The 55,104-nt window shown below is 40.1% G+C and overlaps 2 protein-coding genes across 2 annotated transcripts; both read left to right on the forward strand.

Moving 5' to 3' along the window:
- Positions 1 to 9,365: 9,365 nt before the first annotated feature.
- Positions 9,366 to 21,616, forward strand: LOC118580281 (C-type lectin domain family 6 member A-like). The gene is made up of 6 exons (XM_036181949.1): positions 9,366 to 9,390; positions 10,002 to 10,091; positions 11,313 to 11,414; positions 14,514 to 14,665; positions 18,484 to 18,599; positions 21,447 to 21,616. Exons 1-6 carry the CDS (start codon positions 9,366 to 9,368, stop codon positions 21,589 to 21,591), a joined length of 630 nt encoding a protein of 209 aa, XP_036037842.1. The 3' UTR covers positions 21,592 to 21,616.
- A 15,055-nt stretch (positions 21,617 to 36,671) lies between these two features.
- On the forward strand, positions 36,672 to 54,212 carry Clec4d (C-type lectin domain family 4 member D). The gene is made up of 6 exons (XM_036181950.1): positions 36,672 to 36,702; positions 39,172 to 39,264; positions 41,087 to 41,197; positions 41,996 to 42,147; positions 50,237 to 50,352; positions 54,041 to 54,212. Exons 1-6 carry the CDS (start codon positions 36,675 to 36,677, stop codon positions 54,210 to 54,212), a joined length of 672 nt encoding a protein of 223 aa, XP_036037843.1. The 5' UTR covers positions 36,672 to 36,674.
- Positions 54,213 to 55,104: the final 892 nt, after the last annotated feature.

A 55,104-nucleotide genomic window follows, 5' to 3' on the forward strand; every position in this document is an offset into this window, starting at 1 on the left:
AGTTGAGGCAGGTCCAAACCCCTTCTCCCTGCACCAAGGCTGTGCAAGGTATCCCACCATAGGCACTGGGCTCCAAAAAGCTGGCTCATGCACCAGGAATGGATCCCGATCCCACTGCTTGAGGGTCCCCTAAACAGTTCAAATTAAACAACTATCTCGCCTATCCAGAGGGCCTAGTCCAATACCATGGTGATTCCCCAGCTAATGGTCCACAGTTAATGCTTTTCCACTAGCTTGGCTGGCCATCTCTGTACATTTTTTCATCATAATCTTGATGTCTTTTGTTCATAGAATCCCTCCTCTCTCTCATTAATTGAACTCCTGGAACTCAGCCTGGTGCCTGGCCATGAATCTCTGCATCTGCTTCCATTAGTCACTGGATGACGGCTCTATAATGACAGTTAGGGTATTCACCCATTTGATCACTGGAGTAGGCCAGTTCAGACACCTTCTCAACTATTGCAAGTAGTCTAAGGTAAGGTCATCCTTATGGATTCCTGGGAACTTCCCTAGCACCCTGTTTCTCCCTATTCCCATGATGTCTTCATTTATTATGCTCTCTTTCCTTGCTCTCCCATTCTGTCCCTGTTCCAGCTCAAACTTCCTGTACCCCTATGTTTTCATACCCCATCCATTGTCCTCTATTACCCCCCACCCCCAGTTTGCTCATGCAGATCTCATCTATTTCTCCTTCACTTGGTGATCTATGCATCCCTCCTAGAGTCCTCCCTGCTAACTAGCCTCCCTGGAGCTGTGGGTTGCAGTCTGGTTGTCCTTTGCTTTAGATCTAATATTCACTTATGAGTGAGTACATACTGTTTGTCCTTCTGAGTCTGGGTTACCTCACTCAGGATGATATTTTCTAGTTCCTTCCATTTGCCTGCAAATTTCAAGATGTCATTGTTTTTCTCTGCTGAGTAGTACTCCATTGTGTATAAGTACCACATTTTCTTAATTCATTATTCAGTTGATGGGCATCTAGGTTGTTTTCAGGTTCTTGCTATTATGAATAATGCTATGAACATAGTTGGGCATGTGTCTTTGTGGTATGATTGAGCATTCCTTGGATATATGCCTAAGAGTGGTAAAGCTGGGTCTTGAGGTAGATTGATTCCCAATTTTCTGAGAAACCATGTAGGTGGATTTTTCTTTCCCACCCTCCAGTTCCCAAATAACTGACATGGAGACTTAATATTAATTATAAATACTCTGCCAGTAGTTCAGGCTTATTACTAACTAGCTCTTACAACTTAAATTAACCCATTTATATTAATCTACATTCTGCCATGTGGCATTACCTCTCTTTCATCTTGCATGTCCTATTTCCTCTTTGTGTCTCACTGGCAACTCTTCTGTCTCTGCCCTTCTTCCCAGTGTCCTTAGTCTGGTTCTCCCCCTAACCTTATCCTGTCTAGCTATTGGCCAGTCGGCTTTTTATTAAATCAATCACAGAGACATATATTTACATAGTGTAAAGGAATATTCCACATTCCCCCCTTTTTGTCTAATTAAAAAGGAAGATTTTAACCTTAACATAGTAAAAATATATTTTAAAAAAGTTATCAAGGAAGAATTACAGTTAAAATATCCAGTCCATTTGTATTTGGCAAAATTAGAGAAAATACTCATTATCTATCTTATTTTTGTGAGTCTAAGGTTTTATACCTAATTTACCTTTTTTAAAATCATAACTAAGGAAAACTTTAAGCCTAACTACTTAGTCTTTAACTCCATCAAAGACCCCAGAGAAGTGTAATATCACCCGAGTAAGCAGGAAGTGCACAGCAAGTGACATCTAACTCAAGGGAAATGACAGAAACAACTGGCTGCCTGGACAGACACCCAGAGTTCTTCTGTAATGCTGAAGCATCCATCTTTGGCCTACATGCCTGGAATATCTGACAGACTTTTATCTGAAACAGGAAGTTTTGAAGGACTGTTAATTAGGTCAAAGCTTTCATTGGAATCTGAAATGAATTTCTAGTTCACAGGAGCTTAATCATGGCTTATTTTCATGGTTTTTAGCCTCCCAACACTTTAGCTGCAATGATCAACCTTCTGATAAGAACAACCAATCAAAGGCACACCAACAGTTCTGCTGCCAGTAATGCTGAGCCAGCCTTCTCTAGACCAATTCGCATATGAAGAAGAGCTGGCAGGACCAATCTGGTGTCAGCCCAAGGGCAGGTACCATGAATTGAGGACTCAAGGCATAAATACTGTGAATTTATAAGTAATTATCAGATACTTTGATTGCCTTAGTCTCTTGCCTTTGGCAATTTCTATATTTTCATATTAGTCCAGGAACTGAGCAGAGTCCTAAGCATAGATTATAAGGAATTTTGAATTAGCTAGGTTCAATAAGAAGCATTCTTTATTAAAATAAAAGAGGTCCAGTCAAAACAAAATAACATTCCCTTTGTCTATGTCTCCAAGTATGCTCCATGCTTCTAGTTTAATCCCTAGTGGTTATTATATTCTTCATAGTGAGTTTTTGCATTTTTTCTGGATAGACTTGGATATTTTGTATTTCTCTGTACATCTTATTTGAGCTCACCCACAGCTCTGATCATGTTCTGATTTTCCATCTTTCCTGCTAACTTGCTTTCTTTTGTTTAGTGTTATGGTTTATTTCAAGACATCCTTTGGTTGGACTTTTTGTCATTCAGCATTTGCTATTAAAGACACCCTCTGGGGACTGAAGGGAGCAGAGGCTCATGTGCAGGGTGTCAGTGGTCCAGACAGAAATCAGTTAGGGGAGCGTATGCTGAGATGGCTAAGGAAGCAGAGAGCAGCTTTACCTTTGTGCGGCTTAGGGGATGATTTCCCTTCCTGGATAGTCAGACAGCCCAACACTGGGGTTATGCTTCTTCATCCCCAAGGGGAACTGGAAACAGTTGGTAATGTCTTGGTGGTAATAACTACTTCTTTCTTTTCCCCTTGTGACTTACTTCACTTCAAGTTAGCATGGAAAAAGAAGCTTTGGGGGCTTTTAAAATTACTAAATTGATCCTGTCATTAGCAATAGCTATGCCCATCCTGTTACTTAAAAAGCCCCATAGAGTTCAATCCGCATTTGAGCTTTCTCTGCAGGGTCTGTTATGGTTGCTGGTGACTGAACTCAGTCTTCAGTTTTTTTCCCTTTCTGAAGGAGTGGGAGTGAGGGTTCCAGCTGACTGATCACAAGGTTGGTCCCATTTTGAAACAATCTTGGGACTGGCAAGTGCCATCTCATTAGCACACAGTAAGGCCTGGCTAAAATGGAATTGTTATATATGAGAAAAGCTGTTCCTTTTATATTTATTGCTCTGGAATTATTTATGGAACTTAAAATATCCTCACAAAAAATAAAATAAATAAATAAATAAAATATCCTCACAAAAATTTGCAACTGAAAATGTCCTGTGATCCAAAGACTTTTAGAAATTCTGTGCCAAGAACCAAGGAGAGGAGACATATATGTACATGTTCTATACCCCAGTACCATACTTGTCCAGTCTTCTATTGGATGCTGCTTCCTTATGAGTGTGGAGGTTTTGGTGATCATAGAAGAGGGAAGGTCTGTGCTCCAGGGTGTGTGTGTGTGTGTGTGTGTGTGTGTGTGTGTGTGTGTGTGTGTGCATATAAGGAGTGAAAACAGACTTTAGGAAGCTTGCCTCTGATTTTATACCACCTGTCATTTCTTTTAACCTGATGAGAGAACTCATAAAATGTTACTAACTTTTGCCCAATGTCACTCTTGATGCACTAAAAACTTTAAGTCAGGTTTTGTCATAGAGGACCAACCGAGGTGAGTCTGGTTCCTTGGTAGCCAGCCACAATCAAGCCCAAGGACTGTAGCTCCTGGCAGAGGAGCAGACTCTTTACTTTCCAGTCAAAGGGCAAGTCAGATGCACACAAAAATAGTCCACAAGTTAATTTGTTTATTTCGAGGAACACAAAGGGAGAACACAGAGGAATGAGGAAAAGGAATATGTGGATATATAGGCAAAAATAGATAAAAAGAAAATCACTTGAGCACACAGCATTAGTAATGAACCAAACATATTCTCATGAATGAAATCCTAAAGATGGTTGCAGAGATCAGTCCCTCCTCCCATGATGGCGATGGAAAAGGTCCAGATTGCCCTCAAGTCATCAACATTGAAGACAAGGACTAATTTGTTCCAATAGAGTCCCCACACCCATAGTTCAGATGGAGATAGAGTCAAGTCAGGAGATGTATCACCAATGGTGATCTGAATCACTGGTCATTATAGTATAAGGAAATGTTATATCTAAAAGGCCTAGATCCCAGCAGTCCCATTTGCACATTGACCTACAGTTGTCAATGTGTTTGGCACTGTGTTGTCAAGATGATGGATCATTTATTTGCCTTAGTTACAGCTTGTATGACAAGAGGGTGTTCAAAATGGAGTTAGGACTGTCAAAGTATAGTCGCAATGATCACAATTAAAACACCAGTTTACTTATATTCAAAAGAGCCATAGTACAACAAAATTCACATCACAATACCCTTTCCATTTCACAATGCCCCTTCTGAATAATACTCATGTGTCTTTTTTTAAATGCCTGTATATATGTGCATATTTGTGTGTGTGCATGGGTTGGGGACTACTAGGTCTCAAACCTGGGACAAACAGCTAACTGGAGTGCCTATTAACACATCAAAGTGGACACTGCCCCCCAGTGTCTCTCAGGAGTTCCAGTTCCTGTTTCAGAGAAGTCCTGGCTGGCATATCCCACCCCCCAGCTTCTCATCCCTATAAAGCCCAGCCGTTTTGGCTACATGGTCCTTTTGGTCTCCTGGTCTCCTGACTCTCCTGGCCTCTTGGTCCCTGGTTCCTCTCTCTTTCTCTCTCACTGCCCCCATGGCTAGGTTCTGTCTGGACCATTCCAGATACCTCTAGATGTGATCTTCCTTATATCTATAATAAAAACTTCAACCCCTTAGGAGCAGTAGTATCCTTCTTTTGTTTATTTTTTTGTTTATTTTTTTATTTTTCCTCCAAGGACAACCTTGGGTATAGTTCTCGGGAACACCACCCACCTCCTTTGAGTCAGGGTCTTTTGTGGGTCTAGAGAAACCAGTTAGGCTCTTGGCCAGATAAGAGGCTCCCGGGGACCCACCTGTCTCTCCTTCCCCAGCCCCGGGATGACAAGCAAGTGTGATGACACTTGACATTTTTAGGTAGGTTCTGGGTATCAATCTTAGGTCCTCATACTTGCAGGATGACCACTTTACCATCTCCCAGCCCTCCATGAACTTCTCATTTACTATATTAACTCAGACTAGCTACACTGTAGCTGTTTCTTTACTTCCTGGAACCCCGCTCAATGTACGAATTAAGCCTTATATAAATAAGTAACCCACGTAACATTTTGTGACATGCCAAGAGTACACAGAAACTGGAGAAGAGATGTGGATTGGGCAAACTGCTGGACAGACACACAGACACTCCTGTGGACTTTATCTGAGTGGCAAAGCCTAAGTCTTCATTTCATGTTTCTCTTTCTGCTCCTACCCTGTTCTTTCTCTGTTCTGTTCTTCTTCCCTGTTGTTCCTCTGCATCCTCTCTTATCCCTTTTATATCTTCTAAGACAAAGATTTCTGTGCAAGAAAGGATCACCTCACAACCACAAGAACATATTTTCCAGAAACAAATTATACAGGAAGAAATCACATTATGATCACAGTTTCTTTTTTTTCATTTTTCTTTATTAAGAAATTTTCTACTCTTTCCACATACTATCCACAGATTGCCCCCTCCCTCTTCCCACCCCAGCCCTCTTTTCCAAGCTACCCTGCACCCCCACATCTCCCAAATTGAGGTCTCCCATGGGGAGTCAGCAGAGCCCAGCACACTGAGCCTAGGCAGGTCCAAGCCCCTTCCCACTGCACCAAGGCTGTGCAAGGTGTTCCAGAAGCATGCCCATAGACCAGGGACAGATCCTGATCCCCCTGCCTGAGTGCCCCCCAAACAGTTCAAACCAAACAACCATCTTCCTTATCTAGAGAGCCTAGTCCAGTCCCATGGGGGCTCCACAGCCACCAGTCCATAGTTCATGGGCATCCACTAGTATGGCCAGTCATCTCTGCATGTCCTCCCATCATGATCTCAACAACCCTCACCTGCAGTATCTCTCCTCTCTCTCATCAATTGGATTCCCAGAGCTCAGCCTGGTGCCTGGTCATGGATCTCTGTATCTGCCTCCATCAGTCACTGGACAAAGGCTCTATGATGACAGCTAGGTTATTTTCTAGGCTGGTCACTAGAGTAGACCAGTCCAGGCACCCTCTGGACCACTGCCAGCAGACCAAGGTGGGATCAACCTTGTGGATTCCTGAGAGCCTCCCCAGCACCCTGCCTCTTTCTATTCCCATGATGTCCTCATCTATCATGGTATCTCTCTCCCTGCCCTCCCACTTTGTCCCTGTTCCAGCTTGACCCTCCCATTTCCCTGTGTTCTCATGCCCCACTCCTCACCCTCTGCCAGCCCCCACACACCCAGTCCACTCATGTAGATATCATCTACTTCTCCTTCACAGGGTCATCCATGTGTCCCTCCTAGGGTCTTTCCCTATTAGCTAGCCTCCCTGGAGTTGTGCGTTGCAGTCTGGCCATCCCTTCCCTCACACTTAGTATCCACTTATGAGTGAATACATACTATGTTTGTCCTTCTGAGTCTGCATTACCTCACTCAAAATGATGTTTTCTAGTTCTATCCATTTGCCTGCAAATTTCATGATATCATTGTTTTTTCCTGCTGAGTAGGATTCCATTGTGTATATGTATCACATTTTCTTATTCCATTCTTCAGTTGAGGGGCATCTAGGTTGTTTCCAGGTTCTTGCTATTATGAATAATGCTGCTATGAACATAGTTAAGCATGTGTCCTTGTGGTAAGATTGAGCATTCCTTGGGTATATGCCCAAGAGTGGTATAACTGGGTCTTTTTTTTTTTTTTTTTTTTGGTTTTTCGAGACAGGGTTTCTCTGTGTAGCTTTGCGCCTTTCCTGGATCTCACTCTGTAGCCCAGGCTGCCCTCCAACTCACAGAGATCTGCCTGGCTCTGCCTCCCAAGTGCTGGGATTAAAGGCGTGTGCCACCACCGCCCGACCTATAACTGGGTCTTGAGGAAGACTTATTCCCAATTTTCTGAGAAACTGCCATACTGATTTCCAGAGTTGTTGTAAAAGTTTGCATTCCCACCAACAGTGGAGGAGTGTTCCCCTTGCTCCACATCCTCTCCAACATAAGCTGTCTTCCTTGTTTTTGATCTTAGCCATTCTGACAGGTATAAGATGGTATCTCAGAGTTGTTTTGATTTGCATTTCCCTGATGACTACAGATGTTGAACAATTCCTTAAATGCCTTTCAGCAATTTGAGATTCTTCTGTTGAGAATTCTCTGTTAAGTTCTGTAGCCCATTTTTTAATAGGATTGTTCAGTATTTTAATGTCTAGCTTTTTGAGTTATTTATATATTTTGGAGATCAGCCCTCTGTCAGATATAGGGTTGGTGAAGATCTTTTCCCATTCTGCAGGCTGTTGTTTGGTCTTATTGACCATGTCCTTTGCTCTACAAAAGCTTCTTAGTTTCAAGAGGTCCAGTTTATTAATTGTTGCTCTCAGTGTCTGTGCTACTGATGTTATGATGTAAGTGGTCTCCTGTGCCAATTCGTTCAAGACTACTTCCTACTTTCTCTTCTATCAAGTTCAGTGCAACTGGATTTATGTTGAGGTCTTTGATCCACTTGGACTTGATTTTTGTGCATGGTGACAAATATGGATCTATTTGCAATCTTCTACATGTTGACATCTAGTTATGCCAGCACCATTTGTTGAAGATGCTTTCTTTTTTCCATTGTACAGTTTTGACTTCTTTGTCTAAAATCATATGTTCATAGGTGTGTGGATTAATGTCAGAGTCTTCAATTCGATTCCATTGGTCCACATGTTGGTTTTTTTTATGCCAGAACCAAGCTGTTTTTATTACTATAGCTCTATAGTAGAGCTTGAGGTCAGGGATTGTGATGCCTCCAGAGGTTGCTTTATTATACAGGATTCTTTCAGCTATCCTGGTTTTTTTGTTAAGACATTTTTCTTTGTATTAATTTTCCTACTATAACATCTTCGCTCTAAAGCAGTAGTTCTTTTATAGTTGACTAACAAAGTTTTAAGCAAGCCGAGTCTATGTCAGCCCATTCCTTTGTGCTGGCAGGCAGCTGTCTGCAGTTTCAGTGTAGCAGATTCCTATCCTGTTTCTACTCTACAAAAACTTTAAACAAGTGCTCAGCTAACCATCTGTTTTTCTTTACACACAATGGGGTCATTTAATTTCCTTCCACAACTTTGTTTTTTGAAGGTGCACACCTAAACCTGTGATTAATTCTGTAAGTTACATGACCAAGGAACTTTGGCCTAACCTTGGGTGTGGGGACATGATTGCTTTCTTTAATCATCCATCTGTTTATCCACAGGCAGAATTCGCAGGTCTATAATGCATGAAACTTCCTTGTTCATATTTTCCATTCTCTGCAAATCTCACTTGTAACAAAGGGGAAGGTGACTTCTAGCCTATTTTTTACCTTTTTTTTAAAATCTCATATTGGAGCAATTGGCAGAATAACCTAAATCATTTCCCTAATCTTCTTTAATAACTGTCTTAACCACCTGTAGGTTGACTCAGAAAGTTTAATTAGATCATAGATCTAACTAAGCATCATTGTTCTTGTAAAAATCATCTTCACTATGGTTTTGCATATAAATTGCCCAGTAAAGAGTGGGATTTTCCTATGAAACAGTCACACTATACTAGATTCAGGGGGTACTTTCACATAGTCACACCATGCCACATACAGCAGGAAATGGAAGGAAGCACAGCAGGAGCAAGGGGCATTCTGGGAACAATCCTCCTGGGGCTTTGCCTAGTCAGGTTTCATTTATTCATCATAGTGTTGCTATTGGGTGAACTGAACTCCCTAAGCTTCATTGCTGACTGCAGCTCCTCTGACATGGGACTGACTGTGAAGGAACACTTAATTTAAATCAGGCTTATAGAGAAATTTATTTTAAGGTGGGAGAAATTTCCACATTAGGAACTGAGCAAATGATGAGGATATTATTGTCAGAGTTTTCAGGAACAATTTTAGGCATATTTCTCAATTTCCTCTTTCCCATGTCTTTAAATCACTGGAAACAGCTCAGACTGTGACTTCTTTGTGTATCCAATGTATGCCGTCTCTGGGCCAGTTAGCCCAGAGTGTGTAGAGGTTGACTCTGAGCTCTGGCCAGCTCTCTGAGTCGTATCTCTATGAGACAGACGTAAGAAGCCCTTGACCTTCTGAACATAGACCTAACTATGGAGAGACAGTACCAAGGCAGAGGTGAGCATTCCTGTTCAGTTCCAGAGGAGACAGCAGAAGTTGGTGAAGTGATGAGTAGTCACCTGGGGTAAAGAGGCAGACGATGGGCAGGCTGAAGTGATAAAATGGACCAAGACAGCAAGAAACCCAATATAGAAAGGGGAGCTAAAAGACAGGACATCAATGGAGGAAAGGGATACTTAAGAAAGTGTAAGGACATGAGACTTGCAGGTGCCTGATGGTGAAAATTTTCTCAATTTGTGTGTGTGTGTGTGTGTGTGTGTGTGTGTGTGTGTTTGTGTGTGTGTCTATGTGTGTGTGTGTGTGTGTGTGTGCCTGATGGTGAGAATTTTCTCAATTTGTGTGTGTGTGTCTATGTGTGTGTGTGTGCCTGATGGTGAGAATTTTCTCAATTTGTGTGTGTAAGTGTGTGTGTGTGTGTGTGTGTGTGTGTGTGTGTGTGGTGTGTTTGTGCACACGCGCGCTTCAGAGCTGATTTGGTCATTTATTCTGGGGCTTTGACAGATTTTTCCTGATCTAGGTTTATAGTTATTCTGATCATAACTGTTGGGTTTTTCATCGCTCTAACCTTCTTGGTCTTGAGGTGAGTGCATCTGCTTGTTGTCTGACAGGGAAGGGAGCCTGCTGGTCCCTGAGACTCTGGACAGTTGCTGTGATTTCCATCCTCCTCCTCAGCACCTGTTTCATCGCGAGCTGTGTGGGTAAGTTCTTCACTGAGGTGTCTTTTGGGGGCACTTTTTTGTTTCTGTTCTGCAGAGACGCCCAGGGGCTGGATTCCCCCCCACCCCCGTTAACTGGCCAGACTTTACATGAAATACCATGTTTTCCTTGATTTCTCTTCCTTATTTTTTCTTTCCATCTTTTCACCACTGAGACCCCTAAGGTTCCTTCGCCTGGCTTTGTTAGCACATGTTATTTATAGCCATCATCCGTGACAGTGCCTTTCAGCATTGGGCTCCCCAGCAATCACATTCTTGGGTCACAATATCTCTCTATTAGGAGTACAACTCCATTGGATTACATAATGTCAGCAGTTTAGTGACTTTGATTTAAATGGGATTTTTTTCTCAATGTGAATGGTCAAAGCAGCCAAATTAGATGGTGAAGACTGAAGAAATAGAATATTTCTTTCCTGTTTCATTTGCCCCCAAAGCCATATCTGAAGTCTATTGTATGAGAAGTTTTCCTTTGCAGTCTACAGTCTGCTTCTCTGTTTGCTGTGAAGAGGACCCCAGTAGTTTCTACAGAGTCCAGGGAGGAGTGGGAGTGCTTCATGTCTGCAGTTTTCTCTAGGATGAGACAAACATTCCATTCTCACCAAAGCAGGATCTGCTCTAATTGAAACCGTCAAGTCCAAGAGGCGGGCTGGGGTGGTTAAGGATAGTTATTTTATTGGTCAAGAAGAAACAGAGGTTCAGGACCCAAAGCACAAACTAGAAAAGTAGAAACATTTGCTTAAAATATTGAAGAAAGTCTGTTTTGTTAATATTGTTTAGTGGACACACTCATGAACAAATAATAACTTTTAAAAATTAAATTTTGTTTATTAAAAAATTTATACTTATATACCATGTATCTTGATCATATCCACCTCACTTTACAGTCTCTAGATATTTAAAGTATGTCTACCTGCTGAGGGGTTAGGATATGCTAACATACCCTGTGGTCTTGCCTCAAAGTTGTTCAAACAAAGGGGACCAGACATTAGTAAGCTCACAGTTAACTACACAGGACTTGTGGCAGTTCCCTGATGCAGGGATTTGTGATAATTGATGTAGAAGATGGAATTTCTGTTCCAGAAACTAAAGCTGATGTTAGAGTTGGGGAGGCAGAGTGGAGGTGCACTGGCACCTTGGTCCTGGTAGAGGACATGAGGCTCCAGGACTGACTATGTGGATACTCATCCCCTTCTCTCTTCACAGTGACTTACCAGTTTGCGATGGACAAACCCAACACAAGACTGTCCGAACTTCACGCATACCATTCCAGTCTCACCTGCTTCAGTGAGGGGACAAGAGTGTCAGGTGAAGATCCATGATATTGAGAGAGAGAGAGAGAGAGAGAGAGAGAGAGAGAGAGAGAGAGAGAGAGAGAGCTATTAGGCTTAGCTTACGATTTATTTATTTGTGTGTGTGTGTGTGTGTGTGATGTTTCAGCATGGGTACTCTCAAGATTTCTCTAAACTTACATATTCAGTTCAGGTTTTAGATACATCCAGGAAACAATTCAATTCAATTCCCAGGCATCTTGATTTTTGGAAACACCATTAACACACACACACACACACACACAGACAGAGAGAGAAAGAGAGAGAGAGAGAGAGAGAGAGAGAGAGAGAGAGAGAGAGAGACAGAGAGAGAGAGAGTTTTTTCAGGTAAACTCCAGAAGTTATTCATAACTATTCTGTGAGTTTTGCATTCAATGTATAAAATGCTCTTTGATATTTACATTTCTCAGTGAATACTATCCATCTCCATTCCAAGCATCAGCTTCATTGCTAGCATAATTGTCTCAGGCTGAACCTGCCCTTGTCCAAAACATACAAATAGCAAATTCATCCGTGGAGAGTTGGGAGTCAAATTGAGTATCATATCAGCCTTACTTGTGTATGATGATTTATGCTAAAGACAGTCATAAGCTTGTAGTTTTCCTTATGAATTCAATCTTTACACATAAAAGAAACACCGTCTAGACAGATGTCAGGGTCCTGTCTCTAGAACTGTTTTACTCACCACACCACCTTAGTGGGGAAATCTGAGAAGTGGAGACAGAGCAAAAGCCTCTCATACATCTAGGAAGTGCTGGGATTTTTCTCTTTTAGTTGTTGGTTGGGATATGTTGCATAACAATACAAAACCATTGCCAGCTTACCCCGGCCATGCTTTTCTTAGCATGTTGGGGTTCTTTGGGTCAAATGACTGTGGAACTGATTCCTTCCTGAGGAAAACAACTCCATGAGGATAATATTTCTCCTACTTTTTGGAGACACTTATACAATAATAGCTCATATAACTGAGACAGTCCTTCACATATAGCCCAGGAAGGGCTGTACTCCTAAGCCAGCCCAAACTAGCTCATACTCACCATCCTCCTGGTTCAGCCTCCTGAGTGCAAGGATTGCAGATGTGCAGGACCACACCAGCCTACAAGTACAGTTCTAAGGAATGACTTCCTGGAAAGGAGAATTGGGCACTTTGCCTTTAGAAGGCTCTGAAATGAAGCAGAAGTAGATTTCAATGAAAAACTTCATATCCATCCATAAACACATCCCCCAAGTACATCTATCTTAAAATTATCACCAAGCAGGCTGGTGGGTCTAATCCATTCTATTTGTACATAAGTTTACATGATGAAACTATTTTATATAATACCATATCAGAAAATAAAAACAGACATTTTAACAATGCTTGTTTGAATTAATACTTTCAGCAGAAATGTTTTTATTTTTCATTCATGGTGGTGTATGCCTGTAATCCCAGCACTTGGGAGGCAGAGGCAGGAACTTTCTAACTTTCTATAGTTCTGAATTCAGTCTGGTCTACCCAGAGAGTTCCAGGGCTACATAGTGAGATTCTGTCTCAAAAAAATTACCTGGATGGAGTAGCCTGGGATGGTAACTGTGGTCTCTTAGAGTTTGTAGAAAATCTGTTCAGGCCCTTCTGGCTTTTGGAGTCTTCAATGAGGAGTCAGGTGTTATTCTAATGGGTCTGCCTTTATGTCTTACTTGGTCTTTTTCCCCTGCAGCTTTTAATATTCTTTCTTTGTTCCATATGTTTAGTGTTTTGATTACTATGTATTGCAGGGAATATCTTTTCTGATCCAGTCTATTTGGTATCTGTATGTTTCTTGTATCTTGACAGGCACGTCCTTCTTTAGGTTGGAGATATTTTCTTCCGTGATTTTGCTAAAAGTATTTTCTGTGCCTTTGACCTGAGTTTCTTTTCCTTCCTCTATTTCTATTATTTATAGATTTGGTATTTTACATAGGATTCCAGATTTCCTAGATGTTTTGTGCCTGGATATTTTTTTTAGACTTAACATTTTCCTTGACTGGGGTGTCCATTTCTTCTACCTCATCTTTGGTGCCTGAGACTCTCTTTTCCATGTCTTAGGCTTTGTTGTTGAGGCTTACTTCTGAGGTTTTGTTTGACTTCCTGAATTACACATTTCTAGTTTTATCTTTGGGCTTTACTTTGTGATTCTGTTTTTACTTTCATATTGTGGATTGTTTTTATTATTTTATTCCACCATGTGTGTTTTCACAGACTTCGAACTCAATGGTAGATTTTTTTTTTTTGTCTCATATTGCTTTATTTGGACATTAAAAAAATCTTATTGGTCTTTTGCTTGTATATTATGGTTTCCAATTTTGTGTTTCTTATGGGATTTCTCTCTGTGTCAGTTGTGTCTGTCTCTCTCTCTCTCTTTCTGTGTGTGGTGTGTGTGTGTGTGTGTGTGTGTGTGTGTGTGTGTGTGTGTGTTTCTTGTGCTTTTCTTCTATTTTCAATTCTGTCCTTTAGGAAAAAACTGCTTGTTTGTTTTCTAAAGAAAGAGAGAAGGAAGGTGTGGAGTTGGGTGGGTAGGGAGAATCTGGGGAGAGACGGGGAGAAGAAACCATGACCAGAATATATTGTGTGGAAAACTATTTTCAGTTAAAAAATGCAAGTACAGAATAAAATTAGCTCATAAAGACTACAAAAATGTCCACTTTGGCCACAGTTAAATAATTGGAGAACACACCTTATCATCTCCAGTTCAATCCTACTCAGTGAGTGCTGAGGAGTTTGGATGCTTGAGTTGGAATATTAACTTATGCTCTATTTTCTTAATAATTAATAAATGATGGTTAAAGTTCTTGAATGTTTGATACTTGGTTTAAAAAAATAGTAAAAAGTAACAATTGTGGAACAATTTTCCAGAGTTAAGTACTGTTTAAAATGCTTCAGAGATATTATATGATTAAACAGCCCATGAGGCCAGCGCTGTTCAGAGAACAGTAAATGCTGTAATTACAATGAGAAAGCAATTCTGGCAGCAGCCTCAGATCCTTGGCGTTGTGTAGAACATGTCTCCTTAATCTTATTTGTCTCACCTTGTGGTCACACTTCTCATTCATGTCACAGAAAAAATGTGGGGATGTTGCCCAAGTCACTGGAAGCCCTTTGGCTCCAGCTGCTACCTCATTTCTACCAATGAGAACATCTGGAGCATCAGCGAGCAGAAATGCATTGAGATGGGGGCTCATCTGGTGGTGATCAACACTGAAGCCGAGCAGGTAGCTCTTTCTCATTTTTCATTAGCTTTTTATTTGTTTGTTTGTTTGTTTGTTTGTTTTGAGGCAGAGTTTCTCTGTGTAGCTTTGTGCCTTTCCTGGAACTCACTCTGTAGCCCAGGCTGGTCTCAAACTCACAGAGATCCACCTGCCTCTGCCTCCCGAGTGCTGGGATTACAGGCGTGCGCCACCACCGTCCGGCTTTCACTAGCCTTTTAATTGTAGGAAAATGTAGCCAAATTTACTAAACTTGATCTTTTTATAATTTATCATTAATTAACTAATTAATTAATTTTTCCCAGCCTGACCACAGTTCCCCCTCCCTTCCTTCTCTCCTCCCAGTCCCTCCCCACCATCTTCGGGCAGGCCTCCCATGTATATCAGCCAGCCATGGCACATCAAGTTGCAGTAACACTAGGCACACCCTCTCCTATTAAGGCTGGACAAGGCAATCCAGTAGGAAGAAAGGATCACAAAAGCAGGTAACAGAGCTAGAGACAGCCTGTTCCCACTCTTAGGAGTTGCACAAGAAGACCAAGCTGCACAACTGTAGCACACGTGCAGAGGAAATGTTTAGTAGTGATTAGTATGTTCACTCCATTGTAGAAAATCCCCTAGAACTTTTTTGCCTTGCAAGATTGGAAGTCCTTGAACAAAGACTATCCTCTTTCCAATCCGCAAGGCTCTGGCAATCACTCCTCTACTTCCTGTTTTTATACTTTTGATTATTTTAGATTCTTCATGTTAGTGGAATCATGTATTATTATTGTGTGTGCCTGTGTATGTATGTGTGTTTGTGTGTGCGTTTGTCTAGCTTATTTCATTTGGCACAGTGTCCCCAAGGTTCATCAATATTGTAATATATGACAGAATTTTCTTCCATTTTAAGTCTGAATATTCCATTATATGTATATTTCCTTTTTTGCTTTATATGATTTTTCCCTGGGTGTCTTAAGGTGTAACTGACAGAAAAATGCACGTATTTCCAGTGTACAATGTAATTATTTGTCATATATGTGCATTGTGAATTGAATGCTCAAACCCATTACATATGGATATGTATGTGTGTGGTGAGAACACTTAAAATACCACTTTACCTCTACTCATTGAGTGGTTCTCATATAGATTACTCCCACTCCATGGCTGTGGTTCTCATATAGATGGTTCCCACTCTGTGGCTGTTATGAATAGTATAGTGAATATAGCTGTATAATATCTCCTCTAGTTCCTGATATTTTAAGAAGTCTTTATTATTTCACAATTTCATTCATATATAATGTTCTTTGATCAAAACGACCTTCATCATTTTCTCTTATTTCCTTCATCTCCCATTGCACCCCCTCTTCTTTACAAATTTTCCTCTCTACCTTATTTTTGTGGGTGAGACTCATATTTCAATAGGGTTGCCTGCATGAGCATGAGTGTGCAGCCACCTCTGAGAAATATGACTCCTCTTATAGCAACAACTGTTAACTGCCCATAGCTCCTCAGGGAGGGATGGGGTCTTACTCGCCCTTCCCACACCCATGGTGGAATGTTGATGGCCCCAGTCTCGTGTGTGTCTTTCACAGGTAGCCATTGCTACTGTGAGTTTCTCTCTCGTATTCTTTTCTCTCTGTCATGTTCACTGAGCTTGGGGTGCTGTGGTGTAGCTGTCCCATTGAAGAGCATTGACCAACACCCACTGTAAAGAGGAGCTTTTCTGAAGCCTCTGTGGCCTTCCTGATTACCATGTTATAAGGAGGAACCTCAGACAAAACACTAGGATTTTTGTTTAATAACTTACAGAGCAACTATGCCCATGGAGGTTAACTCCCTTCAAACTCCATTTGAAAATTGTATTTTTAACTGGCTTACACAACATCAGGTTTCCACATGACTTTTTCATCCATCCTTTGTTTTGGTTACCCACCCCCACATCTATGCATCTCCCTCATCACTCGCCACACTCTCCCTCAGACCTTTACATTCCAGTATTACTCCATCTACTTTCACACTCCCTTAGTTCTGCTATTCCTCCTCCTTTAAGGCATTCCCTCCCTTCCCCATCAATGGTCCCTTTCTAGTTAGAGTCCTCTGGGTATGTGCCCAAGAGTAATATAGTTGAGTCACATGGCATTTATAGTTTCAGTGTTTTGAGAAACCTCCACACTCCTCTCCATAGTGGCTACACAAATTTATACTTACACCACCGAAAATAAATATTTCTCTTTCCCTATATCCTTGTCAGTATTTGTTGCCATTTGTTTTCCTGATTACAGCTGCTCTGACTGGGGTTATTCTGAATCCCAAACTAGTTTTAATTTGCATTTCCCTGATGACTAATGACACTGAACACTTTTAATCTGTTAATTTTGTCCATGAGTACACTGTATTTGTATCTTTCCATCCTTTCCTGTTCCTGATTCTTTCTGTTGAACATGTTTTAATATTTCTGTTGGCCATTTGTATATTTTCTTTGGGAAAATGTCAGCTCAATATTCCCCCGCACACACTTTTCAATTGTGTTATTTCTTTTACTTTTGTTGGTTTATAGGTAATTCATATTTATTTTGGATATTAGTCCCTTATCAGATATATGGCTTGCAAATGTTTTCTCCAGTACTGTTGGTTGCTTTTGTACATGCTGATTTTTTCTTTATTGTGAAAAAGCTTTTTGGTTTGATTTGTTCCTTTGTCTATTTTTGTTTTGTTGCCTGTTCTTTTGGTATCATGTCCCAGAATACATTGCTAATTCCAATGCAATGAGGCTCTTACCTTAGGTTTTCTTCCAAGAGTTTACAATTTTGCACCATTCATTAAGGTCTCTGAAGCACTTTGAATTGACTTTTGTCTGAAGTATGAGGGAAGGGACTAGCTCCATTCTTTCACACAACATTCATTCCCACCATATTTGTTAAAGAGTCTGTCCCTTTCCCATCATGTGATCTTGGTACTTGGCCAGAGAGCATTTGCCTGAACATAGGAGTTTACTTACACACTCCAGGAAAATGGAGTCTCTCCACTCACTTGTGTGTTCTTTGATTTCCTCAGTCAATGTCTTCTAGTTTTCAGAATACCAAGTGAGTTGGCTGTCCTCTGGGTTAAGCTTATTCTTAGGGGTTTTTTTTTTATTATTCTTTTTGATGCTTTTGTAAAGAGTTATTCTCTCACTTGCTTTTCAGATTGTTGTTGTTGTTGTGAAGAAATGGTGTTGATTTTTGTATATTGTTTTTGTATCCTGTAACTTTGCTGAATTTGCTAAAGACTCAGGAAAACCACTGATGTATCTTTAGAGTTCAAAGGCTTGAGAACCAGGGGCATCAGAAAGCTATTTCCCCCTGAGCAGACAGTCAGGAAGCAAAGTAAGAGAAACTCCTCTTAACTTTGCCTTGTGTTCTATTCAGGCCGTCAAATGTTTGGATAATGCCCACCCACTCGCAAGCTAGCTGACTGAGATCACAGATCCCATGGAAACACACGACAGATATGTTTGGAGATGATATTTTAATCTGGGTGTCCCTTGGCCTTGCCATGTAGAGACACGGAATCTAATACCATAACATTTAAGTGTGTAACATTTTAAAGGAGATTAAAATACAGAAATAATTTCATGGAATCAGAGACGATCCTTTGAACTGGTGAAGAATGAGTGATGAGGGTTCCTGGGCTAGGGCCTTCTGGCCTTTCGACAGTGTTGGTGTTTTGGTTCCGGTGCTGTGGTTTCAAATGGCCATCCTTTCACGAAAGTTTGTGTTTCCTATAGCTGAGAAGGCTGTAGAGAATGCCTGCCCTGTTCACCATGGACATTCCCAGTCATTAACTCCCTTTCACCCATACAGAATTTCATCACCCAACAGCTGAACAGGTCATTTGCTTACTTCCTGGGGCTCTCTGACCCACAAGGTAATAACAAATGGCAATGGATTGATAATACTCCTTTCAGTCAAAACGTCAGGTGAGTGAAGTCCTAGGTTAATGAACCACTGGGACTATTTACATTGAAAATTGAGGGAAAATTTTCTAGCCGTGACTATTAATATTAATGATTATAACAGATTAAGTTCTCACTAAATGCATGAATAATCTAAAGTTTCATGAAACTTCTCTTTTAGAAACCCGATTTACATATGAAATATTGGATAATAGCTTCTCAGCCTTTTGGCTAAGATCAAGTGTATTGAATAATAACTTCAAGATCAATCAACCAATAAAATGAGAAACTTCATTTAACCCAATGTCTACCTAAAGATGATGTTCTCAGCCATTAGATTTTTTTCTGTCTTTAAACACAAGTAGAGACTTAAATTAATTTATTGATCTCTAATAAATAAAATTTAAAATAACTGGATCAGAATCATATCAAATATATCAGAATAATTCCATAATACTTTTTGTTATTTTTAAATGAATTTATTGATATATTACCTTATTTTATCCTCATGTAATCTTGTGAGTTATTTTGAAACCTTTACTAAATTTGTTTCTATTATTTATTATTTCCATTTTTTGTTTTTGTTTTTTGATTTTTTTATTTCCATTTTTATACATGAAGAATTTAAAGTCAAAAAACATTAACTTTTTTGATCAGGGTCAAAGTGAATTAGAAGTTAAACAAGTATTTTATTTATTTCTTTTTTTCCCTCTTATTAAACATAGGTTTTTTTCTCATACAATATAGTCTGAATATAGTTTCCCCTCCCTCTACTCCTCCAAGTCCCTCCACACCTCCTCTCCCGTCTGTATCTACTCCCTTTCTGTCTCTCATTAGAAAAGAACAGGTTTCTAGGAGATAACAATAAAATATAACTAACGGTGGCCTTAGAGTCTAGCTCTGCAAGGCCGCCTCCAGGGTTCAGGTCAGAAGCCACAGCAAAGCCAAAGGAAGGTGGATGTTTCTAATCTGAGGGAATAACTCACACGAGTGTTGTTCTGGTCCTGTCACTTTATTGCTCTGCCTCAATTCTAACTCTCTTGTCCTAATTGTCTAGAATTTCTTAGCTCTAATTCTCTGTCCCAATTCTAATTCCTGTTCTACTCTCTCTAGCTGCTTGTTCATCTAGCTTAAATTCACTTTTTTCAGGAGGCTTGAAGCAATTACAAAGGTTACATCCCATTGGGTAAATGATAAGGGCAGAGCTATTTACTATGACAACACAAAGTTTCAAGGTTTCAGGAGAAAGACTGATCAGAGCCCATTGGCACAGTGCCCAGTTAGATGAGCTTGAGGCATAGGTCTTTTATCAGCTAGACTTGGCAAGTGCAGAATTGGCATGCTTTTCTTAGGTGCTTTGTGTTGATAACCTTGGACCCTGTGCAACTGTAAAGTTTTGAACTTATGATCTGTTTACAAAAGCCTTTAGTTTATTTTGAATTTGCTCTGAGGTTTAAAAAAATGAGCCACTTCTGTGCAGTTTGTCCTAGACTGAGGAGAAACTGCTGTTTTCCTGCACTAGTCTAAGTAAAAGGAACAAAGCAGGCTTTTAAGTGTCTACAGTCATCATGAAGCATATCCTAATTGTTTTCCACATATCAAAACCATACTGGCCCATGAGAAGTCATCTTTCTGACCATCCATGGATATAGGTGCCCAATAAATGGGATATATACATGAGATAAACACACCAGCAGTGGGAAAATACCCATAGCTGTTCTTAGGGAAGAAATGAAATGGCACGTTACAGACAGGACCACCTGGTCATTTACAGTCAGTAACTCCATGGCCTTGCCAGGTGGGGCTTTCCATCAAGAGAGTCTGGTGGGTCAACCTGCTGAACACTAGTTGTCACCTGCTGTATACTCCCATGGTCTCTTGCTACCAGCAGCTCTCAGCATATAACAAAATAAAATATAATAAGATAACATGAAACCATCACATTGAAGTTGGACAAGCTAAGCCAACAGGAAAATAAAAGAACTCCAAGAGAAGCACAAGAATCAGAGACCTACTCCTTTACACAGTTATAAACAAATCCCATAAAAGTACTAAACTGAAAGCTGTAGCACACATGCAAAGGACTTAGTGTAAACCCATGCAGGCCCTGTGCATGCTGCCGGAACTCTATGAGTTCACATGAGTCTTGCTCATGTTGATTTAGAGAGATTTGTTCTCCTGGTGTCCTCCATCCCCTCTGTCTCCCCCATTCCTTCTGCCTTCTCCTTCATACTGGCTTCACTGAGCTCTGAGGGGAGGGATTTGATGGAGACATCTTGTTTAGAGCTGTGTGGTCCAAGGTCTCTCTCTCTGTGTAATGTCTTGCTGTGGGACTGTATTTGTTCCCATCTGAAGCCTTTCTGATGATGGCTGAGTAAAGCCCCAATCTATGAGTACAATAGAATATCATTAGGAGTCATTTTATTATTACATATTTTTTAAGACCACTAGTATTTGGTTTTACCCTAGTTAAAAAATTATTTTAATTCCCAATGTAAGGCCCACCCCCTACTTCTATTCCCTGCTATAGTCTTCAAAGGAGGCAGATAACTCACATTCAGAGTTAGGAGGCAGCCTTTATAAATGCCAAAGAAAGAACAACTTTTACTAACATATCATGATGAGAGATTTGTGAAGAAGAGAAAGGAAATATTGGATTGCAGGGAAAAGGTCAAAGTATACCACATCAGGAGAAAATATATGTAAAGCTGCCTGTATTTGGCATTTTAGAAGTGGGTTGTGTGAGAAAGGGGAGAAAATGCTGGAATCTTCTCTCATCCTCAGCTCTGTTCCATTCAACCTTAAATGCTGTCTTTCAAGTAACTGCTATGCACTCATGGAGGAGTTATTCCTGTCTTTTGTTTCCTGCAGGTTCTGGCACCCCCATGAGCCCAACTTGCCTGAAGAACGATGTGCTTCAATAGTTTTCTGGGATTCTCTGAAATGGGGCTGGAATGATGTTTTCTGTGATAGTAAATATAACTCAATATGTGAAATGAAGAAGACTTACCTATGAGTGGCATTTCATTCATTCATACTTTTGGCATGGGCACATGACCATAGCCATTCTTTTCTAGATGTTCCTTTTCACTGATGAAGAATGAGTCCTTCCTCTCTGTGATAGTTAGACTCTTGTCAACTGGACACAAACTAGCATCACCTGGGAAGAGGGATTACCGAGCTAAGGAATTACCTCAGACTGACTTGTTATCATGTCTGTGGGGCATTTTCTTAATTAATGATTGTTGTAAGAGGGTCCAATGGGTACTGGGTAGGTGGTCATGGACTGTGTAAGAAAGCAAGCTGAGAAAGGCATGGAGAGCAAGCCAGTGTCATCCCTCCATCTCTGCCCCAGGTTCCTGCCCTAGGTTCTTGCTCTGGCTTCTTTCGATGACAAACTATTGTTACTTGAAAATATAAATTAAAATGAACCGTTTCCTCCAAGTTGTTCTGGTCAGTGTTGTTGTTATTGTTTTTGGTTTTTCACAGCAATAGAGAAACAAACTAGGATACCCCCTTTGTCCTGTTCTTTTATTTATGATTCATGGTTTTTCTCTCTTCATACTTCTACAAACATTCCTCTTTCCAGATTGTACAGTATTGTTTGAAATCCACTTCATTTTCAAAATGTTGTAGAAAAGTCCCCTGGTGAAGGTTGTCACTGTGGCTAGAACCACAGCCATCCGGGGATCTGACAAGAGCTCAAATCTGCTTCCTCCATGGCTTACTCTCTTGGCTGGTGCGGCAGTACTGATTATCGCCAGTCAGCCCCTCACATAGGGAAGTCTCTGAAAGGTGACTGGCATGTGCTCAGAACATGGGAGCCACCTTCCCCTTGAGAAAGTGTTCCAAAAATCAAAAGCGCAGTTTTTAATGAGGCAATTTCAGAACTTACACACAACTGAAGAAGATAATACTCCAAAGTGTGAATAATGGAAAGAGAGAATCGGTTGGGAACCTTCTTGGAGCCTGGTCATCCTTCCCCCCTTAAAAAACAAGACAGATATAACAAGAAGGAATAGAATGAAAAATTCTTTGCTACAACAATGGACTTCAGTTTATCAAAATATAAGGAGAAAGTATTTCAAACACATCAATAACACAGTATTAGTACAAAGGATGCATAAACAACTGTCACAATGAATTAGAGAAAGACAAAATGAATAAAATATTTGAACAAACAAACCATAGAGCTATAAATGCATACATTCAGTGCTGGTGGCCATGTCAGAGGAGCAACATGTGGCAATTGACTCAGGGGATTGGCCCACCAGGAAACAAACCCTGATAGGTGAATTCAGATAGGCAAGGCCCCAAGAGCCTCGGCCCCAGAATGTTTCTTGCAACTGCTGTGTCTTTGCATGTTTTCTGCTGCCATTTTTCTCTGGTTTCTGGCATGGTGTGAATGGGTGTGGGGGGATTCCTACTGCCCTTAGTGCAGTATGATCATCTTTTACAAATATCCTGTTTTACTGGGCATTTTTACCTGTGGATTATTATGAAGATGATTTTCTACTAAGCTGTTCTGTTTAACTGAAGCAATGATATTATACAGTAATAGTTTTAGTTTAAATAGGATTTTGATGATTGAAGGTTTTTAATAAACATAGTAAGAGATTATGATAGAGGTTAGTTTAGTGGAAAAATTAACATAGGTAAAGGTAGGCTATAGTGTTGCCCCTGCCTCTGATAAAGCAGAGGCTGCAGAGGATAAAAAATAAAACAAGGAAGTGTCACTAAGCTAGAACACATGAGTTTCTATTAAGGAGCCATACAGACTGTGGCTTAGGTTAACAATTAAAAACAACTGAGTCCCAGTAGCCAAGCTAGCTTAAATTCTTTTAATCTTAAAGTTGAGAAACGTGTTCACAGGTTTCAGAGTGCATCGTAACTGAAACAAAGCTTTGAAAATGACTTAAGATTAGACAAAGATGTTTTTGTCAAGTGGCTTTGAGGTGAAAAGTCCAAGAAGACAATCTAAAGTTCACAAGGAGACATAGCTGAGTGAGAGATTCATTAAGGTCAAGAATCAAAAACAAAGCAGCCAATTATCATTAGCTAAAGCACCTTTCTTGCTAGGATTGGTTGGTGATCAAAGATGAGGATTAATTCCTTGTGCCCATTTCTGCCCTCAACTTCCTGATATAAAAAGCTGTTGATGAATGGGTATGTACCCTAAAAATTTAAAGTAGAGCTGACTGATTCTTTTTCATATGTAAAAGTTTGTTTGTATTTTTTAAGATTCCTTATAAGATTATCTTTCAAGATAAGTAATAAAGTTATGGATTCTTTCTTTGTAACCACAATATGCAGCCTGCCAGTAAAAGAACTGACTGAGAAAAACACCCTGTTTACTCACACTCTGTTAATCTATAACGAGTTACTTAGAGGTGAATGCATGTGGGTTCTTGGGATGACTTTATTTAATCATGTAAGGGAGATTAAAAAAAAACATGTTTTTAACTTGTATTTATTGTAATCATTCACTTGAAAAATAGAATGTAACCACACTGTAATTTTTATATTGCCTGAAAGATTTTCCTGGGGTATATAAGCTGTAAGGAAAAAAAAATAAAGTGGGTTAGAAGGAAAACATCAAGAATGAGAGATGGAATACCCCAGGAAAGATAAAAAGGAAAAATAAGAAGAATAAAGACAAAGTCAGAAGGAAACGGTCAAGAGAGTATGTGGTTTTTTTTCCTTTACTCCCTCAAATTAAAAAAAAAAAAAGTCTTAATTCACCTACTCAGTGGATCCCCATCGAGCCCTGCAATGCTGGAGGCTGACCTTTGTAGCAGCAGTAATTCAGCAAACATTATTTTATAGAAGTGTTCAGTTTCACACCTCTGTGATAAGGTGATCCCTGAGCTCACTGATTTGACTGGCTGGACAGCGAGCCCCAGAGGTCCTCCTGTCTCCATCTCGCCAGTGCTGGGCTAGTCGGCAAGTGCCGCTATGCTTGGCTCTTGATTTTTACATGAGTGCTGGGGATCTGAACTTAGGTCCTTACACTTGTACAGCCAGCACCTTATCAGTTGAGCCATCTCCCCTGCTTTCATATATACATTTTTTTTGTTTCTTTTTTTCTTTCAGACGGGGATCTCTCTATGCAGACCAGGTTGGCCTCAAACTCACAGAGATCCTCCTGTCTCAGCCTCCAGAGTTCTGGGATCACAGGTGGTGTGCCCACCATACCTGGCTACAAATGCATCTTAATGGCAAAACTGGAGACAGATTAATACCAACTGTTGGGGGAAATGTAGGTGAATGCAATACATTAAATATATATTGCTACTTTGAACTAGCTTTGGTACACCTGCTTAGGAAAGTTTATGTATGGACATTTTCTTATGCAAACATCACCCAACTCTAAGCTTATGATGTGTATATACTAAAAAGGTAAAGGTGTCACTTGGGGAAATTTTTTAGGGAGACTTTCTAGCATGCAAATATCAGCCATATAGCCAGTAGAGAGAAAAATCAAAGCATGCCAGGCACAGAGCTCTGTGTAATTGGTCACCTTGGGATGGAAAAGTGGATATAGGTGTGAGAGCACATAAGCCTATGACAGAAAAACAAATCTAGTTTCTGTGTTGGGTCATGGTGCTCATGCAACAAACATCAAACAGAATAAAATAAGACATGTGTCAAAAGAATAGTATATGATGAATCTGAAATCACTAATATGTGAGAGATTATGACATGTGTGTAACATATATGGGACACACACATCTATCTACACTGTTGACTGGTAAACCTTCTTCAAGGCAGGCCATAGAAATTAGTATCTTCTAATTCCTCTGTATCAGGAATCTTAAAAGTTCTTATTAATAAAAACAAACCTGGAGTCAGGTATTGGGGTGAATGCTGGAAGATCAGAGAAGTAAAACAAGCCACAGCTACCTCACTTCGCCAGTTCCTCAGCTGATCCTATTTCCTCAGACTGGAAGCCTCTGAGTCCTCATCCAGAATGGATCTCAGCTGAACTGCTGCTAGAAGCCTGAAAGCTTAACCAGCCAAATGCTTCTAGTTTCTGGTCTCCACGCCTTATATATCTTTCTGTTTTTGCCTTCACTCCCTGGGATTAAAGGATCACTTCTTGGGATTAAAGGCATGTGTCACCACGCCTGGCTGTTTCCAATGTGGCCTTGAACTCACAGAGATCCAGAGGTATTTTTGCCTCTGGAATGCTAGGATTAAAGGTGTGAGTGCCACCGCCTAACCATGTTTAATATTGTGGCTTTTCTGTTCTCTGACCCCAGAAAAGTTTATTAGGGTGCACAATATTTTGGGGAACACAATACCACCACATTCTTCCTCTATTGCTTTCATGGCTTTTCTTTCCCAACTTCATGTGCTTTCCCCCATGCCCAGTCCACTTAGCACTGCCTGTAAGTGCGTGGATATGGGGCCATCTACTGGAGCATGGGTAGCCTCACAGGGGCCACATCCCTGAAAAAAAATGGACTCCTCCTCCACCAGCCATCACTGCCAGCAACTTGTAAACTAGGGGACACTTCAGGAGCTCCTTCCATGCTTGATTGTAGAGGTCTTATGCACGTAGTCCCACTTGCTATGGAGTTCGTGTGTGTGTGTGTGTGATGTCCTGTTTTGCTGCAGTCGTCCACCACTTCTGGCTCTTACAACATGTCTACTCCATCTTTCATGATGATCCTTGAATCTTGGGGGCAAAGAGTGTGATATAGATGTCCAATTGAGGGCTGAGCGTTCTGCAATCTCTCTCTCTCTCTCTCTCTCTCTCTCTCTCTCTCTCTCTCTCTCTCTCTCTCTCTCATTATTTATCTCTGGTTGACCTGGAACTTACTAAGTAGACTAGGCTGACCTTATACTCTCAGAATCCCTCCTGCCTCTGCCTTCCTAATTTAATTCTTTTACATGTAGCTATCAGTTTGAGTAGCTCTGTTTGTTTAAGAGGCTGTCTTTTTGCCAATGTCTATTTTTGGTCTCTTTGCAAAAAAAAAAATCAGGAGTATGGACTTGTATCTGGTCCTCAGTTTTACTCCACTGATCAGTGAGTCTGTTTTTATGCCAACCCCATGCTGTTTGTATTACTGTAGCTCTGTCATATAACTTGAAACAGGGATGGGGATTCTTCCAGCACTGTTCTTATTCAGGATAGTTTTGGCTGTCCTGGGACTTTCCATAGAAACTTTAAGGTTATTTTTCCAATTTCTGTGAAGAATTGCAATGGCATTTTGATAGTGATTACATTGACTCTGCAGATTGCTTTTGGTGAGATGGTCATTTTCACAATATTAATCCTACCAATCCATGAGCATGGGGAGGGGCGTGTCCTTTCCATGTTCAGGTATCTTCTTCAGTTTCTTCAGTGTCTTCAAGTTTTCATTGTATGGTTCTCCTTCCTTCCTTCCTTCCTTCCTTCTTTTCTTCCTTCCTTCTTTTTCTTTACAACAACAAAAATAAAATTATATACCTATCTCTCTTTGGTTAGATTTATTGCAAGGCTTTTTGAATCTATTGTGAATGATTTTGCATTCCTGATTTCTTTCTTGGTATGTTTGTCATTGATATATAAAAAAGCTGATGATTTTTGTCCTTGACTCCTTCCTTTCCCACTTGTATCCCCTTTATCATCTCCTCTAGTTCAAGCCCGTACCGAACAGCAGTGGAGCTGGCGGACATCCTTGTATCAGTCTTCAGTGAAATGCTTGGAGTTTCCCCTCTGTCTAGCATCTGTGGGCTTGTTGTACATTGCCTTTATTATGTTAAGACATGTCTTTATTATGTTTAGTTTCTTAAGAATTTTATCATGAAGGGATATTTGATTTTATTAAAGATTTTTTTAATCTAATGAGATAACCATATGGTTTCTGTCCTCGAGTCTACTTGTGTGACAAACTATATTTATTGACTTACACATGTTGAATCACCCCTCCATCTTTGGGGGATGAACACAACTTGATTGTAGTGGATGATCTTTTTGATGTGGTCTTTAATAATATTTGACAGAGAAAATGTTTGCAACTATGTTCATCTGGGAGATGGATGTATAACTTTCTTTGTTGTTGTGTTTTTCTTGGGGTTAGGTATTAGTGTAATACTGGCATCATAAAAAGAATTTGGAAACATCTTTCCTTTTATATTTTATGGACTAGCTTGAGAAATATAAGTTTTAGCTCTTTAAATGCCAGATAGAATCCTGAAGTAAATCTATCTGGGCCTGGTTTTGTTTTTGTTGTTGGGAGATTTATTAAATTGTTCATTCAATCTCATTGCTTTTGATGGATCTGTTTAAATTTTTAAAATTTCTTCTTGGTTTAACTTTAATGTATCATGTGCATTGACAATTCATCCCTTTCTTGTAGATTTTCTAATTTGGTGGAACAAAGGTTTTGGAAGTATGCCCTGAAAAGCCTGCGGATTTCACTGAAGTCTATTGCACTGTCTTCCTTTTCCTCTCTAATTTAATTTAATTTAATGAATTTAGTCTTCTCTCTCTTCCTTTTAGTTAATTTGACTAACTGTCAATCTTGTTAATATTTTCAAAGAACAAACTCTTCAGTTGTTTCTTTTTATTTTATTTCATTAATTTCCTTTCTGATCTTGATTATGTATCATCATCAACTGAAACGTGATTCTAATTAGTCCCATCAATAAAAACCAGGAGTCAGATATAAGGGTAAGAGCTGAAGATCAGAGAAGCAGAGGAGCAGCCACCAGAGACTTCTTACCTCTCTGAATTCTCAGACCAAAAAGGGCTGAGATCCTGTCTTCATCCATTCTTATTAATTCCTGTTTCCTGTCTATATAGGTCTCCAGACCTCTATTGTTAACTTTAGTGGCTAGCTCCACCCTCTGATCTCTAGGCAAGCTTTATTTGTCAGAGCACAAACAAAATATCACACAACAATCTACTATTTGGAGGGCTGTTGTTTGTTCTTGTTTTATACTAAAAGGAAAATATAATCGAAGGCTAACTCAGGAATATAAAGATGAAATACATTGTCTTTCCTTCATGTACAACTAAATAAATATCTAAGGTTTCTCTATCATATGAGACACTAAGTTTTTCTAATTTTCTTGCTTCCTTTTTTTTTTTTTTTTTTTTTTTTTTTTTTTTTTTTTTTTGGTTTTTTGAGACAGGGTTTCTCTGTGTAGTTTTGCGCCTTTCCTGGAACTCACTTGGTAGCCCAGGCTGGCCTCAAACTCACAGAGATCAGCCTGGCTCTGCCTCCTAAGTGCTGGGATTACAGGCGTGCACCACCACCGCCCGGCTAAAATACACATTCTTGATACAGTTATAAATATATAAATATTAAAAATTGATGGAAGACCAGTCTATCTTTCCTTCTTATGTATATGAAGAACATGTTGATTTAGACAATCATACATTGTTCTTAGACATTAAAAAAGATTGCTCAGGAGTTGGGGATTTTTAGCTCAGTGGTAGAGCACTTGCCTAGCAAGTGCAAGGCCTGGGGTTCTATCCTCAGCTCCAAAAAAAAAAAAAAAAAAAGATTGCTCAAACTTTAGTATAATTGAAACATCATAATCAAGTTTGTAACTATTTATTTTTTCAGGCTCAAGAGTGAAATGAACTTAAGGATAAATAATCTAGGGGAAGAATAGGTCTAAATGGGAGAAAGAGACAACTGGAAGGTAGGGCATTTCAGGACCAGTTAAAAACCTGGCACAGGGGGATCTCCTAGGAATCTACAAGGATTACCCACCTAAGACTCCTAGCAATAGCAGACCCACAGCCTGAACTGGCCATCTCCTGTGAACAGATTAATGCCTAGCCTAATTGGCGTCAGAGAGGCTTCATCCAACAACTGATGTGAACAGATGCAGAACCACAACCAAATATTAGGCAGAGTTCAAGGAATCCTGCAGAAGAGGAAGAGAAAGGAGTGTAGGAGCCATGGGGGTCAAGGACACCACGGAAAGGCTCACACAATCAACTAACCTGGGCTCACAGGGGTTCACAGAGGCTGAGCCAACAACCAGAAAGCCTGTATGGGACTAATCTAGGCACTCTGCATATATGTTATAGTTGTGCAGCTTGGTCCTCTTGTGGGACTCCTAACAGTGGGAGCAGAGGCTGTCTCTGACTCTTTTTCAGGCTTTTGGGACCTCTGGAAAGGGGGTTGGGGGAGGGACTGCGAGGAGAGGAAGGAAGAGAAACTGCAGCTGGAAAGTAAAATAAATAAATAAAATTTAAAAACCTCGTATTTAAACAAAAAGCATTATGCAGGAATCAATTGGGTTGAGAGTCCACAAGTAAGATATCAATTAAAGGCACAAAGAAATTAAATGAAGAGCTAAGAGACTCCTTATGTTCTTCCCAAAGAACAGGGAGATGGCTTTATTGTAAGACACTTACTGTATATCAAAACATTAAAAAAAATGTTTTGAGAAGCTTAGGCACTCTCAAAAGAAGATGCAAATGGCCATTAACATCTTTAGCCATCATGGAAATGCAAATCAAGCCTACATTAGAAATGACCATAGTCATAAAGGATACCCAAGAAGCCCAACAATAATAAGACGGGAATTCACTGTTGGGTAATGCAAATTAGTTCAGTCAATATGAAAACCAGTATGTCATTCCATCATAAAGATAAAAACAGAACTCCCACGTACAATGGAGCTTCACTAAGTTAAGAACGAATTTATGGCTGAGCGGTGGTGGCACACTCCTTTAATCCCAGCACTCAGAAGGCAGAGCCAGAACTCTGTGAGTTCAAGGCTAGCCTGGTCTACAGAGCAAGAAACAGGACAGGCACTAAAACTACACAGAGAAATCCTGTCTTGGAAAAAAAAAAACTTATTTTATTTGCTGATAGATAAGTATTTCATGCTTGTTTTATTTGTTTTTGTTTTTGTTTTTGTTTTTGTTTTTTCAAGACAGGGTTTCTCTGTAGCTTTGGAGCCTGTCCTGGAACTCGCTTTGTAGCCCAGGCTGGCCTCGAACTCACAGAGATCCACCTGCCTCTGCCTCCCGAGGGCTGGGACTACAGGCGTGTGCCACCACCGCCCGGCATCATGCTTGTTTTAAAAGGGGGTAAAAATAGAAAAAGACTATTTGGGAAAAGGGCAGTGAGCAGAGGGAGGGTAGAAAAGAACAAGAGAAGGCAATGGGAAAGGAATACATATGGTCTGTGTCAGCATAAATTACATTAGGTAATTGTCGGATTTCCTGGTGCTGTCCACCTTACAGAGTCTCTGCTTTGACTGCAGCTTCTACATTTTACTGAGATAGATATTAAAATATATGTAAACAAAAATACCATAAACGAACACAAGCAGGCTGTTAGGTAGCAAGGTTCTCGTTCCTGGGTATACAGAGAAAACAGATACATAGAGGAACTGGGGAAAGCTGGCACTGAATGGATCAGAATCATGATAGCAGACTTTAACACTTCTAACAATAAGGAGGATAAGTGTAAGATAACAGAGCTGAGCTTAGCTGACCTGTGAGCAGATTTTGTCCAGAGGTTTGAGAACCATTAAATTTTCTGGTCTGATTATATCCATCAGAGGTCTCTCTAGCTCCACAGACACCTTCCTCTTTCCTAGTGACTCATCAAAGCCATACAGGAAAACTGACAATGTGTTTCATAATCTTCCCTAAAATGAAATCTTGTTGAAAAAGTACCCTCTTGCCATGAGCAACAACCATACTTCCTGTTCTGGTGTTTGATTTCCTGTTCATCTTGAGCTCCATTCTGAATCCCTCATATGTAAGTCCCACTGCATCCTTTGGAAATCTAAAGCATTTCAAACTGAATGTGTTCAGAATGCACCCCAGATTTTATCAACAGGACTTTACCTCTTGTAGCATTCTCTATTAAAGTAACTAATAAACTTATGGTATAGATCTAAGAATCACTAGAAATTTTTCGTGGTTTTAGTACTTGAATACATATATTTAATTTTAAAATTAAAAAATAACCACATAATTTCCCCTCTTCTTTTCCCTCCCTTCTGTCCATTCCATGTACTCCTTCCTCACACCCTCTCAAACTCATGGCTTCTTTTTTTTTTCATTGTTACTGTTACATATATGTATAAATGCACAGATACGTAAACGCAGCCTGTGGTGTCAGTTTACTGTGGCTTGTAGGTACGTGATTTCAGGAATGATTACTTTGAATTAGATAATCAATTTGGGGGCTCATCCCTGGGAGAGACTAATTTTCCTCCCAGTGTTTGTTAATTGGTTGAGTTCTTTGTCTAGGGGTGGGGCTCAGTGAGATTAGCCCCTTCTATGATAGAATGTCCATTGGTATTGTCACTGTTTGGGTCCTGTTTAGGCAGCCATATTGTTGAGGTCTTCTGGGTGAGGCTTCCCTGTCAATTCTAGGATACAACATCTCATTGCAAGCTTCCCAGTCTTCCAGCTTTTACCATCTTTCCACTTCATTGCAGGTTATTTGATCATATGGTGAACCCTGAGATTGCATTATTTACTGAAAAAAAAAACTGTTTCTAGTTGTGGTGTGGCTCAGCCTTAGCATACACCTTTAATCCAAGAGTTTTCTGCTTGAATATTGTAAACAGGATTAAATAAAGTCAACCACAGGTCAAGAGGCAGAACAAGCAACCAGATGACAGAAAAAAAAAAACCATAGAGAGTAAGAGCGAGTCAGGAGGATGGATAGAGAGACACACAGAAAATAGAATGAAGGGACATTCACTTTGGGTTTTGTTTGAGATGGTGTAGGAGAAACGTGTGTTGGGGACATCAGCTGAGGAGGGAGGTCAACTAGGTGCTTTCTCTGCCTCTCTGAGCTAGCAGGCTTTCACCCCAGCATCTGACTTACGAGTCTTTATTAATAAAATTGAATGACTGGAATTTTGTTACAAACAACACGTTTTCTTCTATGATGTTCCCTGAGCCTTAAGTGTAGATCTATTCACCAGTTTGGATACCCCACACGTTCTTTGTATTTTTACCAGTTGTGGTGTTTTATGATGGTCTCATACATAGTCTCTGTCTTCTGCTTCATGAGAGGTGAGAGGTAAGGGAAAGTATTTCCTTTCCATCCTCCTCAATTCCCTGGAAAGCAAAAAGGGAGAGAGAGATACTTGTTAGAAATAGTTTTTCCTTGTCTCTGAAAAAAAAATCTTTCTTGAGTTGAAGATACGCGGTGATCTATGAAGTTGTAGTTGATGAACTTTCAGTATCTAGTTATGTTGGCAAATCAAATGTCCAGTTTTGTCTTTTGAGAAAATCTACATTTTTCCTTCTAGATCAGTTGGAGTCTCTTCTTGATGCTTAATTTGTTAAAATATTCTGACCCTGTGAGCCCTAGTTTGTTATTCTGCTATTCTTACATATGACGTTCTTGTTTTGTTTTAAGCTAGGCGACATTATTTAGTCTTGATGGCCTCAAACTTGATATTCTCCAGCCTCAGCCTTCTGAGTACTGATATAAAGGGTATGTGACACCATGCACCATGTATTTTTTTTTGAGAAGTTATCTTAGTAACTAGATCCTGATCTCCCACACTGTACAAAAGTCATTTCAAAATGGAAGGTTCTGTGCACACTACTGAGGGAGAAGAGTCATCATCAGTCTTACCCAGATGTGAGCCCTGGGAAGATGTGCCCAGTGGTGCAATAGAACAAGAATGCTATAGGAGTGACCAACCACTTTCTGAATGGATTTAAAGTCTACTCCATAGGCTAGAGCACATGACAGGGTCCCAGATCCATGGCTGGATATGTCATAGCCCTGGGAGAAATCCTGGCACTGTTATTCAGCTAAAAGGACATAAAAATAAGCTGCCTCCTAAGATATTACCTTTGTATCCATAGATTTGTGCATCTTTCAACCTTCATCAGAGACACTTCTTTTTATAGTAGATGATGACACTAGAGACCCTCAATGGTCAACATGCAGAGAAACTGTGGAGTGCTCATCTCTAAAGGGGACATCTGTATCTCTCCTCATCTTCTCCCAAGGCCCGTGGATCATCACAGAAGAGGAGGCAGAAAGATGTCAAGAGACAGAAGGAACGATGTCTGTAGTCAGACAGTATTTTCAGATATAACAGTCCAGTTGTTCACATGTGACTTGGTCCTCTAAAATAGCTGGTAAGTTTGTATTACATTTCTCTTCAAAGACATTATGAAGCTCATAATTTCTTCTGTGTGTGTGTGTGTGTGTGTGTGTGTGTGTGTGTGTGTGTGTAACAAAATCTGTAATTTCTATAGAAATTTTTAGTCCCCTGTTTTAAAAAAAAATCAAATTTGAAAATAGGAATAAATTTGTATGGAACCCAGCTACCTTACAGGATAAGCAGTTCAAAAATGATTCTAAAGTAGATTTTTACATGTGACTCCCACAAAAAGATGATTTCCCTCTTCCTTCCTTGCAAGTACATGAGTTTGTTGCTTTTTTATAAGCTTTTTCTTGAGATTCAGTTCTTTTCATTGGCTTAACTGTGTGTTGGTGCTTTGCTTGCATGTATGGCTTGTGTATCATGTAAGTGCAGTGCCTTCAGTGGTCAGAGGAGGGCAGCAGATCTCCTGAAACAAATTACAGAGGGTTGTTAGCTACCATGTTGGTTCTAGGAATGGAAGCTGGGTCTTCTGGGAAAGCGGTCCACACTCTTAACTGCTGATCTGCCTTTCCAGTCCCTGCATTTTATTTATCTTGCCATTCTTCCTAGAGTCATTCTAAAGCAAAATAAATAAACAAACAAAAAATAAATTAAAGAGTTACATTAATTCTGCAAGGACTGGGTAGAGTTATACAGTTCTTCAAGATTTTATGGAATGCATGGAAATCGCAAATGTCATCATATGTTCTTGGTGGAAGGACAACGAAGCAGTAACTTTTATGGAAGGCGTAGCTTACTGGAGACAATTTCAGAACCACTGCAGTGGGGGGTGGAAAGCACCTGCTGATTTCAAGATAGGAACATGACTCTTTCTCAAACAAAGAAGTGACATTGATGCCTTTGTAGTGAAGAAAAGAACACTTACCACCGGAGAAAAAGCAAGCAAAAGCTGTCGCGGAGACGACTTACCTAGGGCAGAAGGCAGGGCTGTGAGGGCCCGGGACCCGATCTTATGGCTGATGCCGAAAAGGCAGTACAGGAGTGAAGCCAAGGTCTCTGTCTTAGCACTGCCTTGTTTGTGTGGCACATCCTTGCCTCTTCTCAGCCACTCTGTGAAACTGTGAGGCGGTGCTGTTCTACAGATGAGGACATTTTGTTGGCGGGAAGGAGCTCAGGTCAGTTGTTTTGTCTCTGACTCTTGGGGTTGTGTTTAGTGCACTTAAAACAGCATGTTGTGAAAGGAACACTGAGACAGGGTTTCTGCTCACTTCCTACAAACTGCTCAACTTCAGTTTTCACAAAAATCATTCTTTTATATCATCAGTAAACCCTGTCTTAGCGGCATACACACGCACATGTGCATAGTGTCCTACTCTATGGCTCCCTGCCGTATTTCCTTAAGATGACATCTCTCATTGAACCCAGAACTTGGCATCTTTTCACCGACGCCGGTGGCCAGCAAGCCCTAGTGGGATCCTCCTGTCTCCACCACCGCCCTTCTCCAGCACTGAGGTTCAGATGTCCACTGCCATGGCATTTGACATCTGATGCTGAGGATCCGAACTCAACTCCTTGTGACCATCTCCCCAGCCTCTCCATAAATCTTTTTAAATTTGACCCTGAATTTCCTGGTAGGGGGAAACCGGTGGCCTGTTCTTGGTACCTGGGACACCGGTGAGGCTTATATATGTGCGATTTCTGTCAGAAAGGTCAATCTTCTTATACATTTCTACTGTGAAATCATGCGTATTTAGTTTATAGTTATTGTTGTGTTTTTTTAGTTTACTAAAAAATGTATATAGCCTAAGATCCAGGGGAGATGGGACACACCTATAATCCTAGCACTCAGGGGGTGGAGACAGGAGCATCATCATTTAAACCAGCTTGGCTTTCATTCTGGGCATCAGAAAAAACTCAAACTCCCAACCTGACCAACCAAACCAAATTGAAACAATAACTCCCCAAACATCAACATAAACCGCCGACCCAAATTCAATGATTACAAAAGTGGACCCTACATTTAAAGGGTTATGAAGTGCCGATATCACATGATTAATTTTAATTCATGAATGAAATAATTTTGAATCAGCTTTTCCAAGGACATACGGACTTACTTTTCTTTTTTCTTTTTTTTTTTAACTTGGAAACTGTTGTTTTTCTTTTTTTCCAGTTTTTTTTTTTATTTTATAATTAACTTAATTTTACCTATCAGCCACGGATTCCCCTATCCAGGGACTTACTTTTCTATTTACTTAACAGAGATGCCCAAGTATATCCCACACTAGCCTGATGGTTATTCCTGCAATTGGCGGAGAAGCTTCCACCATAGCGTTTCCCCCATGCTCCTCTCTCTGAAACCTCTGGTTCCACCTCTAAACACCAACAAAAGTGTTTATGGCTTCAGCAAATTAGTTGAGGAAGAAGACAAATATCTATTCTTTAATAGCCCTGTAGGTGGAGCCAGGGATCACAATGGTGTCTTTGTCAGGAAACCTTTGCCTTTGCCGTAACAAGCCTATTTTCTCCAGTCTTAGGAGACCTTGAGATCTGGTCAACAGCTTCACCGGCCTCTTCCTCAATTCTAAAGCAAAGTCTTTCGTGCCTTCACATGCACGATGTGCACAAAGTGCATGTGAAAAGCGTTTCTCATTGCCATCCTGGACAATCTCACTGAACTCACAGAGCTTTCTAAGCCTCATTTTACCTCAAACATACACTAACTTTGAAAACATAATATATGACTAACACAAAACCCATTGAGAAATCTTACATGACACAGTGCTGGAAGTTTCTACTGACTATTCTGGAGTTGATTTCTCAATTTCCCTTTTCTCTTTGCCCATGTGCTGGAGTACCTTAGAGGAAACCCCATTTTTTAAGATTTCTCCCCAGTTAGCTCTCTTATACTGGACACAGACTGATCTTACCGGAGTAGGTCAGATGTATTGATGTGAAGTTTTAAACGTTTCTGAATATTTACCTGTGACAGAAATAGACACCCAGGGGGAGAAGTAGAAGAGGATCTTGAATCTTCTGATACGCATAATGTGGCTAGAAGAACCTCAAAGGAAATGTGAGTCTCTCTCTCTCTCTCTCTCTCTCTCTCTCTCTCTCTCTCTCTCTCCCTCCCTCCCTCCCTCCCTCCCTCCTTCCTTTCCTCCCTCCTTCTCTTCCTCCTCCTCCTTCAAGACAAAGTCTTGCTATGTAGTACAGGTTAGCCTTGAATTTTCTGTATAGCCCAAGTTGGCCTCCAACTGGATTTTCTTGCTTCCATCTTCTGAGGGCTGAGACAACAGGTGATGTGCTGTCATGCCCAGCCCTTTTCACGTTTAACAGGTGGAAGTGTTGATGACTATGACTTTAAAATGTGAATTAACGCAGTGCAAAGATGACGGGCATGACAGCCAAATGAGAAAGGACATAGCTAACTCCTATTAAGTTGCATAACAGATACTAGAATCAGACTGAATGAAGAGAAGAGATAAAGTATACAAAAACGAAATGGGTTAAAAAGAAAAGGAAAATTAATTAAATACTTTGAAAGATTACTTTGAAGGGAAGGGAGAGCTATAGAAAACACACAGACATAGGCACATGATATGCCAGAGAATCTATCTGCTTTCCTGTTTAAATTAAGGGATACTACTGGATTTGCACAGTGAGACTGTTAAATAATACTCTATTACATTACATTAGATAATAAGTAAGATACAGATGCATCTTCTGGATATGGTATGGCAATTGCAGCCATGAACTCACAGCAGCTGTGGCTACCTGCACCCGATCAGTCAACATGCCAGTAGGCAACCCTCAGTGGACTCCACAGATCACAAAATCAACAACAGCAAAAAAGCAGAGAACACGAATGGGGAAGTGGGAACATGCTGGAGATGCCTGGGGATGGGAGTGGGGGTGAAATGGGGGTCTTAATGATGGATATGATTGAGCTACATTGCTTAGATATATGAAATTATCAAAGAACAAATAAAAGATGATCTAGTAATAAAAAAGAAATATGTGGCAAAAATGTTAAAATATGTTTAATATTCTAGGATTGCTTAAAATCTCATCAGTCTGCTACAGCTAACTTCAACAGGACCACACTGTGCTGCAGTCCTGAAAAACACTGTTTTGCTTTGTCTTATTTTTTTGTTTTGTTTTGTGCTGGGGACTAGAAGCAGTGTCTACCACATGTTAGGGAAGGTAAATGCTCCATCCTTGAGGTACACCCCCAGCCCTTTCTTTACTCTTTACTTTTAATTTCCACACGGAATCTCATTGTGTGTCATGGGCTGGCCTTGAGCTCCCTCTGTAGCCCAGGCAGGCCTTGAATTTAGTCCTTCCCTCACCTCCTGAAGAGCTGGGATTACACGCCTGTTGTACGAGGCCTGGCAGAGAAAAAAATACTGCTAGGAATATCCCTTTATACAAATAAATGCAGTTATTTCTGTGGCATAGAGTTCTAGATTGAAGTTGGTACAGCAAACGCAATGCATTTACACATGGATAAACGCTCAGGCATCAAGGTGGCTTGGTACATGACAGCACTGGCCATCAAGACTGAGGACTCCCCCACACTGGAGGGAGACAGACAGCTCCCACGCGGTGTCTTCTGATTTCCACACGTGCACCCTGGCAAGTGCACACACACAAATAAATGAATAAATGAAATCAAAAGTTAAGAACGGGCAAACGCTGCTCACTGGTGCTTCTCGGGGGCTTTTCTCAGCGACTAGCCTCAGCAACAGAGCCGTCTCCTCTGCTGAGTGCTCTCTCAGCTGGGCCAACACCGCATGCTTTTGATATGCTTTTTGGATCAATATGAAAAACCTTTCCACAATATTTTAGTTTATAGTTCCCCAACGGAACATAAACTTTCATTTGTTTAAAGATCGTTTATAATTTCAGCAGATTAAATACACTGCTCATGCCAGGCGGTGGTGGTGCACGCCTTTAATCCCAGCACTCGGGAGGCAGAGTCAGGCAAATCTCTGTGAGTTCGAGGCCAGCCTGGGCTACCAAGTGAGTTCCAGGAAAGGAGCAAAGCTACACAGAGAAACCTTGTCTCGAAAAACAAACAAACAAAACAAACAAACAAAAAAAAAACACTGCTCATAATTTTACACAGTTTTTGAATTGATTTTAGAAATTCTTTATGTGTGTTTGTTAGTGATATTACAACAGGGCTTTCTTTTCCGTGTGTGTGTGTGTGTGTGTGTGTGTGTGTGTGTGTATTCTCGTGGGCACCTGCATGCATGTTTTACATTATTTATGCTATATAGAAGCTTTAATTTTATAGAAGCTTTAATTTTTATGGCTTTTGTTTTTATGTTCTTCTTATAAAAACTTTCCTTTATAAAAACAAGCTTATATTTTCTTTGTTATTTACTAGCAGGTTCTAAGATTGGTTTATTCACAGGAAATATTTAAGTTTCTTGTATTCCTAAAATACTTTCCTCACTCTCCCATTGGCCTGCAGCTTGATAATCTTGGCTTCCCTCACAGCACAGAGGAAACTAACCTATTTTTCTTTTTGTCTTAGCAAAGGGTATCCGACACCCCAAGCTGATCCCTTGGCTCTTGGCTGTGGTTTTCATCTTACTTCTCAGCGCTTGCTTTATTGCAAGTTGTTTGGGTAAGCTGCTAGACAAACTGAAGCTGATCTTGAATTATTTTCCCTGAGAATTTTCAGCATGTGTCCCCAAACCTCACTTTTTCTCAGTGTATCCACAGACAACCCATTCACTGTCTTAGGCTTGACATCAGAGCTGTGCACTTGATTTTCTAGTGTATATGAGACTACTCAGTTTGCTTCCAGAAAAGCACTCTGCTAAGGCCGTATTGACACATAGAAGCTCTATGCATTAAATGTGTCCACCTCAAGATTAGGGACAAATATGTACCCATGACGCCATCAGCACTACTGACCTCACAGGAAGTCCTGTTCTTTCTGATATCAAGCTTTAAGATGAGGTTGTTAGGACTGAATTAATACAGTGTTGGTCTAAGACAAATAGGCTGGAGAAAGAATAGATACTTGCAGTAAAGAATCTACATGTGTAATTCCTCTAAAATAAAGGGGGATATTTCAGAGTTATGGGGAAGGGAGAGTTTTGTTGAAACATTACTGTATTTAACAAATGAAATTGGGTTCTTGCATCATATCATGTACAAACAACAGCCCATATAGTTAAAATAGAACTCTATAGGACAGAATGTTTGTACTGCCTTAATGTATAAAATGCATAGTAATCTGTCAAAACAATTGGAAACGTCAGCAGTATAATAAACAATGGACAAAGTCTTAAGTAGACATTATAGAGAAGAGAAAATGAAAAGATAGGAAATACACAGACTGTCAACCTCCTTGGTTGTTAGGGAAGTAAAACTGCAATTCACAATGAGTCAACACTGTAAAAACACCACGATGGTATTGACTAAAAGTAGACAGCATCTGATGACGAAGATGTAGAAAACTGGACCTGTAGTGCTTACCCACACGAGAGAGCACAGAGCAGTAAACCTGTTCAGAAAGCTTCCCCACACACCTCATTTACCACACATGTAACTACCACCATCAACAGAAATGCATACTTACTCACTGTAGGATGCAAGATCAAAAATGCTCAGAGTAACACAGTTCACATCAGCCAAACGCTGGACACAACAAATATGCTAGAAGTCCAAGAGATCAAGGCATTTCACTGTGTGAAGACAGCGGATCACTTCCTAGTTTGAAAATGGATGCTGTAACTATGGGCAGCAATATTGTTTCAGAAACAATGCCGAACATAAGCCAGTACCAAAGGATGCATGCCATCTGAGCCCATTCATAGAGAATCCCAAAGAAGGTCATTCTGATCTGTATGCTTCCAGGCTGAAACTGTGAGGCAAAGCACAGGGTGAAGACATTAAAAGCCATGAAATGGTTAACTGCAAAGGAAGAGTGGGCTGTGTGTGGGGTATGATGGCTACCTGGGGTGTTGACCCTATTCTATTTCTTGAACTTGGCAGTCTTTGCCCAAAGTGTTCACATTATGCTAATTTACCAACCTGTACATTTATTTTATTTTTTTACTTTTTAATATTTGATTATATTTCAAATATTTTAAATATAGTAAAAATATTACTAAACTCATGAAGTTCATAAAACTTGGTAGAACTAGCCCAATGTTTGCCAAAACCCTCACTCTAATGCACATTCTGATAGAATAACCTGAAAATGGCATGTACCTAAAAGATTCTGAAACTTCCAATGTAAATCACAACATGGACAAAACGATTATAAAATTTTAGCTTTCTGCAGTTGCTTTCAATGAATTTACCTAGGATCATGGAATGGTGTAGGAAAGAAAAAGAGTCCTTAAATGTGAGGGAAAGAGAAGGGTGGGGAGATGGGCCCACTTTTCTAAACCGGTGTCTAAACACAGGGAATAGCTGTTTTTCCTGCCCTACAGTGACTCATCATCACTTCTCACGCTGGATGCAAAGATCGAGAACAGTGAAGCTCTCAGACTACCACACAAGGCTAACGTGTACCCGAGAGGAGCCAGAGCCTGGAGCTGCAGGTAGCAGAGGAACTTCTTATTTGCTTCCATTCGGCTTTTAAAGAGCATCTGTAGTAAATCAGAAACGGAACACATGAGAACTGGCAACAAGAATGAATATCTGTCAATTGGGACAGAATCACTTCTCATGATCAAATGCAAGGCATTATGCATGTTAGGCAATTGCTCCCTGTCAACAGATCTTGCTTTTGTTTGTTTTTTGAGACAGGGTCCCAATATGTAGCCCAAGCTGGCCTCTGTCTTCTAAGAGCTTAGCTTACAGGTCTGCATCATTACCCCAGATCGGTATTTTTGACATCTGAAATATAACAGGAACTTCCATTTTTCCTTGATTCAGATATATCATGAGGGCAGTTTCTTCTCAGTTTATATAACTTTGCTGGGGTGTGTATTTATTTATATTCTAGAATTTATAAAGTTATGGAGAATTAAGAAATGCTTGAGTTTTTCATAGTCTTTGCTTTTTGTCCAAATAAAATATCCTGCAAAAGGCTTTGTTGTAGGAACATTTCACTTAATTTTAAATTTAAAAAAAAAAAAAAACCTCTCTCTCCCTCTCAATTCCTTCCTTTCCTTTGCTAAGTATCAAACTCAGGACTTTTCGCCTTCTAGGAAGGTACTTTACCATTGAACTATACTGCTAGCACTGGAAATATTTAAATATATGAAAGCAAACACATGTAAGGACACTGAATAATGTTAATATCTTCTAAGGTAATACTCACAGTCAGATAAGCATGCACCAGTCACAATGAAATGCTCCTTTGTAACTAATGCCTATTCCAATTCTCCCCCGAGGAGGTAACTGGAACTGTTGCCCTGTTAGCTGGATAGCCTTCCAGTCTAACTGTTACTTTCCTCTTGATGACAACCAGACGTGGTCTGAGAGCGAGAAAAACTGCTCCGGGATGGGCAGTCATCTGGCGACCATCAGCACTGAAGCAGAGCAGGTATGTATTAGCTGAGCTCAGGCCGATGCTCCGGTTTCATTCTGTTGCTGTGACAAACACCACCAAAAGGAACTTCGAAGAGGAAAGGGTTGTTTCCACTCACAGCTTACAGCTTACAGTCCATCACGGAGGGAATTCAGGGCAGGCATTCATGCAGGAACTTGATACAGAAACCAAGGAGGAACACTGCTTTCTGGCCCACTCAAAGGCTCATGGGTAACTAGTTTCTTCTCAGCGCAGGACCCAGGAAATGGTGCTGCTCACAGTAGGCTGGGTCTCTCTTATGTAAATTAACAATCCACACAACCCCTCACAGACATACCCACAAGCCAGTCTGATTTGGATATCCCTCACCTGAGATTCCCTTCTCCAGTAATTCTAAGCTGTGTGGAGTAGATAATAAAAACTACTCTGTTGCCTTAAATCTCTTTACAGAAATTTCTTGGCTCCCTGTGTATCTTTCCTTCATGTTTTTCCTCAGCCTGGAAAGCCTCTTCTTCCTCTCCTACTCTTCCCCACTTCCTTCTTTTCTCACCTCTTTGACTTTTAGCCGTGCTTTTCTTTTTTTTTCCTTTTTTTTATTTATTATATTTGTGTTTTAATTTTACACATCAGCCATGGGTTCCCCTGTCCTCCCCCGCCCACCCCCACCTTCCCCCCAGGCCCTCCTCTCCATTCCCATCTCCTCCAGGGCCAAGACTCCCCTGGGGATTCATTTAAACCTGGTGGATTCAGTACAGGCAGGGCCAGTCCCCTCCCTCCAGGCTGAGCAAAGTGTCCCTGTGTAAGCTCAAGGTTCCAAACAGCCAACTCATGCACTAAGGACAGGCCCGAGTCCCACAGCCTGGGTGCCTCCCAAACAGTTCAAGCTATTCAATTGTCTCACTTATCCAGAGGACCTGATCCAGCGGGGGACTCCTCAGCTTTTGGTTCATAATTCATGTACTTCCATTCGTTTGGCTATTTGTCCCTGTGCTTTTCCAATCTTGGTCTCAACAATTCACACTCTTACAGTCCCTCCTCTTTCTCGACAACTGGACTCCTGGAGCTCCACCTGGGGCCTGGCTGAGGATCTCTGCATCCACTTCCATTAGTTATTGGATGAGAGTTCCAGCATGACAGATAGGGTGTTTGGCCATCAGATCACCAGACTAGGTCAGATCAGGCTTTCTCTTGACCATTGCCAGCAGTCTACAGAGGATGTATCATTGTGGATTTCTGGGGACCTCTCCAGCATTCTGCCTATTCCTGTTCTCATGTGGTCATCATTTATCATGGTCTGTTATTCCTTGTTCTCCCTTTCTGTTCTTGATCCAGCTGGGATCTCCTGCTCCCTTAAGCTTTCTTTCCCTCGAAACCTTGCCCTTCATTACTCCCTCTGTCATCCAGGTTGTTCATGTAGATCGCATCCATTTCTCTGTCATTGGGTGATCCCTGCATCTTTCCTAGGGTCTTGTTTTCTAGGTAGCCTCCCTGGAGTTGTGTAGCAGTCTAGTCATCTTTATTTTACATCTAGTATCCTACTATGAGTGAGTACATACCATGTTTTATGGTACATATACACAATGGAGTACTACTCAGCAGAGAAAAACAATGACATCATGAGGTTTGCAGGCAAATGGATGGACCTAGAAAAAAAATCATCCTGAGTGAGGTAACCCAGACTCAAAAAGACAAACATGGTATGTACTCACTCATAGTAGGATACTAGATGTAAAACAAAGATGACTAGACTGCTACACAGCTGTGCTTTTCATAATAACAAAGTCCAACATACATCATAGCGTAATTTACCCTTCCCCTGATAATAGAAAACATACACCAGAGGATTTATATAGTACAATGCATGTCTTTCTTTTTTATTGAAAACAGGTTCTTCTCTCATACACTACATCCCAACCACAGTTTCCTCTCCCTCCACTCCTCCTAGCCCCCCTGCCACAACTACTTCCATTTTCCCCCAGACTCATTTCCCCTCCATTTCCTCTTCAAAAAAGAGCAGGTCTCCAAGAGACGTCAGCCAGACAGGACAAAACAATAAGACAAGGTGAAAGCCTCATATTGATGCTAGTCAAGGTAATCCAATAGAAAGGAAAGAGTCTCAGAGACATACACACTCCCACTTTTAGGAGTATCACAAGAACACCAAGCTAACAGCCATAACATATACACAGATCTGGTGTAGGCCCTATGCATGGGTAGAAATGCATGTACTTTATATGTTAGAACATTAGTCAGTTTTCTGTATGTGGCCAACTTCTGGTCTTTCCAGACTTTAATGATGTGACATTTCTCCCAGAAACCTGCCCTTTCCAACTTTCTGGCTTATCAAAAATCAGGTGTCCATGTGTGCTGGGATTTATGTCTCAGTCTTTTCTATTCCATTGATTAATTTGATTCCGTTGATCAACCTGTCTGTTTCTATGCCAATACCATGCTGTTTTGTTATTACTATAGCTCTGTAGTACAACTTGAAATCAAGGATGCTAAGACTGTTGGCTATCCTCAGTTTTTTATTTTTCCATAAGAAGTTGAGAATTGACCTTTCAACGTCTGTAAAGAATTGTGTTGGAATTTTGGTGGAGATTGCATTGAATCTGTAGATTGCTTTTGGCAAGATGGTCATTTTTACTGTTAATCCTACTGATCCAAGAGCAAGGAGATCTTTCTATCTTCTAACATGTTCTTCAATTTCTTTCTTCAAAATCTTGAAATTTTTATCATACAAGTCTCTCACTTGCTTGGTTAGAGTTATCCCAATATATTTTATATTATTTGAAAGGTATTGTGAAAGGTGTTGTTTCCCTGATTTCTTTCTCAGTCTGTCTGTCATTTGTATATAGGAGGGCCACTGATCTTTTTGAGTTAATCTTGTATCCAGTCACTTCACTGAAAGTGTTTATCAGCTGTAGGAGTTCTCTGGTGGAATTTTTAGTGTCATCTATGCATATTATTATATCATCTGCAAGCAATGATATTTTAACTTCTTCTTTTCCAATTTGTATTCCCTTGATCTCCTTCAGTTGTGTTATTGTTCTAGCTAAAACAGTACTATATTGAATAACTATGGAGAGAGTGAACAACTTTGTCTTGATTTTAATAGAAATTGCTTTGAGTTTCTCTCTATTTAATTTGATGTTGGCTATAGGCTTGTGGTAAATTGCCTTTATTATGTTTAGGTATGTCCCTTATATCTCTAATCTCTCTGGCACTTTTATCGTGAAGGGGTGTTTGATTTTGTCAAAGGCTTTTTCCACATCTGGTGAGATGATTTTGTGGTTTTTTTTCTTTTAGTTTGCTTATATGGTGGATTACATTTACATATGTTGAACCATCCCCACATTTCTGGAATGAAGCCTATTTTATCTTGGTGGATGTACTTTTTGATATGTTCTTGGATTTGGTTTGTAAGCATTTTATTGAACATTTTTTGCATCTATGTTCATCAGGGAAATTGGTCTATAATTCTCTGTAGCTAGAGTTTTCCTGCCTGGCCCACAGTCAGGACAAATCTCTCTTACCCGCCAGTCCCACAGTCGCTCAGACCCAACCAAGTAAACACACAGAAACTTACATTGTTTACAAACTGTATTACCGTGGCAGGCTTTTTGTTATCTGTTTCTTCTATCTTAAATTAACCCATTTCTATTAATCTATACTTTGCTACTTGGTTCATGGCTTACCTGTACCTTACATCTTGTCATGCAGGTCGTTGGCAACATCTCTCTCTCCCCAGCCTTCCACCTCCCAGAATTCTCTTCTCTCTTGTCCTGCCTATACTTCCTGCCTGGCCACTGGCCAAACAGCATTTTAATTATACAGAGCAATATCCACAGCACTTCCCCTTTTCTTTCTTTTTTTTTTTTAAAGGAAGGTTTTAACTTTTACATAGTAAAATTACATATAACAAAACAATTATCAAGCAAGAATTATAGTTACAATATTAAAGAAGATATCCTATCTATATTTTATTTGTGAGTCTAAGGTTTTATATCTAACTTATCTTTTATCATAACTGAGGAAATTATAACTATCATAGTTACAACTTAGTATATATACATATATAATATCTTAGATAGAATATATTAAATATTAGACTCAGGTTCTTTAGGCTAGGACACCTTTTGGAATGATCTTTGTAACATGCCACCTACCCACGCTCTAAACTTCCCTGGATTTTAGTATGTGCTTTTTGCTTGATATTGTTTGCATTTATTGTAATTCCAACTTATCTAGGTCATTATCCCTCATTACTCCTGGACAATATTTGATAACCATTTCTTTGTATATAGTCTTGTATTAGGTTAGAACCTTCTTATTTAGACAAAAGGGGGAGATATAGTGGGTAGCCATCCCAGCCTTGGCCTGGAAGTTCCAACCCCCATTGAGGCTTCAGTAATGGTCACGCCCACAAGACGAGGCTGAGGGAGGAAGCTGAAGACCCAGGATCGAGACGAGAGGTCTCTCTTGGTTCTGGGACCCTGGATGCTGAAGGTAGACCGAGCAGAGTTCTCCAGAGAATACCGCCGGACTACACCATACCTTTGCCAGACCCTACAACCTATCCCTTCATTTGTAAGTTACCCCACAAAATAAACCTCCCTTTTAATTATGTGGAGTGACCTTAATTATTTCACTAATAATTCATTTCTTTGTTGAGTCTTTATGTGGTTTGGATGTAGCCTTATAAAATGAATTTGGAAATGTTCCTTCTGTTTCTATTTTGTGGAATAATTTGAGGAGTATTGGCATTAACTTTTCTTTGAAAGTGTAGTAGAATTTTGTTCTAAAATCATCTTCCCTTGGGCAATTTTTTGCTTGGAAGACTTTTAATGACTGCATCTATTTCACTAGGGGTTATAGACCTATTTAAATTGTTTATCTGATCTTGATTTAGTTTTGGTTAGGTGGTAGCTATCAAGAAAATTATCTGTTTCTTTTCAATTTCCCAATTTGGTGGAGTACAGCATTTTAAAGTATGTTCTTTTGATTCTCTAGGTTTCCTCAGTGTCTGTTATGTCCCCTTTTCATTTCTGATTTTGTTAATTTGGGTATTCTCTCTGTGTCCTTTAGTTAATTTGGATAAGGATTTGTCTATCTTGCTGACTTTCTCAAAGAATCAATTCTTCGTTTCATTGACTCTTTGTATTGTTCTTTGTATTGTTCTCTTTGTTTCTATTTTATTGATTTCAGTCCTGTCCTCAGTTTGATTATTTTTGACATCTGCTCCTCTTGGGTGTGATTTTTTTTTCTAGAACTTTCAGGTGTACTGTGAACTCTCTCCAGTTTTTTAATGTAGGCAATTAGTGCTATGACTTCCCTCTTAGCACCACTTTCATTGTGTCCCATGAGTTTGGGTATGTTGTGCATTCATTTTCTTTGAATTCTGTGAAGTCTTTCATTTCTTTATTTCTGTCGTGGCCCATTTTTCATCAAGTGTAGAGTTTTCATTTTCCATGAATTTGTCAGCTTTCTTTTGTTTCTGTTGTAGTTGATATCCAGTTTTAATCCATGGTGATCTGATAGGATACAGGGAGTTATTTCAATTTCCTTGTATCTGTTGAGACTTGCTTTGCATCTGAGTATGTGAGAAAGTTCTGTGATGTGCTAAGAAGAAGTTATATTATTTTGTGTTTAGGTGAAATGTTCTGTTTGGTCCATTTGGTTCATAATGTCTGATAGCTCCAGTATTTCTCTGTTTAGTTTTTGTCTGGATGACCTGTCCATTGGTGAGAGTTGGGTACTGAAGTCTTCCACTGCCAGTGTGTTAGGATCAATATGTGATTTAAGCTGTAGTAGCTACAGTTGTATTTCTTTTAAGAACATGGGTGCCCTTGTGTTTGAGGCATAAATGTTAAGAACTGAAATGTCATCTTAGTGGATTTTTCCTTTGATGAGTATGTAATATCCTTCCCCATCTCTTTCAATTAGTTTTGGTTTGTAGTCTATTTTGTTAGATATTAAAATGCCTACACCTGCTTGCTTTTTAGGGCCATTTGCTTGGAATATCTTTTTCTAATCCTTTACCTTGAGGTAACACCAATCCTTGATGTTGAAGTATATTTCTTGTATGTAGCAGAAGGATGGATCTTGTTTTCATTTCTATTCTGTTAAACTTTGTCTTTTTATTGAGGAATAGAGTCCATTGATATTGAGAGATTTCAATGACCAATGATTGTTGATTTCTATTATTTTGTTGTTGTTGTTGTTGTTATTGTTGTTGTTGTTAATGGTGATGGGGTGTGTGTGTGTGTGTGTGTGTGTGTGTGTGTGTGTACGTCTCTTCTTTTGATTTTGCTGGTGTGAGATTTCTTCCTGTTTCCAAGGAAAACTTGAGTTGGAATTTTCCTTCTAGTACCTTCTGTAGAGCTAAATTTGTAGATATTGTTTAAATTTGACTTTGTCATGGAATATCTTGTTTTCTCCATCTCTGGTAGTTGAATGTTTTGCAGGGTATAGTAGTCTGGGTTAGCATCTGTGGTCTCTTAGAGTCTGCAGCACAACTGTCCAGGTCCTTCTGTCTTTTAGAGTTTCCATTGAGAAGTCAGATGTAATTCTGATCGTTCTGCCTTTATTTGTTACTTGGTCTTTGACCCCTTCAGTTTTGAATATTATCTTGTTGCTCTGTGTGTTTAGTGTTCTGATTATTATGTGGTGAGAGGATTTTCTTTTCTTGTTCAATATATTTGATGTTCTCTATGATTCTTGTACCTGTGAAAGGCTTCTCCTTTGTTAGGTTAGGAATTTTTTTCTTCTACTTCTAGTCCTTCCTTCTTCAGGTTAGGAAATTTTTCTGTATGATTTTGTTGAAGACATTTTCTGGGCCTTTGAGCTGAACTTCTTCTCCTTCCTCTATCCCTATTATTCTTAGGTTTGATCTTTTCAAAGTGTCCCAGATTTCCTGGATGTTTCATGTCAGGACTTTTGGGATTTAACATTTTCTTGTACTGATGAATCTATTTCTTCTGTCTTCTTCTGAGAGTCTCTTTCATCTCTTGTATTCTACTAGTAAAGCTTGCCATTGTAGTTTCTGTTTGGATTTCTACTTTTTTATATCCAGAATTCCCTCATTTTGTGTTTTTTTATTGATTCAATTTCCATTTTCAGGACTTGAACAATTTTACTCATTTCCTTTAACTGTTTGTGTTTGCTTGAATTTCTTTAAGAGATTTATTTATTTCCTCCAATTTTTGTTGGTGTTTTCTAGATTTCTTTAAGGGCAGGATAGCTGGGCTCTAGTGGAGACATAGTCCCCTGGCTGTTGTTGATTGTATTCTTATGCCACCATCTAGGCATCTGGGTTTGGAGTAATTATGTATCTAGGTGCTGATTTGTGGATTTGTCTTTTTTGGGTATATGTTTTGTTCTTTGGTTTCTGTTTCCTCTCTGGATTTTCAGAGAATTCCATGGCTGTCTGTTGCCTGTTTTCCTGGCCTGCTCAGCTAGTGTGTTCCCAGGGAATTCCTGCTGGTGTTATGCTGAGATACTGGGATGGGTTGAGGGAAGGAAGGTTAGAGGAGAAGGTCTTTGTGATCCACCGGGGATGGGGTCAGAGAGAAAAGGGAGAGCACAGTAGCCTTCCTGTTACAGAGCTGGGGATGAGACTGGGGAAATTGGATCTCAGGAATTGCCTGGACAAGGCAACAAGTGGAGGGAGGAAGGTTAGAAGGGGAAGATCTGTGGGACCCACAGGAGATGGAAGCAGGGGGTCAAGGAAGTCTGCCATGGGTGTTCTGCTGCAGAGCTGGGAATGAGACTGCAGGATTGGGTCTACAGGAACCATTTTTGTTTTGTTTTGTTTTGTTTTGTTTTTAAGTCTCTAAAAATTTCAATCCTGTTCAGCGTGTGCTAATGGGGTTGTCTCACTTAATCTTTATGGTGACTCTACCAAGCAGTGGCCTTTCCAGAAGACTCAGGGTTTGCCGAGTGAGCTGCCTCCACTGCTTTAAGCAGGTTTGACAACAGACTTGTGTGATACCATGTTGTTTACACCTAACCTTTGATCACACTGACCTCTTCCCTCCTTATCAGACTAATGGACATCACATCACCCAAGAGCACTTATAAAAGAATGTATATTTGTATGCAGAACTTTCTGACTGGGCTTTTGGATAAACAATTCCCCTATTTCCTGGGACTTACTGACAAGAATGTGGAAGGTCTGTGGCAGTGGGTGGACCAAACGCCATTTAACTCACATATGGGGTGAGTATTGTGGTTGGGGATAATGGCATTTATAGGCAAAGATAAGAAGATGTGGCAAGGAAAACACATTTTAAAGTAGGATACACCAATGTAAGTGCTTACTCAACAGAGCGCCAACAGTTGGACCTCTGTATGTTATGTTCCCATTGCACAATAATCCTATGACTCCAGCAAAATGTTCAGTATCTTTGATTGTACAATGTTGATGAAAGAACAAATAACATGAGAGTAATGTGAAAACATGTTTAAGATTATCGATTTGATAAACGATATCATCTATAAGAGCTAAAATTATTTTTGAAAGAATTTTAACCTGGTTATTTTCTTTCTTGAAACCAACGTTGTATAATATAAGTGAAATAGAAAAACACACATATAGCCTAAGTTTTTCTAGCAGTAATGTGAAGAAAGTAAAAAGATGTTAGACATGGTGGCACACACAAATAATTCCTGTATTCATGAGGTGGAATCAGCAGGGTTGACAGTTTGGGGCAACCCTGGGCTTCCTGGAGAGTTCTATGGAGGCATGTTTCAAACAGAAAAACAAGATAAATTGACATAGAGAGAGACAGAGATAGAAAGAGAGAAACAGAGAGCGAGAAAGACAAAGAGAGAAAAAGTTCTAGGGAGGCCATAGGTCTCTGTTTAAGACCATGTTTCAAATAGAAAAACAACAAATCAACACACACCAAAAGAACAAAAAAGGAAAAACTGGTAAATTGATGGTAATTAAATATATATGTACATGTATACGTATACATATATGGTTTTTTTTTCGGTGGGTTTTTTTTTTTTTTTTTCCGAGACAAGGTTTCTCTGTCCTGGCTTGTTCTGGAACTCACTCTGTAGACCAGATTGACCTCAAACTCACAGATCTACCTGCTTCTGCCTCTCAAGTGCTGGGATTAAAGGCATGTGCCATTAACACCAGTTTAATAATTATCAGTTATTAATAATGTATTTAACATATTACATACATGCATATTACATACAAACATATTACATACATATTAAGTACAGCCATATGCATTTAACACTTAAAGGATGTCTCAGTATGGAGAAACCACATTTATTTCTTCCTCTTTTAAAATTAGTTCTTTTCCCTGAGAATTTCATACAATGTGTTGTGTTTATATTCGCTCCTCTCTCCCCACCCAACCTTGGGTTGTCTTCTTTCTTTCACCCATTTTGTATTGTTCGCATATTCTTGGATGTATAGTGGAAGGTCAGTCATGGGCTATAATCTTAAAACTGACTCTCCCCTTCCCAGCAGTTATGAACTCCCAAGCCTAGTGATGGGATTGTGTGCCTACCTCCACTCTCCATGCTGGGGCCTGATGCACCTTGAACTTGCACAAGGCTTGTGCATGCTGCCACAAACACTGTGTGCTGTGCACAGTTCACATGTGCAACGGCTGTGCTGTGTCTGGAGGACACTGTTTCCTTGTAGCCAGCCATCTCCCCGGGCTCTGACACTTCATCCACCGAAATCCCTGAACCTCGGGAGGAGGGGACGTGGTGCAGATGTCCTGTTTAGAGCTGCACATTCTTTAGTATTTTCGCCTTGGCCAGCTGTGAGTCTCTGTTAATCTTCATCTACTATAAACAGAAGCTTCTCTGATGAAGATAGAGAGACGCAAGGATCTATGCGTACAATGACAAGTCATTAGGAGTTGGTTTAGTTCTATGTCCACTTAGCAGACTAACAGTGTACGCTCTTCCATAGGACTATACCACAAGTTCTTGGGATGACCATGGTGTCAGACATGGGCTTCTTCTTGTGGTACAGGGCTTAAATCCAATAAGAAAGTTGGTTGCTTCTATAATGTTCATGTGATTGCTGCACCAGTGGTTATGTCTGGCCAGACAGTCATGGTAGCTTGCCAGGTTCACAGCTGGGTAAGACTGATGATTACATTCCCCCTCCCCCGCCCAGTATCATTCACAGCACCTTGGAGCACCATAAAAGCTAGCCAGTAGGGATGAAGCTTCCAGATAGCATCAGCTTTATTTCTGTGACTCAAGTCTGTCTTGTCTTTAGCAATAGGGTCACACTGTCAAGTTCTGGAGGGTAACCACTAGCACTGGTAATAAGCTGTGGTATTTAGGGTCTATTGTACCTCACTGGCTAACAGAAGGAGATAATCCATTCCCAGCACAATGCTTTTTATTTGTTAGCCTGAGGTGTCTAATAGGGGTAATTTATGGGGTAACTTCGTTTTAAATCTACCTGTCTGAGTTACTTCACTCAGAATGATTGTTTCCAGCTCCATCCTATAAATTTCATAATTTATTTTTTGTTAGCAGCTGAATAATATTTCATTGTGTAGATATACCAGATTTTCATTTTCTGTTCCTTAACTGATGAATACCTAGACTATTTCTATTTTCTGACTATTATGAATAGAACAGCAATGAACATGGATTAGCAGGTATCTAGATCTAAGGAGGATATAGAGTCATTTGGGTATATGCTCAAGAATGGCATAGCTGGATCATACTAGATGTACTTCTAACTTTTTGAGGAAACTTCACATGGATTTCTGTAGTGGCTGTACCAGTTTGAACTCCCACTACCAATGAATGAGTGTTCTCCTTTCTCCACAAATATGCCAACATTTGCCTTGGTCTGTTTATTTGGATCTTAGGAATTCTGACGGGGCAAGATAAAATCTCAGAGCAGTTTTAATATGCGTTGCCCAATGGCAAAGAGTGTTGGGCATTTTAAAGATATTTCTCTGACATTTGTATTTTGTCTTTTGAGAGCACTCTGCTTAGTTCCAAACCCCATTTGTTTTCCTGGTGTTTTTTCCCTTTTTCCCTTTGTATAGTCTGGATACTAACCCTCTGTCAGGTGTGTAGCTGACAAAGATCCTCTCCCCTCCATAGGCTGCCTCTCCCCTTGAGTGATGGTGTCCTTCACAGAGCCTGTCTATTTCCATGAAGTCCCATTTGTTAGTTACTGGTCTTCATTGGTTACTGGTCTTAATCCCTTTCCCAGTGGGGTCCTGCTCAGAAAGTCCTTTCCTGTGCCCAGGACTTTGAGAGCATTCCTACTTTCTCCTCTATCAGATTCAGGGCATCAGGTTTCATCTGAGGTCCTTGATTCATCTGGAGCTGAGTCTTGTGGGGTGGGAAGTAAAGATTCAGTTTCATTGTATGACTGCTAGCAGTCCAGTTCTGCCAGCAGCGCCGTTTGTTGAAGACGCTCTCTTCTCCCATCTTCATCGTTGGCTTCACTGTAAACTATCAGGTAGATACAGTGATGCAGGCTTACTTACAGCTCCTCAGTTCTAGTCCATTGATCCATGAGACTGTTTTTATGCTGCTACCATGCTGGAGTGTTTGTTTGTTTAGATGGTTGGTTGGTTTTGTTTGTTTATTTGTTTGTTTGTTTGTTTGTTTGTTTGAGACAGAGTTTCCTGTATATCCTTGGCTGTCCTGGAACTCACTCTGTACACCATGTTGGCCTCAAACTCAGAGATCTACCTGCCTCTGCCTCTAGAGGGCTGGGATTAAAGGTGTGTGCCACCACTGCCAGAGTTGGAAGTCACATTTCAAATGCTCAATAGCTACATGTAGCTGGTGGCTCTTGTAGTGCAGGTTGTAGCTCTGAGGAATCACTCGCTCTACTTCTCCAGATTGTCCTTGGTATAATCTCTAGCTCACTGTTTTCCTTCTCTTTCAGATTCTGGCATAAGGGTGAACCCAATAACTTTATGGAAGAAGATTGTGTTGTCCTTATTAATGTCCAAGATAAATGGGCCTGGAATGACTTTCCTTGTCATTTTAGGGCCAGTAGGATTTGTAAGCTACCTGGAACAACATTTGGTTGGAAGCCCACAAAGCAGTTGTTATGATGGAGATGGCAAAGATGAACCTATCAGACCAGGGGAAAGTGTCTGTGCATCATAGAAATAGAGAACACACTGGATCATAGGGCACTGTCAAAAATGAGGATGTTCTTAATTATTTTTGCTTAAATTTAATTGAACACACATAGTGTGGCTTGGACTCTCTGTCTCTCTGTGTGTGTGTGTATGTGTGTGTGTGTGTGTGTGTGTGTGTGTCTGTGCACGCGCACGAGCGCGCACATATGCTTAAGGCAGGCTCTGTGTGGTATTTTGTTAGAATGAGCCTTATTCTATAGGAATCAATTTTTATCTTTGCTTACTTGACAATATTTTAAGATATTTACTTTTCAGTCGGTATGCATTAGTTATGTATCTAATGGAAGGATTAAGTAATACATTCTTTTTGCCATTTTTCTCTTGCTCAAATTATTACCTCTTAAAATTCAAATTTGCAGTATACACACTAGTAGTGATAAATCTTGTTTTTGTTTGTTTGTTTTTTAAGTTCTTCTCTCATACATCCTGGCCACAGTTTCCCCTCCCTCCATTTCTCCCAGTACTCTCTTAATCCCATCTCCCCAGATCCTCCATTTGCCTTTTAAGAAGAGCAGGCCTCCCAAAGATATCAACTGAACACAACACAAAAAAGATTCTTAACTAGGCACAAACCCTCATATCAGGAAGGGCCAGACAAGGCAGCCCAGTAGGAGAAAGGGTCTTATTTAAACCCAAATCTCAGTTTAAAATTTTAACATTTTTACTGTTTGATCTTTTACTTCCACATTAAAGTAGTTACTAACAATCTCCCAGGAAAAACAGTGTAAAACAGGTCTCAGTGATTTATTTACAGATAGAGAAGAAGGATATAAACCTTCTAACAATTTTTCTTCTTTCTTCA

Source organism: Onychomys torridus, chromosome 3 (genome assembly GCF_903995425.1).
Source record: "Onychomys torridus chromosome 3, mOncTor1.1, whole genome shotgun sequence".
Taxonomy (NCBI): Eukaryota; Metazoa; Chordata; class Mammalia; order Rodentia; family Cricetidae; genus Onychomys; species Onychomys torridus.

Bases quoted from the DNA above. Each gene is read 5' to 3' on its own strand.
- LOC118580281 (XM_036181949.1), top strand. From the start codon at position 9,366: ATGGAGAGACAGTACCAAGGCAGAG. The intron at 9,391-10,001 runs GTGAGCATTCCT...GTTGTCTGACAG, and splicing joins GAGACAGTACCAAGGCAGAG to GGAAGGGAGCCTGCTGGTCC. The intron at 11,415-14,513 runs GTGAAGATCCAT...TTCATGTCACAG, and splicing joins TGAGGGGACAAGAGTGTCAG to AAAAAATGTGGGGATGTTGC.
- Clec4d (XM_036181950.1), top strand. From the start codon at position 36,675: ATGTGGCTAGAAGAACCTCAAAGGAAAT. The intron at 36,703-39,171 runs GTGAGTCTCTCT...TTTTTGTCTTAG, and splicing joins AGAAGAACCTCAAAGGAAAT to CAAAGGGTATCCGACACCCC. The intron at 50,353-54,040 runs GTGAGTATTGTG...CTTCTCTTTCAG, and splicing joins CCATTTAACTCACATATGGG to ATTCTGGCATAAGGGTGAAC.